The 72,089-nt window shown below is 40.1% G+C and overlaps 1 protein-coding gene across 1 annotated transcript; it reads left to right on the top strand.

Moving 5' to 3' along the window:
• Positions 1 to 40,230: 40,230 nt before the first annotated feature.
• Positions 40,231 to 58,407, top strand: LOC129784305 (AF4/FMR2 family member 3-like). The gene is made up of 5 exons (XM_055802006.1): positions 40,231 to 40,283; positions 41,762 to 41,882; positions 47,235 to 48,032; positions 51,060 to 51,219; positions 58,244 to 58,407. The coding sequence occupies exons 1-5, from the start codon at positions 40,231 to 40,233 to the stop codon at positions 58,405 to 58,407; spliced, it is 1,296 nt and encodes a 431-aa protein (XP_055657981.1).
• Positions 58,408 to 72,089: the final 13,682 nt, after the last annotated feature.

Genomic DNA, 72,089 nt, shown 5'->3' with positions numbered 1-72,089 from the left:
TAATCTATATAATTTCTAAATAATTTGTGGATAACTACAGATTTATATTTAGGAGAAAGAGTGAATGAACTGTAGCAACAGTTAAATGAGCATGATGGTGTTTATTAATAGTCTGTGCTAAACATTTTCTGTCTTTTCAAATGTAATACCGCATAACTTGTGTTCCTTTCTTACAGCTTGGTATCTCATCTTTCCTAATAGCTTAAGCAAACAACAAGTAGTGTTAGTGACTTAAGTTCACTGCATTTATCCTCTTAGGAAGATTTTAACCTGCATGCATGTATCAGGGACCTGGATACGGATGTATCTTGGGAAATATGACAGTAGGAATGCAATTTAAACTTATCCTCAGAGATCCTTTATGTATTTTTTGAAAAAATAAATTAGTTCCAATGCAGCAGCGGTGGTCTCAGCAGTCAGGAAACACTTAAAACTATGCAGAAGGGACCAGAAATCTTTGGTGAGAAGCTTTTTGTTGCTATGTTTTGTTTCTCAATAAAGATGATCCACAACTGTAAGTACTTAAAACTAAAAACAAGAGGGTTGTGTCTGACAAAGCAGCACAACTTCTTAATGTAACCCAGTCTTCCTGTGTGGTTGTTTTCACATGTTTTGGACCAAAGAAGGAGTCCTTTGTGGCTCAGCCTAGTTTGACTGAATGGCAGGAGTGGACAAATAGAGGATGAACGTGGTGCCTCCTTACACTGCGTATGTTTTGATTGCTTTGAGCTGTGATCACTTCTCATTGCATGTATCACTTCTGAAGCCCTTTAGGGAGAAACTGGTGGCCTTCCTAGTCCATGCGTTGCCATGATGGTGCAGTCTAGGTGCCAGGATATTATGATGACCTGTGGTGGTATGAAAAATGTGAATACTACAGACAGATGTATAAGGAGGAAAAAGCATTGATGAAGTATGCATTTGCACAATTCAGATTCAGCAGCATCCCAGCAGTGGTCTCTCCTACCATCCGTGTCCTCATTTCTATCCTTGCCACCTTTGCTTTGGTCACTGTGAAGGTTTTGGGGAGCCTGTTCTGCTGCACAGGTGTTGGCAGATATCCTAAACCTCCTTTGTGGTGGTTTAGCTTTTGTTCTGACATTGCTAAGTAGTCTCTACCTCCTAGAGATGCACCAAGAGAAAGCTGATTCTTTGTGTCATTGACTGCTTTTGATTGACCAGGAGGGTTCATTTCTCAGGTATGTCGATTTTAGGAGGGAATGACGTAATTGTAATGGGTTTGTGCTCCTTTGTTTTAGGACAGCAAGTGCAGTAGATAGTTGAACCTCAGTCCAGAAAAAAATGAACAGAGTTTGTTGACAGAAGTACTCTGGAGAAGATAATTATATTGATTTGCATCCAATAGAAGGCATATTTTACTTTTTTTGTGTCTGAAGTAGTCAGGGAGGGGACCTGTCATGTCATCAACTGTTTTTAAAGGACAAAGTAACAATAAAATCTAAGTGTGCATTTCTTCATTTGTGTTTGGCAAGGAGAGTGTGACATTTTCTGCAGGATGATGACCTTGAGTTAACTAAATGTCGCCAGTTTAAAGAATAAATGGATGTTACAATGTGCTTTGTTGGTGGTTAGGCCTGAAGACTGTCAGGAATTTCCTAGTACAAAAGGTGATTGTGTGCTAACCCATTTATTCAGGCTCCCTGCAAGAAAACCACCATCATCCCAACTGATCTGAATTAGTATCTCCATGATGCCTTGTGTGTTTGGCTATACCAGCGCGCTTGCAGCTAGCCTGTGAGCTCTATGGCTTTCACGGTGTAGACGGGTCCAAAAGGGCCACAGGTTTGTACGTTTCTCCTAGGTCATCAAGTCAGATGGCTGCTCTTAAATAAAAGAATCTTTTTCTAAGGAGAAGTGAATCCCTTCAAAACCCAGGTAGATATGCTCTATCATAAAAAGCCAGGTAGATATGCTCTATCATAAAATTGGCAAGGGTTTGGTTTTTGGTTGGTTTTTTTTGTGGTTTTTTTTTTTTTTTTTTTTTTTTTTTTTTTTTTTCCCCAGTGCCACTGGCTGTGAATATCTCTTCCAAACTCATAGCACTGGTAGGAAAATTGGATGTACTTCCAATATATGAGGCTTAATGTATCCATGGCCATTTAGTTCTGCAGCATCTCAGGTAAAATGGTGTTGAGATAACCCCAAGAAAGGAAAGCATCAATAAATGCTGTTGCTGCTGGACCTGCTCTGGCTTTTGTAGATCTAAGCAAAGTATTTTTCTGTGACACAGGGCTTCGCACTGCACAAGAGCTTTACTAGCCTGGGTGCATGGCTCTGCAAACATGATTACATGCTATGTGGTAGAAATGCAACCCTTTTTTTTTTGTTGTTGTTCTTAGAAGTATGTAAGTAGCAATATCTTGAACTAATTACAGCTGATGTAAAGCACATTCAAGGAAACCCATTAGTGGAGAATTTGAACTACAGCAGATTAGCTATTCTTTAATGGCCTTGACTGTAGATCTTTTGATGCCTTGGTAGCTTTTCTAACACTCGTTGCTCATCTGTCTTGACTAAATGACTGAGAAGCTTCTTTTAAGTCACAGTCTGGTTGTAATGTGAAAAAATCGCTGTTTTCAGCTGAAAAAATGCTTATCTGGAAAGGTAAACTCTACCGAGTTCTGTACTGTATTTGTTGTTGAGATTTAAAGCATTATTTTACTGCTCAGTGTGACTGTATAATAGAAAGAGCAATCTCTAATATGCTTCCTTGGAGCTATTAATTATTTACTTTCTTGAAATACAGATCATAGACAATTCTACATGACTTCCCTTCTTACAGACTTTCTTGTCTCCCTCTTTATTTTTGTGTGCTTTGCAAATGCCTGTAAATTCATTTTCACTGACAGGGGAAATAAGTAATTTAGACTATTGCAGCTGTTTCATAATTAATTAATTTCAATTTAAAACAATCAAGTAGTGCCTGTCCATTGTTCTGTGTGCTTTTCTGAGGCATTAAGATTCACAATATCAAAATAAGTTCCAGATGGAAGTGCATACTTTATAATCAGAGAAAAAAAAATCTGGTTTTGTCAAAAACCTGAAGTGTTGCCCAGATCAAAACAGAAAGTATTACGCTTAAGCACGTTTTTCAGGTTTTGAGCCATCATTTTAAGAATTACTTAAAAGTACTAATTTGAAATGTTGTATAGGGCATTAACGTATAAATAGAACTATAGAGTGAGAGAAACAGTGACGTAGGACTATTTATTCATTTGTTTCCTCAAATACTTCTGGCATCTCTTAAAATGTAACAAGGCTTAGTACATTTTCCCATTTTTGGCACTCTTTTCTATGATAAAGAGAAATATTTGCAATGATAGATCGTCTCTTTGCTAATAATCAATAAATAACACATTCTTCTGAGAAAAAATATGGTGAAATGAAAAATATTGAGCAGAAGGAAAGATGATCAAAGTGGTACACTGAGAAAGTCTGTATGTTCTTATACTTTAATAGATATTAGGGTTTGCAGAAGAACTTTTAATGTGGCAGTTCGCAATAGGAATAAAAAGTCTTTTTTGAACACAGAAGACACTTATGTAAGAGGTTTATATTATGTAAATGTTATTGTTATTGGCAATAGCCCATTATAAAGGAATACTTTATATTCAGAAAAGCATTTGCAAATAATGGGATAGATGCAGCAGTCTTTAGTCCTGACTTGGACAACTTTCTCTTTGAAGTCAATGGAAGTTTTGCCTGAATAAAGGTGGAAGGAATTAGCCCATTCATTATTATCTGAATTACATCAAGAGCTGACTGCTAAACAATAAAATCATGATTCATAACATAACGGCTTCACTTAATTCTTTTGTAGTCTTAATATATCTCATTATATGGTACTTCTGTTCTTTCCTCTCTGTGCAGTATTCAAATTAATAACAACCACCTTTACATAACTGATGGTTAGACATGTTTTGCTGCCTTAGCAAGATCAAAGGGGTTTATATACCCTTTTTGGATAGATACCAAGAACGGGACAATCAATCTCTTCTGTAACCATTAAGCACAATGTAAATATCTCAGGGTACCCAACTGGACACAAGCGGTTTGCCAGATGCTGAGAGCATCACCAGTTGTCAAGAGCTTCCCAAATCCGTGGGACAGTCCAGAACTTATTAGGGATTAGTGGTGGTCCGAGTTGTCACTCCACTGATTTGTGCTCATTCAGCCGTGCCCTGCTGTAAGCAGCCTGCATGATAGCTGGAGGTAAGGTTCAAGCAACAGATACTTCGCTTACCCCCAGGCACCTTTGGGTGGGAAGGAGGCAGGGATGGACACTGGTGCTCCAGTTCCTCTCCTGTGACTGGATAGGAATAGGGGTTATAGTAAGTAAGATAGCAAAATTAGAAGGGCATAAGAGAAGGAGACTGAAGAAAGCAGCCCAAGAAAAGGGAGCCCCAAAAGGCTTTAATACGAAGCTGGAGTTAACCCCTCACCAGGAAGCCATCTGCAGCCTTCAGGCTGTAAGAATTCTTTTTATCTGGAGATGTAATTGAAACAAGATGTGTAACAGCTGCAAGATGTCAGGTTTCTCAAAGTAACTAGAAAAATGAGTTCTGTGACACACTTGCACAAAGCAAAGTAACCTATAGCTAAAAAAAAAGGAATGAATTATCATATGGGTTAAAAGGAGGAACGAAAATAGTCAAATAATGAAACTTGCAGTTAATTCTGGAGCATTGCTGATTTGAAATTAAACTACAATGAAGGTTTCCCAGAAGGGGAAACATCCCAACTCTTTATCCCAATAAAAACAATAGCGAAGCTCCTCGTGTTCCTAGATAATTGTGTTTCCTTGATGGACTGGAATGACTAGTGTTCTGCACTGACTTCAGGAGAGTGGCAGCTATGTTATTTTACCCTTCTGTCTGTTGTTGTTATTCAGGTGCATTGCCATTGGACTTTGCATCTGTAGGTAGGGACCCAGATTTGCTACATGAGATGCTGTTCAGATATGTGACAAAGAACCAGCTGTGGGACCAAAAACTTTGCAGACAAAGTGAAAGACAAAAGAAAATTATGGATATAGACAAAACTGGTCAGAAAGAGAAAAAAAAAAGTAATTTAATAATCCAAATAAACAGCAGTTGCAGCAGACTGCCAGCCTGACAGTGCTGCCAAATGCATGAGTGTGAGCATGATAGGAAAAAACAGAACTTTCTTGTCAAAAATCTCAGAAAGAAGAATGAGGCAATTTTTTGCATGTTTATGAGGACTTCTCCCAAGCATGAGTGACAGCACAGGGATACTCTGAAGGTGTGAGATGGAAACTTGGAAGAGTGAATTGCCCTAATGGGTCAAGAGAAGACTAGAATCAGTATTTTTGTAATAACTTTGGTAATGACTTTTCATAATGATGGAGACAGGCCACAAAGGGTCTTCCTGGTAAGGACAGAGGGAACCAGTGAGGAGCTGTAAAGGGGCTCATAGTGGAAGCATCCTGCCTGGGCAATGCTGTTTGCTGCAGCATCTCAGCTGGAGCTGGGTCTCATCTATGAAGTTCAGTTGTGCAAACTGAGGTATGTGTATCAGCAGAAAAATGCCCTTGCCCAAAGCTCTTGGTAGTTGATAGAATCATAAAAAGGTTTGCGTTGGATGAGACCTTGAAGATCATCTAGTTTCAACCCCTCTGCCATGGGCAGGGACACCTTCCACTAGACCAGGCTGCTCAAAGCCCCATCCAGCCTGGCCTTGAGCACTGCCAGGGGTGGGCATCCACAGCTTCTCTGGGCAACCTGTTCCAATATCTCACCACCCTCACAGTAAAGATTTTTTTCCTAGTATCTAATCTAAATATGGGTAAACTAAGTCTCAGTCAGTAACACAATGCAGTTTAGAGCTACCATAATCTCAATGTGTTAAAGTTCTGCAGGTTCCCTGGTGTAGGATGGTGTATCTCAGTGCCAGGGAGTTATTCATGGGAGGGTTGGAGCCTGAGGTCATATGAGATCAAAGGCAACGAGTGCACTTGAGCAATCTCCATGACCTGACACAAAGGAATGCTGCCTCCATGTACATGATACCTGCAGAATTGCCTAAAACCACTGCCACAGAGTCAGGCTGAAGGTGACAGGCTCAGCTGCAGGAATGGCAGGGGAGGCAGGGACTTGCGCGGTGGAGGCACAAGTTCTGGGTGCAGAAAGCCCCCTGCTCTGGGTAGGATCAGGAGGGATGGTACCTGAAGAAGTGTCTCCGGGGTGTGGGAGTGCTCCCTGGGGCCATACTTGGAGATGGAGGCAACCTCTCTCTTGCCTGGGAGCCTGTCCACAATGAGTGAGGAGAGAGACTCCTCAGGGCTCAGTGTACTGAAATGCCAGTAACTCTTGGGTATTCTTCAAGGCACTCCAGCACCTCATCAGAATATGTGCGGCACCGATGGGAACTGGTTAAATATACCTGTTAGAGTACTGCGGTGGAGTACTACTGCAGTACTGCTGCTTCGGATCAGGGTGAGTCTTAGAGCATGCACCTGGATGCCAGTCAAATATCCCCTAATTCCCACTTTCAGAAATGGCTTGGAAACGTACCTCTCATTGAAAGCCTTAAAGAAAATGGAATTCTGATTTTTTGAACAACTACGTAACTCAAGTGTTTTGCTTTCCTCAACTCATATTCACATGCAAAACCAGCTAATGAAATTTCAGTGGTGCTTATCCTGTAATTTGGTTGGCGGAAGAAAAGTCATCTGTTAAAGCTGAAGTCATCGTAACTCATTAGGTGCTAATGTATCTGCTGTGCGGTAGAGAAACAGACTATAGCTCTATTGAAATACTGCTAGTTCACTCTTATCCGCTCACAGTTCCCTCTGGAGGATCGAAAAGTACAAACAAGCTTTCTCACAATACACTCTAAGAATATGCTAAAGTAGCTGTGTTTATCCCAGAAGTCTGTCTCTGCCTGCAGACAAGTACAGAACCAGAGTGAATCCAGTAGTTGAGTATGGTTCCCGTATTTCCTCCTAGGAAGTCTCAGGAGAAAAGGGGATTGTGTGTGCTCGCGGATGTCCTGTGTACGTGCAGTAAATCCAACATTTTCTGAATATGCTGTTGGCCTTCCTGCACCTGGTAATAAACCATGGCAATAAATCAGGTGATCTGCACGTGCATAATAAATCTGATGCACCTGAATGCAGGCATGCAGGATGGACATGCTGTGCACAAACTGGCCATTTTCCAGGTCTTCTGGATGTCAGGCTTCCACCATGACTGACTTGCCCGGGAGCTCTGGCAAAACTGCTGACTTCCTCTTTTCATGTCAGCAATTCCAGGGCATGTCCAGGGGGAGTGGGATGTGTGGGAGACTAAAACTTGAGCATCGTTTTTCAGTGTGCCCGTACTCATTCAAGCCATAACACCCTGAAAATGTAAACAATCCCACGCCCATAAGGTGCTTTTTCTGTCAATTTAGGCATTTTTTTGGTGAATTATACCTCTAATTCTTAAAAGTTCTAACCTGTTCTCCAGTTTCTTTGCATGAAGGTTTTGTGTATGTCAGGTGAATGCTCTTACTACTTCAGGGCATCAGCATCTTGAGTAGCCCCTCAGTTTCTATCAAAACATTTACTTTTGTAGGAGAGCTTTAGTTTAAGAGCTGTGAATGTGTGAGGACCTTCCTGAGGGCAATGGAGGTTGAAGTGTCTCAGGCAGGGAATGACTGAATCCTGGTAGTCCCCTGCTGTGATTGGGTATTGTCCTGCCACCTCTGAGGATGTTCAGAAGTGGTGAACTTCAGGCCATAGTGGAGATATTAAAATGGGCCAAGGATTGCTCTCTGCGCTGTCAGGCAACTGGCTTGGCACAAAATATCTCCACGTGGTGGAAGACAGGGTGGCCACATGCAATGCGCCTATTGGAAATGCTTCCTTGCCACTTGGCTATTGGGAAACGCGAAGTGTATACACAAGGATTTGATTTATTTCTGGTCTGAGTAGGAGCAGGAGCAAGCCCCCTTGTGAAACAGCAGCAGAGAGTTGCAACACTGACTGGATCAGTGCTCCCTTCATCCCCACCTCTGCATCCGTTTGCAAGGGAAAGAAAGGACCTCAGCCCTGTAAGACCGGGTGACTGATTTTATAAAAATGAAAGCATCTCCTCTTTACTTTCTCTGGCAAATGAGCCTGTGTTACCGTCATGATACGGGCTGCATAGAAATGAAGCTGGGGACTTTACTGGATTGTAAATCACTGCACTTGTGTTTAAATAAGGAGTATACTCAGAGCAAAGATGCTAGCTTGATTTCAATAAACCAGAAAGTATTTGAGATACTGCTACCCCCTGTTGAGTTATATAGTCTTGCCTCTCCCTAGGACTTTCTCATGGTGGTTTTCTGGGCCAATTCAGGACACTGCCTTTAATCTAATTAGCAATTCTGAGCAAAGTTGGAGGAAATTCATGTTTTCCTTCGGCTGGGTGACATGCTTATCAAGTCAGCTACCTCCAGTCTGATACAGCAGTCTGCCAACAGACTTGTCACAATTTATGAAGAGGGTTTGTGGTGGAGATGGAAAGTATAATGAAAGCCACATCCACCAATTAAACACCTACATTTCCTTTTAGAGTCCAAACAATGGACAGCTTTCCTTTTGCAAAAGAGATTTCTCAAATGAAAGCAACTCATAGAAGAAATATAAATTAGGAAGGAAGCTTTGAGTTGATCTTTAATGAGTCTCTGGCACAGTGACATAGTGAGGCATGACACATTCATGGATATGATCTACTTGCATAGATTTAGCTCTCAGCAATCAAGCAAAAGTAATGCAACCAGATATGGAACATGCTCAGGTCAGGTCTTCCGTACATGTGATATCAATCTTTTCCTGATAGGTAAAGAGTACACGTAATGCTTTTCTTAGTGTGTGATACATGGCTTTAACACTGAAAATTAGCATCAGTCATATTTTTACTCAAGTGAACAGAAAATTACTTCTCTTAATAATGGCAAGACATAGAAGGGGATCTTTGAAAATAACTGTGGACTTGTTAAGCAGGAATCAGAGGATTAGGTAGAACCTGGGTATGACACATTCAGCAGTATTGCAGCTAGAAGGGTAGCCACAGGAGCTTGGGGAGCTATTTCCTCTGAAGAAAATTGCTGGTATCAAAACATTTCATTCCAAGGACACAGAAGAACAAAACAGACACTTCAGAGAAAGGGTGTCAAAATTAATTTTGCATAATTTTACTGACAACACTCAATTACCATACAGTTGATATGGGCCAGATGCATTGAAAGGCATTATGAAAATACACTGGGTGATGATAAAAACAAATGATATTATTATTATTAACACTAGGGTTGTATTTACCTTAAGTAACGCTCTGTGATATTTGGCACCAGTTGCACTTCAAACGTCATATCAATAAGTCTGTAAGCAGTTCAGCTGTGTTCATAGGGAACAATATAGGAGTCAGTCAGCTTTGTCCTGCATTTTTTTCAGGAGGAAAGCCTAATTATTTTGGGCTCAGCATCATGCAAGTACAGCTGTGCTTCTCCTAGACCAAAGCCTATAGGGCTGCATGATGCTATACGTGAAGTCCTGCTTCGGTCTCTGTTAGCTTGGGGATCTCTGCCCTGCTGTACTGTGCACACATGCTGAAAACTTCCCATGTGAGCCAGACAAACCTTTTTTTGTGGGCATGGGCACCTGACAGGCTTAAAAGGAGAGAGGTGGAACTGGAGTTATTTGTGAGATTGTGTTTCCTAAGCACAGTAGAAAGTCAGTAGATTGCTCATTGTACAGCACTTCGTACAGCAATGCAGCTAAACCTGAAGTCTGTAATCTGAGGTGTGTGATTACTGAGAAATTCAGTCAGTTAAGGCAAGAGACATACTTTTATTGCTTATGGGAAGTACAAACTAAGGGAGCACAGAATAATCTTGGCTCTCCAGTGACAAGAAAAAGCAAGCAATTCTGCAAGGTCAAAGTACTGCAAGTAATCCACAAAGGATCCTTGTTAGCAGGCTGGAGACATACCTAGGTTGGAAGCTGAATGTGGTGCTAACGTACTAGCTGCCTATCTATCTGAACCACTAAAAATCACTTTCATTATACCTGTCACTTAATATGCCTAATGATTGCCACATCAGCCAGTAATTCCTCTGAGTTATTTGGAGACTTGGTTTTGATTTTGTTCATTGAAGCAAGCAGTGCAAGTTTATGCCAGGAGATTAATTTAGCTGGTGGTGTGCCACCAAAGCAGATCCTTACTTCAGTCTTTACAGCTCTTAAGCAAGATGCAACATAGAGGTGTATGTGCACAGTTGAGGCGGAATTAACATAGCAAAACCCACGATCCAGAAACCCCATAGAACCCAGCTAGGCACCCACGATGTTGTTCTCTGGCAGAAGCACATTTGGATTTATCTCCAGCTTTGCTAGTGCACATGCCTAGAGGCAGTTTGGGGATTAGCAGACTTGTTAGCCCAGTACGTAAGGGCCCGGAGAAGTCCAAGATAGGCTATGGCCACACACTGTCTGTACTGCTCACAAGTTGCAGGTTACACAGCTCTGGGACAGTACCACCCAGGGAAGTCAGGGCTCCCCTTTTCCAGCTGTTTCAGCCACTTTACTCCTGATCCCATAATACCTCCATTTCCAGGTCCATACCACAGTCAGGCTCCAGGAAGGGTGGTGAAGGGCTTGTCACCCAGAAAAGCATTTGGCCTAATGGTCTCATGTTCCTTGAGACTGAATCCATGGATGTGAACCCCATGCTGGAGAGATACTTGGATCTGGCCTTCCCATTTTCTGTTGCTGGTCTTTTAACCACTGGGTTGTTAACAAAACAGCGTGCCTGGCTGTGTCATTTGGATTTCTTTTCAAAGAAAGGTGTGCCCCTGCTGTTTGACCTAAATGCCCAAGAAGGCACATGGGTGGGACTCAGGCTGTGAGTCCTGCTTTCACAGTGGAGTCTAATCACAGCAAAACCCATAGGTTCTCTTTGACATTTCCCTTTGGCAGGCATAGGGTTTGGCTCCCAGCATCACCTCTGGGTGTTGAGAAGCTGGCTGTTGGGTGCTGGTTTCTCCCCATCCTCCGTACAGGGAGCTTTAGTGCCCAACGCACCACTGTGAGATCCATTTTGGGAGCTGGGTGCCTAACTGTGCACTCAGCTGTGCAGCTCATCCCTGTACCCAAGTCTTTCAGAAGAAGGTTTAGATCTTAATGTTGTTACAGTTATTAAGTTTAATATTATCCCACCACATTAACTAAAGCCAGCTGCTTCTCTCTAGTGAGGACTGGTGAACATTTCAGAGGAGACAGGAACATTTGTCCTATCTTTTAGTATTTCAGAGGAAGCATGTTTGCCTGGAAAATATACCCGGTTTTGTTGTTAATGCCAAGACGGTCTAAAACGACAGAAGATAATTCTCATTTAATCTAATCTATTTAGAGTATTTCTGGAGAGCCTACTCCTGGTGTCTGAGTGACAAATGAAGGTCTGGATTGCACCTGCCAGGTATGTGCCTGGGGAAAAGGCATGTGCAGTGCATAAGTGTAAAGGCATGCATGTCCTCATGCTCTCATGCAGGAACTATCCACTATTCAGCGTTTTCTGGTGAGATGTATAATAATTCCCAGTAGACAGCAGGTCAGATTTCTAAAAGAATATTAGTAACTATGGGCTTCCCTATATGTGAGCAAGCAAAATACATGGGGATGTAAACTGAGTAGCCTATTGCACAGTCTGCAGGGTGCTGGCATTGGTATGTGGAAAATTACACACATATGTGCAATTATCTAACTGAATTTGCTTGTACAGATTTAAAATATAGCTAATGTAATGCCCATATCAAATTCTAGGCATTTCTTGTAAGAATGAGAAGTACCACTATATGGTAGAGCAGTCAAAATTAGCAGCTTCTATCCAAATTTTGAAGATAGCCTTGATCTGCAATTGCCAACTTCTGTCATACTCCTCAACCTGGTGCTGACATGAGCATGATGCACAGATTTCGGCATTAGCAGTAGCAGATAATTTTCTTCCAGAAAGGAGATGGGGACAAGTAAGTGTCCTGTTCTGTTCCTGTCGGCAAGAACATCTCTATCTGTTCCTGCTGCAGTCACTCCTTCCTCAGGGCCACTCACACCAAACAACACCGAGCAAACACTAGGAGATTTCACACCTAAGGCTTCATCTGTTCCTCTGCAACCACCTCTGGGCTGTCGCAGCAAAGTCTCTGGCTGGTCCAGCTTCCTGCTCCCTCTGTCTGTCCTTTTCCATTGACCACGAAGGGCTAGGACCAAGGCTAGGACTAGGTTGTGCTAATCGAGTACGGCCACAGGGGAAAAGGAGGGTGCGGTGTACAGGATTCCCTGTGTGTGACAAAAAGTGGGAATGTGATAGTGGGAAATGAGGGTTGCTTGAGGCCAGGCCACCACATAACTGGCTCTGAAAGGCTGGCAACCTGCCTTCCTGGAGAGAGATGCTGACAGCTCCACACAGCAAATGAGCTCAGCTCCTCTCCTGCTGCCCCTGACCATGCAGGAATGGCATGGTTACAGAAAGGAGTTTATTCAGGGGAAGGAGAAAGAAAAAAACGCTCCCCACAGCCTTCAGAATGCTGGCAAGCATCACTCATCTGACAACCAGAGAAAACTGGGGAGTGAAGGGGGTTTCGGGTTTTACACCTCATCTCTATTCTCCTCAGGCTTAGGAGGGGGAGGAGAGGATGGCTGCCTGCAGAAGGCTAGCTGCCCATCATGTCCCTCAGGGATCTGGCCCTGGCAAAAATGAGAGTTTCACGAGGGTGGCTGAAGTCAGTGGAGAATTTCACCTGTTGCTGCTGTACTGCAGGGTGCCCCTCGCCTCCCATCCCCAATATTCCTTATTTTCTCATCAGCTAGAAGCAGGTATTGAGCTGGGCGGCAGCAGAGCTTTGTGCTGTTGGAGGGCTTCTTAGGGCAGCAGTCTCTTTTTGCTGGTTATGTCTGGTCTCTCTGAGTACAAAGCAAAATAGGGAATCTGGCTGTTAGCATGTATCCTCCCTAGACCCCAGCCTGCATTCACGGACGCCGGTTATTTCTGGAACCGGGTACAGTGCAACATGTATGCATTAGCAAAATCAAGTCCTTATGCTGTTCAGGAAAATTTGGCTCTGAACTGTATAGCTAAAAAAGCTGTCTGTCTGAGCTACTTAGAATACTGCACAGTTTTTTGCCAGCTGAATAAAACCAATAGCATTTCTATGAACAGAAAGCTTTTGACAACAATCTTTGAATTATGAGTGGCAAAAACCATTCTCTTAATTTTTAACTTCTAACCCGTGATGTATAACGTAGCCCTCATTTGAGTATAAGAGGTTAGTATCTTATTGACTTGCTTTAAATTGCATTTCATTGTATTAAAGAATATCTGTCATTATTTTTTTTTCTGTAGAGCAAGATATACTGTACTGTATGAAATATTTGACTTTCACATAGCTGTAAGGCTAGAATTTGGAAAACATTCAGCTACAAAGCTGAGATGGTATTTAGTGAAAACTTCCCAGAAAATTACGATTTTACAATTACCCCTATTGGTAGTTTGATTTGAATGTAGTTTTGCTGATAGCTACCTTTGTACTTAAGGATTGTAAATTCATTAGACATACTGCTTCATCTACTCAGGAGGCAGGAGGAGAGCTGAGCTAATAGCTATGGGAGTGCTGTACCAATTTGATACTGAGGCTAAAATGACATGATAGAGGGAGAGGTTAGTCCTCTCCCAGGGTTGTCACTCCTGGTCACATTTTAATGTGAATTTATTGGACTGAAAGAGGTTAAAGAGGTAATTCTGCACAAGAAGAGAGAAATTTCTAACATAAAATGGAACTCATCAATAGTCCTGGTGTCTATGGGGAGTTGTCAGATTCCATAATATTAACCATGTAATTAACAGGATATATAAAGTGATGTGCTTTCAAATAATTTATATTTCAGATGCCTTTCGATGTGCTAATAATACCTCTTTTTTTTTCCTCCAGTATCTTGAAATCACTGCATTCCTTTTTTCCCCCCCCTCGTCTGTATGAAAACCCTTTACATCTATCAGAGAGTTCTAACTAGTGCTCATTCCCAAGGGTGACTTAATGGACAAAGTATGGATAAATCCACATGACAAATCCACTTTACAATATGGCACAGCTGGCATTCTCTGCTCGAGTTCAGCTCACAAATAAACTTGTACAGAAACTGCATCGATGCAGAGTGCAGGTCAGTGCATATTGCTTCATTGTGTCCTGGAAATGACCTCTTATATGGGTGGTGATGCACCAACTTTTACATCTCCCTTTCAGATGAGTTGAGGTGTGAGGGGTCATTTGCAGAGTACTTTGCAAGAGAGTGTGCGCTTGTTGGCTTTTTTGTTGCTCTTCAAACCTCATTTTTCCTTCTTTAGTGATTGGGCTTTGAACACTTATAGGGTCTAACTGACAATTATTAGCATTCAGATGATGATGATGATGATGATTATTATTATTTTTAAGTCAGTATTGTTATTTTAATACCATTCATCTAGGTAGGAAAAAAAATCTTTTCTGAGCAGTGGAATTGCCAAAACTAGACCATAGTTTTGTGTCTTGTAAACCAGCAGCCCCACTATATAAACTTTGTGAGTGATTGCATCTTCCTTGTGATTATATCTTGCTTGTGCTCCTCTTATGTTGACCTGGGGAGAAAACACCAGCAGCTGGAGTGGTTTCAGAGCTGTGCCTGAACTGAAGGATGCTCATGTGCTGATGGACAGCTGGCTGCCATCAGCTGGCATGGAAAAAGGACCGAGTTATTAGCACTATGTAAACAGCTGCTGATTTTTAGTTGGACTTTTTTGAAACCTCTGTCAGATTTGGTTGAAATCAATTAGCAGGTTCAAGCTAACGGCCGGGGAAGAGGGACTAGATGATGGGGAGACACCACGGTCTGATGCTTTGCTTCTGAAGGAAGCCCCATTGACCACACAGTATGTATCAATCTGTGCAACAGACCCAGGTTAAAAAGAATTTTTTTAAAAACCCCATATCTTTCTTGTTTCAAAACCATATTTACTTGGTAGATGGAAAAAAAGTGCAGGTTGAGTATCCGGAGCAGAGCCCAAAACACATACTTGCAAGAAATTTCCTGCTGGAGTAAATGAGTTCTTTCAGGAAAGGCGGTGGGGGAGGTAGCTGCAGCCTGTGAAGGGCAGTCGCTGTGCCTGTGCTAGACCGGTGCAGCATCTCACACCAGAAGAATCATGACCTCTGGTATTTGCAGCTAAAATGATATAAAACTGCAAAGAGTTGCAGGGGAAAGGAGGTTGAAGCCTGGACCTCAGTCTGAGGCAGGTCCACTTTCCTAATGCATATTTGGCAGCGTGAAGGCCAAGCCAGAATCTATGCCTGCAAATCCCACATGTCTGTATGTAAATAGGGGATTTATAAACTGATTTAGCTGCTAGATAGTCTAATAATTATGTTTCCCTGTGAGTGAAGAGGGAAATTCCTGGTCCAGTTGCAGGACACTGTCCTAAACATAGACCCCTGTAGGAACACGTATCTACTTGGTGGTATCTGAAGGATTTCAAGCTAGTTTGCCCTGCTATATGTAAGTAGCATATGGGAAAAAATACTGTTTCCATGCTCACTTACCATAGTAGAAGCATTTTTACCTTTCCTTAATACTTCCAACTGATAAATGTAATGGCATTTTAGACATATTCTAGTAACTGAGTGTATTTCTATCAAATGTTGTCAAAGAGCAATATTTTATAGTAACATTTGCAACTTATCAGAAATTGTTTTCTCTTCCTATGCCCTGACCATACTATGGTGAATTCACTGATACAACCGCTTATAGCAACTGAACAATCAAACATTTCCAGTCACCCTACAAGTTCATTTCATAATAACTTAAAACTGCCTGTTACAACCAATAACTTTGGTGCTAGAAACCAGTACAGCAGTTATAAAGTCCTGGCATATAACTTCTTGTGGAAAGCAGTGGTTTTATCACAGCCGTGAATATGCAAGTGACCTGGGGCATAAAATTACTGCTAAAAAAAAAAAAAAAAAAAAAAAAAAAAAGATCTATCTCCAGAAAATGCTCAGATATCTACTTATAACAATTACAACAATGATGATTTCACATCTGTTAGGCAGACAGTTTTAATCTGTAAAAGGTTAAGTATTTGACAGTTACTTGTTCTTACATACAGATTAGCTGCTGGAAGGTTTAACCTTTAGATGTACTTAAGAAACTACTCTTTAAAATTTATTGTGTAAAACCACCCAAATAAAAATTGTCTCATCACTTGTAACTGAAGAACACAGAAGGTCCAGGGTATTTTTCCCTCCCTTCTTACTCAATTGCTCAGCTGGCTTTGCTTCTTCCTTTGTGCCTGAAAATATTTACAACCACGCCACTTTAATTTCGACAGGCACCACTTCATAATTAGAGGATAAAAGGAGGATTCTGCGATTAAATGTGTGGAATCAGTTATTTTGACTCGATAAAGGAGTCTGCTGAAGAACATGATTATTCCTGTACATTGAAGTGCCTTGAAAAGCTGGGGAGGGGGAGAGGGAAAGAGGGGATGGATCTTCACGTGGCCTTTGCACCTCCCCAGGAATGGAGGCAGAGGAGTTATTTATGTAGTTGCAGAAAGATCTCCAGATTTCTGTAGGCTTTTATTAATATTTCCTAAGTATCATAAAACATGGGCTGTTTTAAACCTCTTGCATGGAAATGAATTAAAACTATCATGTGGAACTCAGATTTTGTTTGTAATTTTTTATTTTTTATTTTCAGGCTGGCATTTGCACAGCTACAGCGTGTCAGTGGGAAGGGCTTTCTCATTCATGGTAACATGGCTGCACCACCCTCACTTTTCCCTTGAACAGGTGGATCAGACTATCTCGGTCTTCCTTTCATGCTTCTCACAGTCATGACCTTCTCGTTCTCCTGAAATGGCTGGAATTTGGATCCCCACATGGGATCCACATGGGATCCCCACAGGGATCCACATGGGATCCCAATAGCCTTGGTGGCATTGCAAGGACAGTTTTTATGGAAAAGAACCACCTTCCTGAACAAGGTTTGCAACATATTGGGCACAGATACATAGTTGTTTCTTGTATCAGGCACATAAATTCCCTGTATCTGTGATTCTGGGGGGATGTGGGAGAAGACAGCATTGCTTTCTCTTTTCCCCCTGCATGGCACGTCGTGGCTCAGAGCAGAGGGAGAGCAGGTTGCCTCAGCGGTGGGTGTGCGCAGAGGCTCACGCTTACTGTGGAGAGGACAGTTACAGCATGTGTTGGGTAAGTGCTCCATATTGGAAGCAGTCACAGAGGACACACAGCTCATGGTGTGGAAGCAAACCCCAGTGCATGTACTGGGCAGCCGCTGTGTGCCCTGCAGACATGCTCCTCTCCGCTTCTGCTACCTACGCACTCTTGTAGACCTCAGTGTGGTCATCAGTGCTTATGAAGACTGTCCCTTGCATGTGCAAAACCATCCATACAGATACACGCTGGAGAAGCTGGAGGAAGCTTTTTTTTATTCTTACCAGTGGCTTTAACCATTGTGGTTTTATGCCCCACTTACCTTGCATCATTGTAAATGGGGCCGCGGTAGGTCTGCCATCCCCATAATACTGTAGACCGTTTCAAACACATTAAAGTCTAATGGATATCTAGTGACTGCAAGTGTGCTGTGTGCCAATTAGAATATTTAAACTGGGCAATAAAAAGGAGTTAATAAAATCACCTTAGAACTTAAAAATATGATTGAAGATAATGCACTGTTTTTTCTTCAGGTGTCTGAACAATAAGATCATTTTTAAAACAGAATTGATCTGTAATTTTTTAAAGGCCAAGGAACGTGCAGAAATATGTCTGCTTACCCTATTTTCTCAACATATTTTGATGTATATTTAGCAATATAGGGAGTCTTTCCCTCTCACATTTTAAAGAACTCTTTCAAAACTGATAGCTAGTGGAGTCATGTGCTTAACCATAGGTTTCATTCCATATATAGAGCAAGAACTTCACTGAAGGTACAGAATGCCAGTGGCATGAATATTTAATAGTTGCACTTTTAAAGTTTTTTCATCCTTCTTTCTCTCTCTGGGATTGCCAAACCCATCTGTCTGGCCTCTAAGCATCTATACAGGTATCTACATTTAAAAATAAAAGAAATGCCTTGGCTGCGATTTCAGAATTTTAAGGTGAAAGTAGGGAATGCTCACCTTATTTGTTAACTGAAAAGTAAATAGAACGATTTATTTTTTATACTTTTGGGTTTCTGGTGGCATGCCGTGTATTATATTTCAGTTTAATGTAAGAGATGCGGGTAGTGGGGGAGCTACAGGCCAGACGCACACTGGTATAAATTGGTAGAGCTCCACTGAATTCCATGGAATTAGACCAATTGGTTGATGGTAGCTGTGGCTGTGGCCTACATCTTCCTCAGAAATCACAAATTTCATACATTAGCTATCGTTTTCATGTGTGGAAGCTATTATTTAGGTTAATTGAATTAATTAAAATAAATATTTATGTTTTAAGCAAAACAGTTTATGTTCTAATAAGATAACAGACACATTTTATGCATCCTTTTCTTTGCTGGGTTTTCTTCTCTACGGATAATGATCTTTCAATCTCTGTTCCATAAATATGCATGTCATGTTCAGGTTTCTATTTAATGCATGCATGAGTAAGTAGCACTGAATTTGATTAACTTCATTAACAATAAATAATGAAGAATACTATGTTAACTATTTTAAGACAAACACTTACTCACCTGGCTAATGTTACTTGCTTGAGTAACCATCTTCATCTTAACGGGATTGCACACAGGGGTCAAGTTACTCAGATATGTATGTGTAGGTTCAATCTTTTATTATGTAGCAACCTTTAGAGCTTTTACTATCTGGCAAGCAATCATTTATATCCTTTTTAAAAATATTTATGGCTTCTTTGACTAATTGCTTCTTACATGACTTAGAGCCTTTTGCATTGGTACCATTTGTTAAAACACATCCAGAAGCAGGCAGAGCAGAATCATTTTTCAACTTTTTAGTGTCATTTTTATAGACAAATAACACTTGTAAATGATGGATAATAGCCAGCAGAATGCTGTGTTGTATAAAATGAGCATGAGATATATTTGCTGGGAGATAGAAGGTTAACTTGTCTATGAACTAATTGAGGAGCCTCATGGTAAATGCAAAGCAGTGCAGGCACATTATAAACGAGACTTGAAGTAGCTAAAAGGGGTATTTAGGTTAATTCAGTATTTAGTTTCTTTTTTTGCATGCTACCTTGGTGTTTTCTTAAAAAATCAGCCCCCAAAGCCTAACAAATCCTAATGAGGCTGTAGAAAGTCCAGAAGGAGAGGCAGAGCAGGTGTGTTTGATGAGATGAGATGTTAACCTGCCACAGTCTTGGGACTGGAACTTGTGCTCCTCCAAGTCCAGTACGAGCTTGGTCACTTCCATTTGCAGTTTTGACCTGAACATTTGTTTCTTGTCTTGTAAAATACTGCTTACTTGGCCAGTATTTGAAAGAGTCATTGCATTTTTTTGTGTTCTGCAGTTCATAGTTTACACTTATGCTGTATTTTATGGCAGAAATCAAAATAACTGCCTTTCCTTTTCCCAAATAATATATGCAGTTGCATATTACAAACGTGTGCAACTGAATAACTTTTTTATAGGATAGTGCTTGACAGATGCCTGTTAACATCAAGGAATACAAATGCTCAGTGCCAAGCGATGGCAGGATATACAAATCAATCTGGTTACAAATTTTTTTCTGCATAAACAGTGCAAGACTGTGACCTAAGAAGACCCTGCACAAGTGTTTAACTAGATGCACAGGAGGAGTTCTAGTGATTTAAATGGAATTATGCAAGTATTTCAAATGTGTGTGCTTATGTGTTCATGAAATGGGGGCAATATGGAATAAAATCAGAGTTTGGGCTTGCAGGTTCAATAGTGACCTCTGTAGATGTTGTTTCACTCATCCTAAAATCCCAAATATTTTGGTCATTTTCTTGTTAGATGGACTGGATCTAATTTGGACAGTGCTACCTAACACTTTGTGGGACTTTGCTGCAGAACAGAGGTAGTTAACCTTTGGTCTGTTGGCTGATTAGAGACTCTTCAGCTCCTATTTTACGCAGTTTATTACTTGCAGGCTGTTTCCCTACCTCATTGCATTGACTTCTTCAGGTACGAAAATGGAGAAAGCTGCAGACCATCAAAACTGTTCTGATGGTCTACAGCTGGCTTCTGTCTGAAGGGTGGTCAGTACCTCCTCCATGATATGATCAAACATGCCTCCAACATAGCCAAGACAAAGGTGTCATTCTTGCGTGCCAGCCACGTGGCAGCTCCTATAACAGGCTGGGGCACACGCAGGGCCTGCAGTGTGACAGGTGTAACCCGACATATGATGGGGATGAGCTGTGTGCCTGTTCTACTGGGTGGGAGAGAAGCGGCACAGAGTCCTCCTGTGCCCACCCCAGCCGCAGGGGCAGGCAGCACTTCTGTAAACTCAGCCATCACAAGTCCTGCCTCGGGGACTCTGTGTGCTCTCTGAAGCCCAGCTCAAACAGGGAGTTTGGGATGACCTCAGGTCTGTAATTCGTGTTCACAGAGAATTTTCCAGCGCTTTGGTAAGGCTAGCTCGCCCTTGTGGGTCATTGTAAATACTTAACATTGTATTTACACATCCTGTCTTTAATTTTTGCAATGGTTTCAATTTAACTTTTAAATAAATATTTAGGGTGGGGATAGAAATTAAACAGTTGAGCTCTTGCCAGCATCCATTTTTTTGTCCTTTTTCAAAGGCACTCATGAGACTCATATGTAAAACTCTGGATAATATCCTTCCAGTTATGGCATCTGGCTTCTTGGCAGCCTCTTTGAGAAGTTGGCAGGCTTGGTGTTGCCTTTAGATACAAAACTAGCTCTCTGGTAATTTTTTTAAGATGCTTTCTCCTTCTGCTTGTCATTTTTGCTGGCTTTACCTTTGATTCAGAGGAATTCATGCATTATTAATCATTTGAGTCCACGGTGCTTGCCCAGTTTTCCATGCTAGCCAGAATCCTATGGTAGAAAGAGGTTTGTTGATGGTTTTAAGATGGGCAAATATATCTATTTTAAAGCAGCCTCCAACTGTGTGAGAGACTCTGTGGTTTGGGTTGGGTTTTTTTTTTCTTTTTTTTCTTTTTTTTTCCGCCTCAGTGAATCAGGAATAAAGGTAATCTTAACTCCACTGGACTAGGGTAGCCTGGATGTTGTGTTTCAGTAGCTTCTTTATCACTGCAGGTGATATCTGAAGTGTTAGCTCTTGGGAAAGTAGTATAATACTTCCAGTAAAAAAAATGTTTTGTGTAGGGAATATTTGAATACAGCCCCTTTTCAGATATTTCCCCCCACTTTTTTTTCTTGTCATCTCTTTTGCCTTTCAGGATCCCTGTGGACCCTGAGTAACTTGTAACTACCAGTTTTCTGTACTTTTTTTCCCCTGTGTTGTGCATCATGTGCAGCTGTGTATATGTGAAATTGGTGTCTGTATGTGAGTGTGTGTGTGTAGCAGCATTACCTCAAGGTATCTAGCAAGCCTGCGGAGAGGACCATGTTTGTGCACACACACATACTGTGGTATAGTTCCCCTGCGTTGCAAATATGCAAGAAATCAGTGCTTTTGTTTTAGTTTGTGTTACCGTGCTGCGCCATGATGTGTACTCTTTACCCAAGTGGGTCTGGCGGCAGTGAATCCAGCATGGCACAGTTTCACCCCAGTCTCGGTGAGAGAACAGCTTTAAGTCTGTGATGCTTCCTTTCCCTCCCAGGGAGAAATATTCCCATGCTGAGGTCACTATTAATTGAAGCCTTTTGCACAAGAGCCGCAGGAGCGAGCATCAGGCAGGCTCCCCGGGCAGCAGCCTTGCCTTTCAGATAGTGTCAGATCACAGGCACGGCTTAATGGAGACATCGCTTATCCATCAGCCCCAGACTGAGGATGAGTGCATTTCCCTTTTGCGCTCTGTGTCTAGCATGCTGGATTAAAATATTATTACTTTCTACTAGGAGTAATAAGGAACATATGACTGCATCATGTATTACCTGGCTGCTGGCGGTGGTGGGTTTCCACTGGACGCAATACCTTTGGATCATCCCCTGCTTCTTTTGGAAAAGGCAGTCACATCTCAATCTTTTTTTTTTAGGGGCAAGAGGAGGAGGGGGAGGAGAAGAGTGTGAATGCAGTGCTCCATACCCAGCTGGTACCCAGCTGCACCAGCAAGGCAGAATGCCTGGCTGGCTGGGCAGGGCTGGGGCTGATGTGCTGCTCCCAGTAAGTGAGCCCAAGTAAAATTACCTGGTGGTTGTGAGCTAAAAATAATCAAACAGCTCTGATCTGGGCCAACATTGCAAGCATTGAAGTAAATACCAGGCTTTCCTATGTTTTTTTGTGTCGAAACATGTTGTGGTGGAGCAAAAAGAGGTAGACCAGGGTGAATGTTTGGTTGGGAAAGCAGTATCGTTGCTCTTAGTTGTTGCACATAAGAAAACTTGTCTTGGGGGATCCATATTGAACAAGCCTAAAAAGAGCTAGTCCACAGTTACAAGAAGGTATATGTCAGAGGGAAGATATGAGAGTGAATTAATATCTGTCTCATATAAACAAAGATTCTTCTGAAGTCTGCTTAATTTAACACCTATAGGTCCCTTTTTAAAACGCACATCGTTGCTTTGCATGTACATATCGTAGCATTTAAGAACGCAGATTCATTTCAACTGTATGTGCCATGTGCCATACAAGTACAAGTATTTCTGACTTCAACAAAATAATGCAACCAGCATTTTTTTCAGTTTTAATTGTTCGGTTTTAATTGTTCCTGCCTCTTCCCTGCTGTTGCAAAGAGAGTAGCCTAATTACAGAGGCAGTAACAACACGGCCAGCTTCTCCTGACAATGTCCCAACAAAGGTAACTAAGTGCATCTCATCAGTTTCTTCTTTGAAAAAACAAACAAACAAATAAACAAACATTTATAGTAATCCAAGTTTTCTGAAAGGAGAAATAATAATCAAAACCAAGACACTCGAGGTAAGGCCAGAAATTGCTTGTGTACTGGCTTGATTATGTTACAAAACACCGATTTCTCAATTTTAATTATTGACTTGATAATAAAAGCACTGTTCAGAAATTTTGACTCATTACATTCATTTTCAGTTCCCATCCTTCTAATTAGGTATGACTCAGACTTGATTTGTTATCTTACGCCTCATTATTAAAGATAGTTAGCTATTAGAAATTGCCAGGGCTCTTTGTATAACATCCCCTTCCCCGGGCTCTGCATCTAAATAAAAGAGAAAGTGCTGTAGTAGTGCAAGGTCAGGGACGGGGACCATTAGGTCAGCCTTCATTATCAGGGACCACACAGGGTGGATAAAGGCAATGCCAGAGCCAGGGAGGCACTAGGTGCACAAAGTAGGTCTGCATACCTTAAAGTGTGTTAAGCCCCTCCATGAACATGCTTGGCCCATCCTCAAAGTGATCTTACATCAGTACAGTTGATCCCTTTTCCTCTTGGAGGAAGGATAAGCTGCCATAATATATGTTCATCTGACTGGGAACTGACTTCATTCCCTCAACTGATTTGCCTTGACTTTCCTGAGAACCCCTGTGAAGACAAATCTTCAATTGCAGCAGTATTTCTCTCCTCTTAACCTACAAAATAATTGCCTCAGCTGAGATATGTCTCTGTTAGCTTTTTTAAAATGCTGACTTTTTAATAGCAGCTTTTTCTGAATTACATCAGGCTTTCTATTTATACACTGTTTTCTTTTCTGCGTTGAAGTGGATTAGGAGAATGTAGGTCTGTGATCTTTGGCCACACAAGGTACTGGCTTAATGCTTACTGGAAGTTTAGATTTTTGTCATTCTTGTTATGCTTTGTATGTTAAAGAAAAACTTAACTAGGAATTAATCCCCTTCATGGTGAAAAGGTGGCCCAAGCAGTCCAAAGTGTGATGATCTAAATTTATGTATTTGATCATGACAGGTAGCACTGCTGAGAAGCAGAGCTGTTGCACATTGTTCCATGGGCAATGGTAGTAGCTCCTGTTTGGGAAGCCGTAGCCCTGTCGTAGCCACTGTCAGCGTCAGCTGCACTCTGAGTGCATGCAACTGCTCTGCCCATGCAGTGATGGTGAGGTAGTATAAATGATGGCCAAGCGAGGCAGAGTGCCTTGCAATGTAGAAGTCATTGGTGTTTCCCCCGGCTTGTCCAATTTTATCTTCAGTTTTATTTTTCAGAGTACTGAATTTTGTTATAAATGCTGAAATAATGTTACTCAGAAGCAGCAGTATGTTGCACTACCTGCCAATATCATTTACATAGATTAGGAGCAGCAAATGTTGATTAGAAACATAAATTTTGTTGGTTTTTTTTTTTTTTTAATTCTCACTTTAGGTTCAAAACATAATACTAGGAATGAGCTTTAAGGAAGTAATTTGTAAAGATTTTTTATGGCTGTCCTTTTGTCCTTTTTAATCTGTGAGAGTGGATGGATAATACAAATTCCACTGGAAAAACTACTTTAAGAGTCATATTTGTAGACGATAAAGACATTAACTTTTTGTTCCCAAGAAGTTTAAATTGCACTTGATTTGAAAATTTATAAAGCACTGTGTAATATGAAAGACTAGCTCTAGATATCAGTGGATGAGTATCAGTCGCAGTTGCACATTGTGCGGATAACTGAATGAGCTGGATGCTTATCTTGTATTGATTCTGAGTTTATGAATGCTAAAGACAGTTCTTCATGTCACTGGTTTGAAATCTTTGATTAAAACAGTTGGGCTCATTGTTTAAATAAAAGGTCATCCTGGTAATCCGCAATTACTGAATAAGCATTAGCGAAAATGGGAGAAAGCAGTGAGGTCACACAGAAAGTGATACCCAGTCACCATATGTATTAGTGTCATCTATGAAATTTATGCGGCAAAGTAGTGCTGAAAGAATTTGCTGTCTTTCTAAGCAATGCTCATTTGAGGAATTGCCCAAGATAAATGGGTTTGGCTAATTGAATCATACACTTTCATAGTGTGCTACATATAAAACTAGACTAGGAAATAAATATAATTAAAGTAAACATGCGCTTCTAATTAGTAATTGTTTCTGCTGTTTTAAGCAAATTTCAGTGGCACAAAGTAGCTGTTCCAGTGTAAACCTAATAATAAAGGCTGTAATAACAGGTGTAAATTAACACAATGGAAAACATTTACAGTGTAACATTCAAAATTAAAAATGACATTAACAAGTCTGATTTTTAAAAAGCTGTATAATTAACATTTATTCAACCCCTGACAAATTAGTGCAATGCAAATACTAGTAGATTTTATTTATAGCTTATAACATTTTTCATGCTTTATTTTTATTAAACAGAAAATAGAGCAAATGTGGTTCATTTTTCCAAGAATATGTCTTATAAGGGCACTGACAAAGGAAAGGCAGAGTAAAAGAGAAAGCAAAGATATTTACCCAAAAGCATTCTTTTTGAAAGTGATGTGCAGGAATTGTTTGAATACTTAACAATATCACCCCAGTCAGTGTTCTTGGTTATGTATGCTCAGAAATAAAACATTGTGAATGGTTTAGGTTTGGAGGAATGCAAGTACAAACAGAATAAGATCTATTGTGCAATAAAATATTTTGATTCCCTCAAGTGCTCAAAAAAAGTAATGTATTGCTAAGTGCTTGGCATTGATGCTTGTCTCTACCAATAAATATTGCCAAAAGTATTTTCTTTTTATGATGGACCTAATAGAATGCCATGAAAAAGTAAGCAAAAATACCCAAACAAGTGGGGGAAAAAAAGATTTTACCTTAATTTGTGACAAAAGATGTAATAATTTTCACATTATTATAGAAAATGCCTTATCAGATCCCAAAGTAGAGTATAATATATCTGCACCATACAGAGAACTTGTTTTCCTCCTTGATTTTTTTCTAAACCTGTAAGAGTAAAAAAAAGGTTTTCTGGCAGGGGGCAGAGGGAGTTGTGATTTTTTTTCACCTTGACTATCAAAAGGAAATCAGCATTGCTTTTTTTTTGTATGATGTCTTCTGATGTGTCATGAATTGCAACATATGGTAGGAGAATTCAAATACCATGGCTTCGTATTCCAAAAGTGAATTTGTTAGACTGTATTCAGCTCATAGTTGCAAATCCTGAGAGAAAGTGAAAAAGTAGTCCTTTTAGTGTACAGTCTACAGTGAACTTAAGCTCCAGAACTCAGCTTGTGAGGCAGTTAGCTTCTTGCCAGCTGTGGTTTTCAACCACATATCCTGGGTGTCCCCAAAGTCCACACTGACAAGAATCTTCCTGGTTTGGCTCTGAATGGCTGGTACTCAGTGTTTGGCTTTATATATATATATATATATATATGTACAGTTGGGCATAATTAATGATCTTATTCCAGTCATGCAGAATAAATTAAAACAACACCTTGACAAGAGTAGTTACGCCATTCACATCACCTGAAGATGTTAGGAGCTAGAGCTCAGTGACAGAAGGAGCTGTTGCAACATTTAGCCACAAAATCATCTTGCTCACTCCTTGCCTTTCCTGGTGTAAAAGAGGATTTGGATCTTTTGTGCACCACAGAGTTTGAGGGTTGAAAAGTAAATTTCTAGTAGAAAATACAAGCTGCCATGGGTATCGCACCTTCTGGAATTTTTAGCGTCAGAGATTGTTTTAAGTTCTTGATCGCCAGTGTGATCAATAGAAGATATTCTAGCAAAGCTCTGTTTGGTTTCTGCATGTCTTCCTTTGCATGCCCCGTGTGCCTCTCTAGCAGCTAAGCATGGTCAATTTGGAGACGGTGGAAAAGATGTTCCTGCTTTCACATCTTACACATCAATTTCTGAATTCAGTGACTGAAGAAAGGAAAATTTCTCTGTCATTTAGCCCCTATATTAAAAGAAAAAACAACAAAACACAACCAGAAAAATTATTCCGGGTGCTGGGCTGCATAACGCCCTTATTCCATCCCTTGGCTCTAAGGCAGGGGAAGCACACTTAGGCCAGCCTGACAGATAAGAGTCTGACCTTCATAGCACATATGAGTCCCTCAAGATTGTGGAGTAGCTGCATAGGGACTTCCATAGGTCCCTAGCCCAGAAGCAATCTGTCTGATACATGTTCCTCCTGGAAAAGTGTCTTCATTGTTGGGGAGAACTAGTCTTTGGTGAGTGCTGGCAGGCAGGTACTTAGGGAGGAGTGGCATCCCATACAGTAATGTAAGGAGGCACTGTTGCTCATCTGGAAGGAGGGAAGGGAGTTGTGTCGTGCAGTGGATGAAGGTTTCCTATTCTTGTTTATTTTGTGTGTTAAACCTAGCTGAGAAGGAGCAAACATAACAATAACCATCTGCTGGAGGGGACAGGGTTGGGGGAAGGACCGACCAACCTGTTCAGGAACAAAGAAGCCACGAAGGAGGCTGTGGAGTAGAATAGCCAGCCTCTTCCAGCCCTTCCTTTATAAGTTAGATAGCATTTCTAAAATCATATCTACATCTCCTCTGCTGCAAATTAAGTTGTGTGACCTAGCAGACAGAGAACACAATTCATCATGTCCGCTCTGCAACAGGTTTTTATAGGTGGGAAGATCATTGTCATGTGTCTCCCGGTTGTCTCTTTTCCAAACCATACAAACCCAGTTTGTCCTTTTTCATACCTCACTCCTTTATCCACCTGTCTCATCTGTTCTGGGCTACACCACCTTGTTCCTACAGCAGAGGTCCCCAGGCCAGTGTGTACATTTTCTCAGTGCTCAGCTGTGGGTCATTTCGGTATGAAGTGTGTTATCAAAAATACATGGGCAACAGGAACAGAGAGAAAGGAAGACTGGGAGGATGGGAGATGTTTTTTGTTCTTGGGTTGATAAAATGGAAGCTACATGGGACCATGAATCATTCAGCTGGTTCTTCTGCTGCTGGATACTTCCTGGGTCACATCAGGTTCAGGGAACCTGCTGCCTTATACCTCCTCCCAAAGCCTGATGTAGCTTTACATGCCAGTTGTATTTTAGCTGTAAGGTCTGTGTGGCTTTGAAGCTACACTGCAAAGAGATTGCTCCTCCCTGCAAGCTTTCGTGACAGGAGACATCAAATAGGCTGTGCCACACAATGGTTCCCAAATGGGAAGTGGGAAGCTGTTAAATCCATGAAGTGCTTTCCTCTTTGGTTTCAGAGAATCAGCTAACATTTCAGGGTTATACTTTTTCACAAGCATTTGGGCAAAGTGGGTTCATTAAGGGAGATGAAGTTACGGAATTTCTGTTTTGTTTAATTTGGCCCTGGAGAGATACACAGAGCAGTCTGGTTTTTCTGTTTTGTGTATATAGAGTAAGATATGTCATAAGATGGTAAACCTAAGGTTTTAAATTGTTCAAGAACTGGTTAATTTGAAATTAATAAGTTTAAATAATACTATCTTCAGCTTGATACTTATATCTACCCAACAAATCAATTTCTTTTAATTTAGTGTATTATTTCTTTCATGGTTTCTTTCCTGAGATTCTAATAAAGTTTTCTTTCTCTTTCTCATGGTTTGTCATTAGTATCAAATTGGGTAGGCTAGGTATTCCCACATCAGAAACAGCAAAATGTTCTTTAGGATTACATAAAAACTCAGAAATCTGACAAAACTTTGTCATTGAGTTACGAAGAAATTATTTTGGTTCATAGCAAAACAGAACATGGGTATTATGATTATTACACAGTTTTCCAAGAAACCCTCCCAAATTTTAAATTGAACAAATTCACTGAGCTTATTTTCTTTTACATGTATTAAAAAAACCAAATGGAATATCTTTACATGTCTTTTGCTTTCCATTACCTAGATGAAAATAATTCTCTGCCATTTCCATTGTTACTGAGAAGCTATATCAGCATTGCTGCTTAGGAAATTTTAAGGCAGGCTAAATGTAGTAGCAGTTTTCTGCTTAACACGGCATGCTAGCAACAAAATATTCTCTTGCTAATAACAGCTTCTGTTTATTTTTTGCACTGGGATATTCCAGTTACCAAGTGTGAATTATACCATGCTTTGTTTGGATTCAAATAAAAATCAAGTTCACTAGCAGTGGTCTAGTTTTATGCTCTCTCCCACCCTCATCCATGTCATTTTTCCCCCTGCAGTGGGCCCATCCAGCAGGGTTGGGAGGAGACAGCAATCAGCTCTTTCACCTTTCTGTCAAGTGCTATTTCAGGTTTCAGCCCGCAAGTAACTGATGGAGTAACGCCACCGCTCGCTTGTGTTGCAGCCCACTCCAGGAACACCACCTTTCCCACAAACAGAGATGTGCTGGCTTGTGGTGGGAAAGAAATGTGCTCTAAGATCTACCAGAGTCATCCTGTGTCTTTAACATGTTAAACACATTCCATGAGGTTCAAATGTCACTTCTTAACAAGAATTTGGGTATCTACTGTGGGGGTTTTGATTGTCATTACTTTTAAGACAGGAAAGCCTGAGAGTGTGTGAGCAGCTAAATCCAAATTGCATGATTAGCATTCTTACAAGCGCTGGATTTTAGAGCAACGTGAACATGAGTTTCAGTGAACTTCATGGATAGTGGTCAGGGAAGAGCTTACTTTGTCTCCGAAATCCTATCCATTCCAATCCTGCCACATGCCCAGAGAGCTGTGGGATCACAGGCTGATAATCGGCAATACAAAGATGCAGGATGGGTCCCTCCTTATGGATTTTTTTCCCCATTGCAGAAGATCTATCATAAGCATCACCATTTTGTTGGCTTTTCTGAACTGGAAGATCAGGGGAATTTCCTTCAGCCTTGTGTCCGTCATTTCTCCCCTACCCCCATCACCACCCCAACCCACCCCTATTTTTTCTTTAAATGTGTGTTATAACTTCTTGTGGTTATATTCTATTATCCTAGTGAAACAGGAGGAAAGGAAATTCTGGCATTTTTTATGCACAACCTGTCAGAGAAGGATTTTGGTCCTCCAAAGTTGTTACCGTGAAACCAGCCTCAGTGGGCTTTGTGGGAGAACACACAAATTTGATGTTCTTGAACACTGGAATGAGAGAAGGTCAAGCTGAAGTCCAGTGTTTTTAAACTTTTTTAAAAATTGTAGGAAAAATTGACCTAGAGATTTTTAAGTTTCCTATATAATAAGCTGCCTTTCTAATATATTCCATTCTAAGCTTCCATAATAAAAGGGGATCTTTGCTATAGAAGATTCAAGTAGAAATGTAGACATCTCCCAAACCCATGGTTTTAGAATAATACATACAATTTAGATCCCTCCTCATGCTTTTACAACAATATATAGAATTTAGATACCACTTTCAAAATGAAACACTGAATAATTTTACACCTTACACTATACAGGTAAATGATATCCTTATAATTTACAGTGACACGAATATGCATTTATGTACTCAGACTTCAAATAAAGTACACTGTAAGTATAAAATATTTATCTCCTATAACCTTTGTTGTTGCTAAAGCTAAAATTTGCTGAGAAGTAGTTAGGGCAAGGCAGCTGTTAGAGAGTGAGGGGAGGATGTGTCCCACTTCATCAGGTCACCTGCTTCCCCACTTTGGACTGGAACCAGGTTGGTCCCCTCCAACAGACAGCATCTGCCTTTCTGGCACCTTCCCTGCACGGGCATTTCTCAAATGGCTTCTGCATCTTTCAGAACCGCTAAAGCTTCTGGGTATTTTTTTGCCAGTTTTATGTCATTTCCTCCATAGTCAGAAGAATTTAAAGAAATTTTAACCTATTTGAACATAAGGCACTTGAACAGTCATGCTGTTTCTGCGAGTTAAAATACAGGAACTTATTCTGCTCCTTCTTATGTTCAGGGTTTTGTATTCCTGACATGTTACATTTTGGTTTGGATTCGTGGTGTGGCCATGTCATCACCATTCTTCTTAAGCAGAAGCCTAGCGTCAAGAGAGGCACAAACCAAAAAAACAACACCCCCCCCCCAAAAAAAAAAAAGTTTGTTTCAAATATTTGTTTTTTTTTTTTTCTATAATGAGAGATTAAATACCTCACTTCCCATTGCATGTCACTTATGGAAGGGAGTGCCTGGGTACTTCTCTGTGCAGTTCTGAAGGTGGGCAGCATGACTTATGATATAGTCGTCTTTGGAGGCAGAATGAATTGGGATGAGCATGTGTAAGAAGCTTACATGAATTACAACAGTCACAGGGTGTAAAACTTTTAACTTTTTCATCATTTCAACATGTATTAATTTCTATTCATGTATGAACATATTTTATGCGTGGATGTGCTGGTTTTGGCTAACTTCTCTTCCTAAATTTGATTGTGTATCCCTTGGGGCTACATGTCAAAATATGACAGAGCCGCACAGGGCAAGCAGGATGTAAGGAATATGAATCTAAATATCATATGGTTTGTGTGTTGTGCACCTTTCTTGTGCAGGTTCCAAGGATCTGTGGTGACATTGTCATTTGCTCAAGCATAAACCTCAGGTCCAGTTTACGTTATCAGTTTTCAGCAGAAAGAAATTTGCATTTTGCTTTAGTGTAAATGTATATAATGCCTTTTAGAGAAGCCAGCTAGCTGTACAGTACAGTGCAGTATGTTTGGCTAGTACTAGTTTCTTGTGAGAGTGAAACATCTTACATATAAGCATTTTTTCACTTTCTGTAGCTTAAAGTTATGTATAAACTGCAACTTTTTTAGTTTTCTTGAACCCAGACTTCTAGCAGTGGTCCTTTTTGTTCTGCGAGGGCAAGCTGTCTATGTAAGTGCTAAGTAGATAGATAGATTTAGATTTAGGCTTATATATATTTATCTATATGGAAATACATATATATATATATCATTCCATTTTTTATTGTTCAACCTCAATTGAGCAGAATGAGGGTGGAACCTCATAATTCCCCGTAATAAGGTTTTATGCTTACAGATTCTGATACAAACTATTGCTTAAAACAATCACAATTTCTTTGTATAGTGAGCTACATTTCAGGTGTTTATGTAAGCAAAAGCACAGATTTTAGTAGGTTTATTATTTGGGCATTTACAGCAGCTGATATTTTTGTATCTGTACAGTTGGCATAGGGTTTGACTACTTTGGTTGTTGCTTTATCTGCATGTGCAGTTATTAACATCATCCAAATTTCTTTTTATCATGTAGACATGCTAACATACATCCCTTTAAAACTCCATTCAGCCTCACCAGTATGTAGTGAAGGTTCCTCTGTAATGTATAAAATGCTATAATAAGGTCTCCATCTGTCTATAAAATATGAAAGAAAGATAAATTAAAGCAAGGCATCTCAAAACATATCGATTCTATTTCTACAGAAACCAAACTCAGTAACTGTCCGCTGAAGATCCCAAGGAGTGATTTTCTGCGAATACATAAAATCTGATGACTTATGCACTGACTTGTTAGTAATTTTTTTCCACAATGGGGCTGTTGTGTGGTTTCCATAATGCTGTAAATCATGATTAAACACATAAAAAAGATTGTCACCCAAGATCTATTTGAAGCCAAGAGAAACATAATACAATATAAAATTTACATCATTTTCTTGATTAACCCTGATGAACCTTCAGTCATTATCCATTATAGTAAGAGTAAATTGGAAATGTTGCTTTGTTAATAAAACATGTATAGACATTTTCATGAGTCATAGATTTGATGGTTACTAACAGCTGACACATTCATAATGAAATACATGAAAAACATGGCTTTCCATGAAAGTACAGTCTAGGTAAGGTTGCAATCCTGTGTCCTGTATTTAAGTGCTGTATTTTGGTACCCTTTGGACACCAGATAATTTTGAATATTGATCTAAAATCAAGTGCACAGAATATAAATATAGGCAAGAGTTTTCACAACCTTTACATTTAGGCACTGAATATCTGTGCTTCTTTCACTCATATTTCATAGGGATTCTTAGCAGCACCAAAATAATTTAAAAACTTAAATTAAAACTACATGTCTTTGTCATCCATGGAAGGCTCTAAAGTTTTTCTCCTTTTGCTGCTGTGCCAGGAATGTTTTCTAATAGACACTGCTTTCATCTCTTTAGTGGCGAAGTGCTCTTAGATCTGGCCTTAATGATTCATTACAATCTTTGCTTTTGCTACTTCAAGTGAAGTTGCACAAGGGTGAATTGCATGATAACATTTTTCTGCCAGTTACAGAGCTTCCAATATTTGTGCTCCATGTGAAGTATACCTTGGTGTACTTCTCAGCCCTGAAGTTAGCTGTGGGTAGATGGATCACTGTTCAGAGCCCCATGGAAAGAATAGGCTATTTAAGTTGCTAGAGAAAAATGGGAGCAGGAGGTGGTTTTTTCTGAAAAAGACCTTCTTTTTTCAAGAAAAAGATCACAGAAGCAAAACATAATTTTCCACAATTTTCAGGATACTTGTTTTAAGTTTTCTTACTACTGAAACTAGTACTGAAAATCTTTATTGACTGAAACCTAGTTTTCAGCAAACATATCAATAAGAAGCTCAACAAACATCTTGAATAAAGTATTAAACACTTTCTGCAAAATGTCAAATAGATTTTTAAAAGGCCTGATTTTTTTTTTCATTACATTTAAAACGTTCAGAACATCCCTAGAAATCATGCAAGGATAGGAGTAAATTCAGTTTATTGCAACATTCAGTCTGTAAATTCTTCAGGATATACACCAAGACTATATGAATAATTTGCCCGTGTGTGCACATCCTCTACAGAGAGGAGCTGGATGGCTAATAAAAAAAAAAAGCTATCATTTTTGACTAATTATGACTGTAAGGGGAGCCTAAAGAAGAAGTTTCAAGGAAAAAAAAAAAACCCACACAGCTTGGCAGATGATAACTGGAACAGTTTCCCATGCATAAGGATGCCGCGGAGAGCAGAAATCATTGTGGAGAAAAACAGACAAGTGGGGCGTTGTGTCTGACATCTCTGGCAGGGAAGCAATGTAAGAAGAAACTGCATCAGATATAGGCATCGCCAAGTTAGGTAAAGCCTTATGTAGCAGCCCAGGGAATTCAGCAGTGTTAGGTTAGGCAGAAAAAAAAAAAAAGATTCCCTACTGTTCCCCTCAGCTGTTGTATTTTTGAATTGCAACATAAAAGTAACATTAACAAAATCAAATGAAAGGGCTTCACTGTGCTTTGTCTGGTTTGTGCTCTTCAGTCTTCACAATTTTTTTTCTCTCCACCTGGAAATACAGATGAGGATACAACACTTTCCTCCATTGCATCTACAATATCTGTTTCTTGGCAGCTAGGAACTCAATTTAATTTCTGTAAGTTTTAAATATAATTTTGGATTGTGGACAAAAAGCAACACTCATTCTAGGTGTAGGATTATTAATAGTGGTGAATTTTTAACTTGTGAATATCCTTTCAAGCAATATAATGTTAGAGCAGTGCAAAATTAAAAGAAGTAGTAATGTTCTGAGTCTACCTTGGCTCAGTGTCCTTATTAGATCTTCACCTCTCTTCAGTATTTTTGCTAGCAATTTTAGTGTTATAAAAAGAGTACCAGCACTTAATAGCAAAAAGAAAATAGTAAGACACTGAATATAGGATTACCCATTAACAATGAATAGTGATTTTTTGATATCTCTGTATGCTATAGATATGATTGGTAGATTTTTGTTGTGTGATGAAGTTATTTTTCCTGAAACTAAAAAATAAGTAAATAAATCAGAATTATGTCTCAATTTCTGTCATCAGGCAAAACTTCACTGAGAAAAGAAAATGTGCATGTTTCATCTGTAGCAGGGCTGGAAGAGGTGCTCTTGTACAAGCAGATGTTGAACTAAACTGGATTTTTTTTTAATGTTCCTCTGTTGCATTGTTTACTGCTCTGACTCAATATCCTAGATCCCAATCCCAATTGCAGCCCTAGGTTTTCTCAGTTTTTTCGGTACCTATTTAAAATTCAGTCAGGTTGCAGGCAAAGGAGTTGCACTTTGTGCATGTCAGGTGTGAGTGCCTGTAAGATCACAACTGCACCCACAATTAGTCTGTCCTTGGTTCCTTCCAGTTGCCCACTGTGAGCCCTCAGAAGACCTGCCTTGAATGCTCAGATGCTGATTTTGCAGACATGATATGTATATATGCATTTTTTTGGTGGACACAATATATCCACCCCTGAATATACAGTTCCATGTTTCCAACTCGGAATTTCCAGGCAGATAATTAAAGCAATCTTGCACCTTCCAGCCTGCACCTGCCACCGCACGAGCGGCCAGCCCATCTCAGTTCCTCCTGATCATATTCATGTTTGGTCGGTAGTGTTTCATGGTTAATACAAATCATAAACAGGCTGTAAAAGCTGAAGCGTCGATGAATCCTAGCTTTAAAACTGCTGGGAGCTAAAGTTTTAAAACTGATACTGCAAAGTGAAAAATGAAATTTAACCAGGCATTTTGGTGAAGGAAAAATAATTTATTGGATGTAAGATGAAAAGCTGCGAGAGTAAACATCAATCTCATCTTAGACACATGTCATTGATTGATGTTTGCTCTGTGCTGCTGCCTGGAGGTAAACTCTTTGAAATAGCAAAGTAGGTACTTTATCTGTCTGTGGATAGGAGCACAGTTTGTTAAGTTACTGCTTTTTTGAGACCCTGCTACATCTTTATGTCCAATCAAAGTGAAAACAGTAAATCAGAGTAATTGCTTTACCCCACGGCATTCCTGTTTGTAAATGGGAAAAAATACTGTAAAAATCCTCAAATTAACTTTTGCAGTTTAAGCTAGATAAAAAGTCTAAGAAAGTCCGTTGCTACCTAGGAAGGTATTTTATTGATTATGCCACTTATTCATCAAATCCAGCCCCTTTGTTATAATTGAACTGATAGTTCAAATGTCATTAGGGAAAACATTTAATGCTCCAAAATGTAAGGTTGCCATATCTAAGAGCTCCCCGTAACACATTAGCAATAAGTTCCCAAACAGGCATCATTTATACTTAGCTGGAAATGGAACTACACCAAGAAACTGGCCAGCAAAACCCATGGACAAGAACAGTGAAATAGAAAACAGGCATTAAATTACAGCACTTCCATGATAAGCACAGCAATTCAGCAAGCAAAATAACCAGGATTGTTGTAATTAAATAGTCAGAATTAAGACTGTTTTGTAAAAATATTTGGGGCTTTTGCCTTTACAAAGTCTCAGGCTGGTTAGTCCTTTTGTGTTTTAAAATATAGCAGAGAGAGAGGAATGACGGCACCTTTAAATTCAGAATCAAATTTCCATTCGGAATTCAGTTTCAGAATCACTGTCCTGCATCAGGGTTGGACTGTTTTTTGATTGTGTTGTACAAGTTTTTCCCTTGTGTTACTCTATTTAGCTACTTTGGCATAAATGTGGTAATTCAGGGAAGAATTGGACTATTAATTATTTAATAAAATGTCCTCACTTCAGCCTGAAATTTAGTATATTGACTTGTGTGCCAGATTACAATTTGTGGGGAAATGTTTGGAATAATCAGTAAACCATCTTAAAATTTATTTTCTTGAAATATTGCCTGTTTTTCATGGTTTTGAAGCAGTTCCAACTTCGTTCATAATTCAGAAATGACCGTGTGCTAAAATTTAATTTCAAAGATATATGTGTCCTCACAGAAAACTTGTTCACAGGTCTGGTTTTATTCTTGAAACACATGTATCTTTTAGTCAGTTATGGTGTGGGTTGTGTTTTGGGTTGGTGGTTTTGGTTTTGGTTTGGTTTTTTTTGTGTGTGTGTGTGGTTTTTTTTATTATTATTTTATTTTATTTTGTTTGTTTGGAATGTGACCAGCTGTGTACACTCTCAGGGAATATTCAGGGACTGCACCTGGCAGCTTGGGGATGGTATCATTTCCATGCCACTGGGAATAGGTGTTGCAGTCTGATGGCGTTTTGTATGGAGCCTCTTAATCTGGTTATGGAAGAAGGGTCAGTTTGGGCACAAATGGGCAAGTCAACAAAATCTGGAACAGAAGCTCAGCCCTTGCAAATGGGATTTAGGTCTTCCGTAGCAAAGGCCTCCCAGGAGCCCATGGGAACTGTGGTTTTGCCAGTTTAAGAAAATGTTGCATGATAGTGTGAGGCATCAGCTCTGCTTTTGTATTAACATGTCTAGACTTTGGGTTCTGAAAGTTTTGTGCAGTGCCACACATAGCTTCTGGGGTGAAGGAGCTCAGTCTTCTGAGTGAAAAACATTAACTGCAAATAGACGAGCTGCTCCTGCTAAATCTATATCACAATATTTATTTGCATGGGGAGGTAGAAGGAAGGTGTGTATGTGTGTGTGGGGTGTTGCAAAGCCCTCACAATTCAGAGAATAATTCAGAAAATCTTTGGACTGGAAAATGACAGTGGAAGGTCTGGAAAGACAAAGGTGAGACTGCAGGTTACTGCAAACTGTAATGAGCTCAGTAATTGTCACCAGGTGTGTGTATATGCACAGCAATGCCTTCCTCTGGTGTGCTGGTAGGGCAGCCCAAGTCACTGCCCCCTTCCTTTCCCAGAAAATAAACTGATCTGAGGCAAGGGGACTGCCAGGGATCTCGCCCTCAATTTACCGGCCCGTGTCTTTTACAGCCTCAAAGATGCCAGCTGTTATGAGGATGGTGATCTCGTAGCAAAGTAACAGTATCCTTCCTGAATCTTTCTTTAGTGATGTGGCAATTTTGTGGTTTCTGAAAAGGTCAAGCAGCATCGTTAATGCACACCATACGTCTGCGAAGGTGTGCAATTCCCCAGTGAAGGTGCAGTGCTTTAGTTTGTGGAAAATGACATCTTCCTTTGAATGCAGAGCTTGGGCATTCCCTAAAACTGAAGGACAGGAGAATATGTTGGTACATTGTCTCTACCCAGTTAATCATGGAGATTAGACCTTTTTATTTTAGTTGCTCCAAGTAGTGGTGTCTGAGGGAGGTAAATTGAGTCAGAAATAGTGTGCTTTAAAAAAAAAAAAAAAAAAAAAAAAGGATAGGAGATTCATCAACACTTAAAACTTTAGGCTTTTTACATGATTGCTTTCAGCCTAGCCTGAGACTAGATAACTCTTTGGACTTTGTAGGAAATTAAATCCGGTCCCAGGTTTTTCAGGTAAGGTTATTGCTCTGCTCCTAGGCTGTCCCCTGAGCCATCTCTGTCTATTTTTCATTAAGGTCTAAAGGAAACAGTTCCTTCTGATGTCAGGAGTAGTGTGAAGAAAGCTATGAGCATTTCTGCCAGTACTGTGGGGAAGCTGGTGCTGCAGCTGCGCTCCCATCAGGCACCAGCATGTCTGGGCTGTCCTCATCAGGCTGGTCTCATGGGGAGCCATGCTCATCCAGTGCGCAACCAGAGTGGGTAGCCATCAAGGTAATCTTCCAAAAGGCATCACAATAGATTGAAATTTATTAAACGCACCTACTCAGAGAAGTTTTGCAATCCACCGGTATCCTGATCTGCAAAATACCTGAGAGTAAAATTATTCAAAGTATCCTAGAAGAGGCAGAGAAGGTAGGGCTGCTGTGACCATGTGGTGGTGATGGTGGGCTGAAAGTGCTTTGAGCCTGAGACACTGGTATTTAGACATAATTAATTGTTAAGTCCAGTGTGTCTCTTGGCAGATCTTAGGGCTGAGATAAATCAAAGTGTGGTTTTTAAAGCAATGTGCTAAATTTGAGACAGTGTTAATTTTTATAATACAACATTTATTCATATATAACCTTTGCAAGTGTTTGACTTGTTACTCATGCTACAATTCATGTCCTTTAAGCATGAATTTGAAACAGATGCAGCATTTTAAAAATAACAATATACCATTTAAAAAATATAAATTCATCCTTTTGGAGTTTGACCTGTATGAAACAAATACAAATGACACTGACTTCTGAGAGATGAATGGTTGCGTGTTCTTTGGTTTCTAAGTCTTGCAAAATTGCTTCAATATTTTGGCCCATACTAGGAAACCTCTTCATTAATAAACTAATGTGGAACCGTGCATGTATTACCTATATATGCATACATCACGCACATATGCACACATTCCCCAGTGAAGAAAAAATCTTGAGATTCGCATGAACTTGTTCTTCCTGACTTCATGGCTATGGAAAAGACACACAGTGTAGATGATTAAAAAGGTACATCTACATTTGGCATAGTTTTAAATTACAAATTACAGGAAAAAAAAAAAGAAGGAAGAAAACTATTAGTAAGAATAATTTTCCATTAACTGATGTGTTTGCAATAAAGACAGTTATAATAGTTGGCAGTATTCTCCTTGAACCAAAACAAATAAATACATTTGGTGAGATATGTTCAAGGAAATGTGATTGTTGCAATATTTATGCAAATAAGGAGCAGCCCCACAAATGCTAGAAATTCTGCCATCTGGTATTACTAAAGGAATACAACTCTCAACTTGTAGCTCTTCTTAACTTCCTGCTTATAGATGGCATATTAGGCATTGTCACATGGTTTCTCCATTTGCATAATCATTCTGAATTATTGCAGGTTGTGGATTGCATTTCCAACAGTGAACTTCTCATTCAGGAAGGGAGTTCAGAGGTCTGACAACTGGTGTGTCTTCATCAAATATGTCTCCATCAAATAAAGGGATAAAAATGTCCTTCCACTTTAGGAATATCACACCAGTGCATTTTTAAATTTGTGTGAGGCCTAGTGAAGAATGTTGCATTTGCTTACTTCCTAGAAACCAGGTAAAGATCAGTATTATAATTAATCTCAGGGGAGCTGCCCACCTCTATTTGACTGCAGGCTAGAGTCCAAATGCAAAGTGTCTCAAAGATTCAAGAGGCTCTGGATGGGGAGATGTGGCTGAGGATGAAGTTATAACCTGATCCTTGCAATCCAGAAAACCCCAACCTAATAACAGCTATTCAGTGTGGCAGAAAGTCTGCTTTAGGCACAGAGGTTGTTAGAAAGTCTTTTATCCTGACTTAACTGATGGAAGTATGCTCAGACACCATGGTGCAGTCAGTAACTGAGGACCATTGCTCACGTAGCTGTAAATGACAACTGCTCTGCCTCTGGTCTCAGCACTGTGTGCAGCAGATGATCTCTGCTCACAGGGACCCCATGGGGAGGCCTTTACTATCCCCTTCTTCCCAGAGGAAGGCATTTTCCATGCCCCAAACTCCATCCTTACAAGTGCCTCTTCATTATACTTCTTTCTAAAGAGAGAGTGTTGGTGTGAATAATGTGTCTTGCTCGTGACAAGTATGGGATAAATCCAAAAAACCTCAGGCACCTGTAAGTGGAATAAACAAACTGGTGCTTGGAAGCTGCCTCCAACCCGCTGTGCTGAAACCCCGTGTTTCACAATAACCCCCGTGTCTGGGAGCACTGCTCAGCGTTTGGCATCTGCCCTCAGATGCCCTCAGACCCATCGGAAGGGTACCGTGCGGTCCAGTGTGAGTTAGCAGGATTTACAAGTAAACCTAAAATTTTGTGTTCATTTGATGACTGCTAAGGCATTGTTTTTAAATACTGATAGCGTCTAACATATCCTATGTATTTTCAGCTCTCTCAAGTCTTGAATTAGAATCAGATAGCTGTTGGCCTTTTGACTGCCTTGCCTGAGGCATACTAGGTAACATCACGTGGGTAGCCAATGCAACATATGTTTTGCTAACTGGGAAGCTGGTTAGCAAGACAACCTTTTGCTTATTAACACATGGTGCACTTACATGACTTTAATATATATTTCTGCTTTACAGATTTACAATGCCAGAAGAAAGGCATTAGCTGAGCTAAGCAAAATAGGCAATCAGCATACTCATCACATTGTCCTGAAATAACACGTAAACCTTATTAGCACGTTGGTTTCCTTTGTGAGGAGAATAAAGCGTGACAGACTGAAACGTACAAACCTGTGTCGTTCTGTGGAAATTCAGGGAAAGGATTCTCTGGTTGATGTCACCATGCATTAAGCTAGAATTTGGGGGACAGGGAAGAAGTTAATTTTTTTTCTGAATGTCTCTTATTGGAGCCAAACTAGTTCATTTCTAAAAATTAATACTGTTGTGTAATGCAGTGATTTTATTCTCTCTCCAACTACATACTACCAGCCATACACACACTATCATGCCAGTATTCATTTATTCATGCTCTGAAGTTGTGATAGTGTCAAATCCATCAGAAAGAGGAATTGTTTCTGTAGTAGTTTCACGACTTGGCTGATTAACAGAGATCAGAAGAAGCAGCCTAACTGTGGAAACCACTACAGCATGTAGTTTTAACAGCTCTTTAGGGAGCTAGTTAATGAAAGAATCACTACAGAAACACATCCATGTGAAAAAAGGAGCATTCTCATACAACACTCAGAGGATATGTCATAAGTGGAAATATGTTCATAATTTCTATTTACTCATAGCTGTAATTACCATCTGCCTTAAGAGTACCTTCAGTCTTTGTCAAAGTTACTTATATATTGCCTTTGTCACATTTCAAGCAGATAACTTCTGCACAGACTAGATCCTGCACTGTGATTTCTTTTTTATTCTTCTGTAAGAATTTAATTATCTATTCTCTGTGTGAAGAAAGCACTAGTGTTCCCAGAGACCTGAGTCTCCCCAGCCTGCTTGGACTGGCATTCATCTGATTCATGTTCTTGCTTATTTTTGCCATCTGTCTGCAAACCGGAGTTCTTCACTTTTAAATTCATGCTGGTTTATATGTTGCCTGCTAATTTTTAACTCTTAAAAAGCTATTCCTCTTTTTTGCTGCAGTGTCTATGAGCCAGATAGAAACGTGCTGCGAAGGAAAGAATGGGAAAGAAGAAATCAGGAGACCCAGCAGGAGGATGGCGCGTTTAACATGAGTTACTCCCTCTTCAGTGAACCGTACAAGGTAGATGCTTCCCAGATGGGTGGTTCTTTGTTTATTTATTTATTTATTCCACAGTACAACAATGCAGCCTGTAGAAGGCATTGTCCAGTTTCAGGACCCTTCCACAAGTGCTAGCCTCACAAAATCCACAGAGAACTTTTATGGTTCGTTGAGAATCAGATTTTATATATGTAATCAGATTTTGTATGTGTATATATATACATATATATATATGGGTGTGTGTATATATATATATGTATATACAAACTTCTTATAATGTTCAGCAGCACACAAGAATGAAATAAGCTAGAAATATCTTAATATCTGAGATGGAATTAAAACTAGGAGGTGAAGGTGACAGTGCCCTGTTTTTGCCACAGTTAGAAGAAAACAATTGTGTTAAAACTGTGTGGGAAGGTCAAGCAATGCAGTAAACATTATGCTCTGACCAAGGTTAATGCGGGGAAATATCTTGGTGGGATTGGTGGGGTTTTTTTCTATAAGCATTGCCAACAAAACTTGTCTGCTAGACATACCCTCACCAAAGGCAGGAGTAACGTACGAGTCTCAGCTCCCCGTTTTATTCCTCTTGGTAACAGTACTGTAATGAGGCACAACTGTCTCCCCACTCCCTGTTAGAAGTGTCAAGCAGGATCTTCTGCACTTTGCTGCAGTCTGCAAACCAAGCCCTTGTGAACAGGACCAGAGTGTGGTATCCCACAGGGGTTGCTCCTCTCCCCCAGCTAACCCAGTGACTTTGCCTGTGTGCATCAAAGCATCATCATGTATTTTCTACTATGCCCTTCCAGTAACGTCCAAGTTACTGTTACCACCACCATGTTGTGAAACCTTTCCCTCTACGCAGCACCACTTGTCCTTGATGTGTTGGGTGCTTTAGTGCCTCTTTCCAAGTGTCCTGTTTGAGACCTGACACTTGGCTTCTGCACATGACTTCTGTGCTTCTGTGTTTCTGCCCATGCTCCAGGCTCAGTTTTTTGCTTGCTGTTCTTCCAGATTGTTGTTTGTTTCTAATAAAAAAGAAAGATCCACCACTTTCAAACCATGTCCTTTGATGGAGGACAGCTCTGTCTGGCTTGAAGCTGACCTCCAGCTGCCCAAATTTCAGATTCATTACAAAGGCATTTAGAAACCATGGCAAATGTCTTGAACTCCTCAAGGCTCCACTTGAAAAAGTCTGCTGTGAAAGCAGTCAAGAGCTAATCCATGGAAAAAAGCCTGAAAAGCTTGTCAGCTGTGTCTTGGCATTTTGTGAGGGCTCTGCTGCAATGGGAACTTCGTAATTTTCCGTTTGGTAGGCCCCATCAACTAGACCTCTCACAAAAAGGGCCTGTCCTTTTTCTGGGTGCCCGATACCATTTTTTCTGGGGGACCTAAAGTTGGTAATACTTAAGCTTAAATCACTTATCAAAGTGGTATAGGTGGAATATTTTGTGCGCTTTGATTATTGCCTGTGTGCCAGTGTGCTGAGTGTCATGGCATAGGCTTCATGTACCATGGATGCAGCAGTAGTTTTTGAGTTACGATGTATGAAGGCACCCCTACGCAACCACAGTATAACATCATCAACTTTAATAGGAGGAAAATCATTGCTGTCTTTAGAAGCAGGGAGGGTAATGAGTGGGTATCCTATGGGGAGATCAGAATAATGACTCCATCCATGCTCCTTCTCTTTGAACACCATGTCTGTATTTTAGACAAGCATGTAAAGAAGGTGCTGTAGAAATACATCCTACAGCTGGCTTTGTCAAGGAGACATGGAGGGAGGCAAAGCCCAGGACAGCAGTATAACTGGCTCACAGCTCTGTTGGTGTGACAGTCACAACTGCTAGGGATGACCAGTCATTCTAACAGTACTGGACATCAAAACTTCAGCAGTGGCATACTCTGAATGTCATGTCTGCACAAGCAATGGGCTATTGGGCTGTCTGAACTCATCCAAACATTTGTGAACCTTCAGTGTGGGGGTGCAAGGGTGCAGAGCTGTGACTTGAGCATTTTGATCTTATCGTGGAGAGAGGCTAACTGCAAAAAAGGAAACCTTTCTGTGGATGCAGAACTGAAACCTACTCCTACTGCCTTTGAAGATCATATTCAAGTTTCAGATGCTTCCAGAGGAGAGTGAAGTTACAGCAGACGTTAACAGCAACTCTGATTAAATTCAGTATTCCTCGGCACAGCTTGAGAAACATGAGCTAAAGCCAAAGGATTTGCCATTCAGAAGGCCATATCTGAAAATCAAAGGCAGGCTGGAAATCTCTTAAATCTTATGTCCTCTCTCACCTTGACATGTATCACTACTCCTGTAACATCAGATTTTCTGAAAAATCCTGACTCTTCAGGTTGCCCCTTATCCTGTTCAAAGTATCCATAGCAACCCTTTATGAAGGATTACAGGAAATCCAGTGTCTTTTACTTAAAATGTCTTTTACAGGGCGTGAAAAAGTAGGAAATTCATTCTGGATATTTCCTGAACAGAATACCTTGCCTCATTAACCATATCAGTATTTTTAATGAAGAAAAAAATTCTGGTGGCCTTCCATGCGACCATCAGATTTATTTTTAGAAGTGTTGGATCTTGGTCTTCAAATGCATGGATTCATCTTTCGTTGCAGAAGAATATCACAGCACTGCAAGTTAGAAACTTTTGCACAGGATGCTTTTCCTACTTATTTTGTGATCATGTTTTCCCCTTGTGAATGGTTAAATAAGGCCAACAATATTTCCAAGAAAATAATAGGGCAAACTCTTACATCTAAAGCTCATAACAAGTTACCTTAGATCCCATCTTGTTCCCAAGAGGATGTATGTGAACTCTCCTGGATGAGATCAGCTCAAGACAAAATCTTCTTACCTCAGGTTGTCCCCAGTGTATCCAGAAAGAATAAACAACACCAACCAGTTGTCTGCATGTGCCATGGTACCAGCATTAGATCGGTTTGCTGCAATTATTCTGGTGTTTATCTGGGCTGTCTCAGTATGAAGTGTCTCTGTGAGACCTTCACATCACATCCATACAGAAGACAGTCTGCTGACTTTTCTGGACTAGTGATAGTCTACAGATAATCTGCAATTAGGCTTTTATTTCCTTCTCATCCAAATAGCAGCCATCAGAAAGAATGGACCTTCTAGATTGGACTTCCTAGGGACATAACTTGCACGTAAATTCTCTTACGTTCATGGACCTAGAGGCAGCCAGGTGGAGAGCTGCTCCACAAGCTCTCTGTGCCGGAGAGGACTTGTGGGTGTCAGGGGCCCTGTTCCATTTGGTGGTCCTTGTCACTGTGCTTCTGGCAGGGAACGAAACCTCACATACAGGCTGGCTGAATCAGACTGGGTGCAAGCCCAAAGGCAGATCTCCCACCATAGAGGGAAGCTGGAAAAATGTATCTCTGCAAGGTATCTACATGAAGTGAAGGATCCACTGGAAGCATAGATGAGATCCACTGGGTAAAAGGAAAAATTTCTATGCCTTCTGGAAAATAATTCTGCTGGTCAAGGAGATGCCCAAGTGCAGAAGCCATTTAACTGACCCCAGGAGATACATGAGTATATCTCCAAAGTTTTTTCTATTCAGATGTATGTGATGCTTCCTACTTTTGAAGCCTCATAAATAGTTTCCTGTTCTTTAGGACATCAGTGTGATTCCTGTGAAGTAAAGGAACACCCCTTTTTTAAGCCACTTAATTAAATATGACTTAATGCTTCATATTTCTTTTCATAGCAGGTTATTGTCCTTGTGACAACAACAGCTGCATACGCAGAGAGATCAGGCTGTAGTGCCAGAGCCGTATTATTCCAAGTTTGCAAAGCAATGTTTTGGATGCAACACTTTTGAGATTTTCCCTTCCCAGTTCCCTTCATTATATGTTATTGATATATCCAGCCCTGTTAGCATTGTAACAAATGCATATTGGAAAGCTAGCTGTAATGTATTTTATGTAGTTACAAGGTAGCGTCCTTGAAATTTGAAGGGATGAGTTTCAAGCAAGACAGGACTGCTTCTACTGTCTGACTTGGGAATGCTTCCACTGAAAGTTTGCATGTAGCAATCACTGCACTCATTTACAGAGCATTTTTGCTTGGATTCAGGTTTTTTAATAGGAAACCCTAAAAAAAGATTCTGAACTGGGGGAGTTTCCCTTACATTTTTGTTAGAGTGACTCAATTTTATTTGAAGGCTTAAAAACAAAAATACCCCCAATTTTCCAGAGTAACTGAAGTTGCTGCTACATCTTTCATAATTTTTATGTAACTTTAAGAGGGTCTTCCCCACCCCCTTTACTCCCTTCTTTCTCCTTCTTTCTGTTTTCCTCTGAAACAGAGAGTCTTGAGAGGAAAGCTTTGCCTTCTGAAGCCAATGGGAGCTTTCCCACCCAGACCCCATGCTGGAAGTGAGAAAGGAGAACACCTTGGCTCATTACTGTCTTCCTCTGAAAATGTAAAGCAAAGGACATCACATGCCTGAATCTTGGCAGGGTTCAGAAAAAACCTCTGATGCATAAATGCTAATTATACACCCTTTTGCTTACAGTGGCTTTTTAAAGCAAGAGTTTTCAATATTTTCCAGTACATTTTATTTGCTTGTTTATTTCTTTGTGGAGCTTCTGCCTTTTCAGTCAGGAAGAAAATGGATGATTTTTAAAGACAATGATTAATCTTAAAGGGGAGGGAGGGTGGCTGTTCTCCCCCTACTCCACACAGCAAGCACTGAGCAATGTGAACAATTTGGGGGGTTCTGTTCACCTTTTTTTTTTTTTTTTAAAAAAAAAAAAAAAAGAAAGTGAGCATCCTGTCAGTATTTTCAAAGAAGGGACATTATCATCTGTAGTTTTCCCATTGTCCCACTAGATGTTTTCCAGTCACCTCACTGTTTGGTTGCCTTAGACTGGCGAGTTCGTCCAGTGTTTACCCTGGATGTTGTGTGGCTTCCCAGATGCCATGTGAAAGCTTAGGCAGGAGAGAAGGAAATTGGGAATGCAGTGTTTTCATTCATGGCTGAAGAAGAGCTTGCAGTGGGTATAGGAAAAGTTTTATCATGGTCAGATTTAATCCAAACCATTCTGTGTAGTTGCAATAATAAATTTTCTAGTTTCCAGGTAATATACTTTAACTACAGCATGATATCAGTGATAGATTTCTTTTTTTATATACTCTAAGGCCCTTTATAGCTTTTCCAGTTCAGGGTAGATTTAAGATGTTGACAAGTGTCTTCAGAGACAATAAAGATTTTCGATTTCATCCCTCAACACTGCTGCTATATGTGCTACTTCAGTAAGGATTTCAGCAGAAGCATGCAGGGAATTTTAGTTTCCTTAGGTTGACTTTGCAGGACATTCAATTTTTGTTTTGCAGACTAATAAGGGGGATGAGCTCTCGAATCGCATCCAGAACACCCTGGGCAACTATGATGAAATGAAAGACTTGTTAACTGACCGATCAAACCAGAGTCACCTTGTTGGGGTTCCAAAACCTGGGGTTCCTCAGACGTCTCTCCCCAAGCCCGATGAACATCTTATTGCAGACTCCAGACCACCGCCTCCTCCTCCCATTTCAAGCACTACTTCTTCCACACCAGCAGCCCTATCTGCCCAGCAGAGCAAAAGCACCACGATGGGTTGGCAGAAGGCGGGGCACAATGCCACTTCAGATGGCCAGCAGAGAGCAAGCAAGCATGGGCACCGGTCGCTGGAGTCACACAAGGGTGACTTCAAACTGGTGAACCAGAAATCCAGTCTGGAGAAACTAAAACGCTATGCATCGAGTCCCACCTCTTCCTCCTCCAATACTGCCCAGCAAAGCTCGCTGAGAGCCACACTAGGAGACAATGTCAACAGAGTGCAGCAGCCAGCAAAGCTCAACTGTAGCTCGGAAGGAGGAGCTCAAGCACAAGAGAGGCCGGCAAAGCATGGTGGCGGGCACTGCGTTCAAAACTTCCCACCCTCGCTTGCTTCGAAGCCCAGCCTGGTTCAGCAGAAACCAACAGCTTATGTAAGGCCAATGGACGGTCAAGACCAGGCTCCTGATGAGTCTCCAAAGCTGAAGCTACCGGCAGAGACAACCAAGTCATATAGGGGAGTGCCTTCTAATAAGCCTGATTCGTCCAGGACCAAGTCAAAGATAGCCAAGTTCAGCATTCCTAAGCAAGAAGAGGTAAGTGGTTTTATGCTTTTTATGACATGCGCCCTTAGATGGATGGATGGATGGATGTTGCTTTAGGACTGCAAACTGCACCTGTCTCTTCACACATTTTTAACATATTAGTTTGCATGTTGATTTTTTTTTTTTTTTAAATATTGACATGGTATATTATAAACAGCAGCCTCGCAGTAATGTAGAGATATCCCAATGGTGAAATACTCACTGTCTTCCCAATGGTAACGGTTCTTACAATGGCACGTTTTCTAGTAGTGTATATTAAGTCATGGACTTTTTTCCCTGAGTGTCCACATAGAAAGTCTGGTGGTTTGGGTTTTTTTCTTTTCCTAGGCAGGTGTATTACTTCTAACTGTTCATATTTCATTGACTTCTTTGTCTTTGGCAATGATTAAATGAAGTGCTTGTGATCAGAGGTAGTTCTGCCATCCTCAATGATGTCGAAGTAGTTTCACAGTCTAAGTAAATTACTTAAACAATATGAGATCTGTGGAATAGATGAGAATACAGCAATGAGACTCTCCTTTTAGTTCATAGTGTCTGTTTCTGTTTCAAACCAGTTTCTGAGAAAATTTGAGGTTTGCTTCCTAAAGAATCACCCTCTGTAGAAACCCAGCCTTGCTACAAGTATGAGAACATGTCTGAAAAGCTTCTAGACAACATTTCTCTTATCAGCAGTATATTTGAAAGATTTCTGCATGGACTTATTTTATGTTCATTTATTTCACATTCCATTTATGCCAGTAGGACACCTTGCTTTATCACTTACAGAGTCTGTGATTCTCTGTTTGATCTTTTTGGATGGAGAGTAAATGGTTGGTTTTGGCAAAAATAAAGGGTGATTTTTTTTTTTTTTCTGGGGTGTACTCAGAGGCCTGTATGCCAATACAAAGATGGTCACATCATCCTTTTGTGCAAATTGGTAGAGCTCCCACTTAAACAATTTATAGTATTTATAGGACTAAACTATTTGGCTGAATCACTGTGACTTTCTCAGAGCAGAGACAATGATTGTTTATTCTTATTTGACAGCTGTAATGTGTCTTGAGATGTTTTTAGTCTTAACATTTTTGTTTCTGGCTTTGTTAAAGGAGAAGAAAAATCTAATTTTTGGTGGAGTTCTCTGGCCTCTTAATGCCTGTTTTTCAGAAATGGAGTTGACTGTTGTATTCCCTCTTTGGTTCACTTTGGGAAAGAAATCTCTCTGGAAGCAATTACTTCTCTCAGCTTTTTTAGGCATTATACCCACGTGGTTTTTCTCTAAGTGAAAGTTCCATCAGTTCCAAACAACATGTAGGTGATATGTTGTTCCTGAAAAGGGGTTGTTTTAGGCTCGTAAGCCAGATTCGATACGCAAATTTAGCATTCACAAACTGCTGTAATTGTGCAGATAGATCAGGTAGTGGCAGATACTAATATCCATTTAGCTGTTATTACCTCTTTCAGACTTGTGCTTCTGTCTGCAAGTGGGAAGTATTGTTAGAACTGAAGATGCCTGTAGCAATTGTCTGGATCTTTCAAATTTTCCCCCTTCAGATGTATGCAATACTCTAAGGACTAGTTTGGAAAGGAGTTTTGATAGGCAATCATTTGTTTGTCTGAAATTCAGGATTTACCATTTGCATTCCAAATTTGCTTACCTCAGGAAAGAAAGCTTTCATTTTGTTATATGTAATCCACACCAATGTGTAAGGGTAAATTTATACTACAGTTTCTAGACATTTGGACGTATTTGAGATTGCTTTAACTTGCTTAGATACTGATAGTGACATAAGCTACAGTAGGGAAGAGTAGACTGCAGGGTAGCTACTAAAGTCCTCGCCATCTTCTTACAGATTTTATGGGATGCAGAATTAATGAAACAGTATTTGATAACACAATATAAACATATAACTGAAGTAGAAGGACAGTGGCAAAAAACATTATCTGGTAGATTAAAAAAGAACCAAGTGATTATAAAAAATGATGGACAAGTTAGAATAAAAATAGTAGGTACTATAGGTGTTGGGGTTTGAAACTGCAGCTAACGAAAGACAGTGTTTAGATCTCATGTTGGAGGGCTGAGAGTCCTGGTGATAAAAGTACCCAGCATTTTTTCTTTTATCCTGACATTTCCTTTGTTCTAACATTTTCCAGCCCAAGTGGCACAAGATGAAATTGGTTACCCACTGGTATTGCTACAGGGAGAAATATTGACCAAGACTGAAAGTTTTTTCAGTCAGTGTTGCCCAATCCATTCTCCCTTTGATTTTCATACTTCTTTTTATTTCAAAATGCTTTTCCATTCTTTTTATTTGTATCATACATCTTCTAGTACAGTTTTGTAAGAATTTCCATGCTTTTTTAAATTTCTACTTTCAAACTCACAAAACTTATCCTTTGTATCAAATGTTCACTGTCCCCTATTAAGGACAGAAGTTCTAAGCTGCTCTCAGCACAAAAGCTGTCATGGTCCTGTGACCATCTGCAGGCAAAATTAGATGTCTATTGTTCGGGGGGGGCTGTAAAGGTGATGGCCAGGAAAGACCTTTTATTCCCTAGTGGCCATGGGAGAAGTAGAGATGCCATGTAGGATGGTCGTGAGGGAAAACAGGCTGACAAGTAGGCTACAACAGTGTGTGGGGAGCTATATGGAAACAGAAATGAGACTGGCAGAAAGTTGCCTAAGAGCAGCCAGGAGAGTATGGGAAACAGGAGAGGGGCAGAGAGCTTGGGGATAGGGTATCTGGAGTGCAGGTGGTGGAATGGAGCTTTATGTCTGCTAAGATAAAAGATGTGTGGCTGAGATAGGCTAGGTAGGGCAGTTAGTGTGCTCTGGGGGTTGCTGTAGGAAGCACCGTGAGGGGTTGCTGACTCATGCTCAGCTTGTTGTCCACCAGGACCCCCAGGTCCTTCCCTGAAGAGCTCATGCCCAGCCAGTCATCCCCAGCCTGTACTAGTGCTAGGCTTATTCCATCCCCTATTCAGGAGTGTACATTTCCCCTTGTTGAACTTCTTGTGGTTCCTGTTGCCCCATTTCTCCAGCCTGTTGAGGTCCCTCTGGATGTTGGCGCGACCCTCTGGGGTATCAGCCACTCTTCCCAGTTTTGTATCATCTCCAGACCTGCTGAGGATGCACTCTGCTCATCATCCAGGTCATTAATGAAGACATTAAACAGTTTTGGCCCCAGTATTGGCTGTGGGGGTACACCACTGTTGTAAATTCACAGTGAAATTACTGGCTGTTTTGCATAATCTGAAGTCTCCTGTGCTGTTTGATCAAAACAGCAGGCCTCCAGCAGGACTTTGTGCCACTGTTCACCACCCTCTGGACCACTTTTATGGCCTTTGCTTTCTGCCTGCAGGCTTAATTTTGTCATTGCACGTTTTTTTTCTACTTTCAGCTCTTAAAATGTGTTCATAGCAATACCATCATCCAAAGCCTATACTTTCCAGTTTGGCCTAGGCAAGTTCTACAGCTGCTTGACTGAACAGCAGGAGGCTGTGAAGGAAAAAGATGCTAACAGGGGAAGCAAGATGTGAGTGCAGGTTGTAGGTGTGAGCTAAAACATGAGACTCAAAGGAAGGAAAACTGAAGGGCAGGAGGCAGGGAAGAGGCTGCCTAGCCTGGCCAAGCAGAGAAGTGGATGGTGAGAAATGACCATTTCCCCAGCTCCTGCAGAGCTGGGGCAAACGAAATGATAAGCATTTCTGTGTGACGTTTCAGTTTTATTTTGAACATCACATGACTATAGGCAACTTAAAGTTCCCCAGAGAAAACCAGGAAACAAGAATATATTGTTATAAATCTCCTGATTTGCAAGTCCACTTACTAATGCATTCAAGTCCTCTGTTCCCATGCACTTGCATTTAGCTTATAGTACTTCCCACAATCTATCAGTATATCTAATAACTATGCACTTTCATTTGTGTTTACCAGTTTGAAGGAACCATCAGTGGAAAAATAAACACAAAATGAAACAAAGTTAAGCCTCCCTATAAGAACTGAGGAATAAGAAGCAATTTCAAGCAAAGTGTGTGTGTCTTCAGCAGGATGCAAAATCCTCTTCTGTACATCCCTTGAGGTTTTCAGAGAAACAGGGCACAAAGTTGGCTGCAGTACTATTATTATTCACTGGAAATAAAATCACTTGAATAGAAATTATAGACCATTACTTTTCAATACATGAAAAAGGTTGATTTTTAATGTAGTTCAATACCTCATTTAATATTTTTAATCAGTTTTGGAAAGCCTTCAATATCTTGACACAGACTGAAGCTTATATTTTTTTTTAATTGTTTTAATGAGAATAACTTGGATAGACCTGTGTATGGAAAGGTAGCAGTTACTCATTTGGGAATTTAATCTGTAGGAGCCAGGTTCATCAGTATTAATTAGAATCCATACCCAACCTTCTGGTCTTTCCAAGATTATCATACTGCTCTGTAGAAATGATAGCTCGTCATCTCAAGTATTGCTATTTCACATTTTGAACTACTTAGAAATTATATTAGTGTAAGTAAAAATCCACTGTATTGGACAGAAGGAAAAAGAAATTTGATACTAGGGTATAGAGGAAAAGAGGCAGGAAAATCAAATGCCTCTCTTTTCTAAAGTTTTGTTGAGTGAGACAATGAGAAAAACCTAAGATGGCAAATCATGTTCTTTATATCTCAGTTCTGTTTTTGATTTTGATCTTATAGGCTGCATGCTGCTTTTTTATTACATTGAAGAAGCCTTTATCTATTGTCCTTTGCTTACTTCTTTAAGGGTTATGGAGCAAGGAAATAGCAGTTGTATTCAAGAATGACTAGAAGTCTAAGGGTAAAAAGGAGAGATTTCATTCTGTTAGATTTGGGAGCACATTTATGTGAAATGTAGATAAGGTCATCGTGAGGACATGTTCTTATTCCACTTCACGGAGTACTTACACAACTTCTTCTGCAGCAGAAGTAATGCACAATAGATTAAATGTTGAAGACGTTTTCCCCCCCCTGCTCCGATCTTACTCAGGCAAATTCCTGTTTGCCTGGATAAGACACTTTCTGCAGTCATTCTCATTCAAGTGGCTATATATAGCTATCAGCATCTGGCACACGCGCTAAAAGTGTTCTTTAAATCTGCAATCTTTTTTTCGCCTATCAGTTCTATCCCCACATATTAATGGAAAGCAAAAAACCCGCACAACTCTTTCCTCCCCTTCTTCCTTCCCTCTGAAAAAACCCTCCCAAATGTGGACTTAATGTCAGTAATTTGTTCAAAACCAGACTCTTTTAAGGAGAGCTTTGGTGCATGGAATGTGTAATAAATAGTTCCACTCCAGTTTAAAATTGAAGGTGGAAGTTCAGGTCTGAAAAAAGAAGTGGAGCTACATCTCATTTGACAACAGGAGAGTGGAGAGGAGACAGCATCTCATGAAGAAGGAAAACGGTTTAGAGGAGATGTAAGTGCTTTTCCTCAGCAGCATGATGCCACCTTCCCCTTGCTGTGACGGAGTCTGTTGAACTGTTGCAGGACTAACAGTTGAATACAGGTTTTTCTTCTCTGTTTCCTGGGGTGTTCATTTTTGTCCTAGAAAGGCAGAAATGAGAACAGAAGAGCAGTTAAAGATGCTATTAGATAAAAAGGGAGGGAGAGATCGAATCCATTATCAAAAAGGTTGAGACTGTCCGACACTGTTCTAGGATGTGCCCAAAGAGGCTGGAGACATAAGCACACAATTAAGTGTGTTTATACTCCTCTACCATTTATCAACTTTATTGAAGAACTGCAGTGCTTGAGAAGCCAGTTAGCAATGACAGCACTTGAGTACTGTAAGTACTGTAAGTATGAGCCAGTTGTAGATATTCTCTTTCCCAGATGTTCATGGGAACAAGTTAGCAAGCTGCATTTACAAGATGACACAGTTCCATTCATCCCTGTAATGGTACCACTGACCTTCCCCACAAATAAAGCATGTTTTCCCACATTGAACAGGAAGAACTGGACAACAAGAGCAGTGTGGTGCGAAGATCCCTGCTAGTCATGGGTTATTCAGGACCTTTGCGTGTGTCTGTGGGAGGGCTGCACGTACTGTCTCTTTTTATGTAGGAGAGTTCAGCAGACTAGGACTGCAAAGAAGGAGGTGTTAAACAGACAGAGTGGTGTTTGAAACATTCTTAACAAACACAGCGGAGGCCACAATGTGCAAAGATGGATTTTTGGTATAGTTTTCAAATTGTGACACTGGCTTCTGCCTTTCTTGTGTCCTGCAGTCATCAAGGCACACAGCGACTGCGTGTGCAGGCAGTTCCATTGAACACAGTGGGCCTAATGTCTCCGGTTATTCTTGCGTGGCAGCTCCTGTAAAGGAAAACACTGTTTAGACACCTTTACTTGACTTTTAGATCTTGGTAGCTTTACTGTTTCTACCCTCAGTGAAATAAGTTTATTTTCCCTTTTGAATTAAATAACCAACCTTTTTTTTTTTTTTTTTTTTTTTTTTTTTTAGCGGGGGGAGGTGTGGAAAGCACTAGCTAAACTTATCTACAGGTTTTTGAAAAGAAAGGATTTATTTGCATAGAGCCTCAAGTCTTCTGTATGGACTGATTACCATATGGTACATGCTATTCTTTTTTTCTTACTATGAATCACTTGTTATTCCTCATTGTTTTTCACCGGTAGCACGACTATCATCACAGAAAAATCTCTTGAAACTGGATGTAAACTTATGATTGTCAAGGGGATTCCATAATGCATGCACCTGCCTTTTTGCAAGTTTTCCCTGACGTTGTTTTTTTCTAATTATTGAAAAATTATTTTGAGCAGTTCATTGGGGTCTCTCGTAAGTCAGATCTTCCCTTTGATAAAACTGGTCTTTCCATCTGTTCAGAAGTTGGAAAAGTAACCACTTTTGGGAAAAGGAAAGCAAAATGGATGGAGGAATATGGTTCATTGTGAGTAAAGTATATTCCTCCTGCCCCCCACCGAGAAGTGGGTGGTTTGGTTTATGAATCAGCTCTGGAGCTGATACAAAAGTGCATGCATAAAAATGTCCACAACCCTGTATAATTGCTTCCTTAGTTCCTTTTGGTAAGCACTAAAGTTATTGATGAAGGAAATAAGATTTCTAGAACTACAAAAACCAGTTTTTAATTGCACATTTTGTCTGATTTTTTTAATCCATTGTAGTGCTTATGATGATGGTAACTGCCTGTAATAAAAATCCTCCCTACCAGAAACGAAGTAGTCTAATAGACCTCCTTGTGAAATGCGCCTCAGAAGATACATGGCATGGCTATCACTTTTCCACCTTTGGCCCCATTAACATGAATTGCTCCCAGGCCTGTAAGGATATTCAGCAGTTGGAGAAAGCGGTCCTTTTCTAGCTGTGGCTCCTGCAGCCACCAGAAGCTGTCCTCAGCGCCAGGTTTTGGCTGAGCATCTCCTCCCCATCTGTTCCTTAAACAAAGGAGTGCTTAGAAAGCGTTAGGGTCCAGACAGAGACTGAGGGTGGGCTTGCTGTGGATTTCAGATTACCAGTGAAATACTTAGATGCACTCTGCTTCTCAGACCTTCCATGGCACAACACTGGAGTGCTGTATCAGCGTGCAGTCAGGTGTGGAGTCCAAGCCCTTGTTGCTCCTGCAGAGCAGTTATTAATGCCCACTCACATTCTCCTTTCCAGTAATTATAGCATGGGTACAGCATTTCTGTCTACTCTTTGTTTACACAGCAATCTACAGGGGATCATGTAGGGTGTAAAGGTGGTTTAGGATTTTTGTAAAAAATAAATTTTAAATAGCCATGAAAAATATTTTACTGCTTTGTTCTGTAGTTGCCCTGATCTTTCATAAATCAGAGTGACATGGAACTGTCACCACTGAACATACTCATGGGGGTCAGTTATGACTGATGAGCAAGAGAACCAAAGGAAAATACAGCAAGCTTCACAGATCACTGTTAATTCCAGCTAAATAAATAATGTATATGTGCCACTTGATGTAGAAGGTTAAAGAGGTCAGACCTCCAGTAATTGTTGTAAATGCAACCAGCCAGGCCAGAAGCAGTTAAATTCTTTATTGTTGGTCACATATTCACTTACAGTAAATGAAGACAAATATACCCTTAAATATCTGCATGTAACATACTTTATTCACCCTGCATGTCATAAAGTTGTCATTTCCGTAGCACTTCTGAATATGGAAGATCTATCCCTGTGGTATCACAAAATAGCTTCCTAGAAAAGTAATTAACAGAAGGCTGCTTTTTTTTTTTTTTTAAGTTCAGAAAAGATAAATAACGTAGGCGTCTGGTTTCCTGTCACTCTTGGTTAACTTTGTATGAAAATGGATAGCTTCCAAATTAAAGCAGGCACCGGCCTGTCTGGAGAAAAATGCATCTGTAAAGAAATATGTACATTACATATTCATGTAGTTTAAAATCTCTTAATTGTATTTTATATATAACAATCACATGTTCTGAAATATGGTACCTTTCTACTTCATGAGTTAAAACTAGCATGCCAGAAAGGCTGAGGTTGCTTCTTACATGGTTTAGGATAAGCATTCCCTTCCTGAATTCCCTCATACGTGCCCCTACTCTCTTCCTTCCCCACCAGCATGTTTCTCTGAGGGATGGAGTCTCGGTGTGAGGTGGCTTTGCACCACGTTTTGTTCAGAAGGTAAATACACAAAAAATATTCAGGCCACTGAGCTACTGGGTCAGGAATACTGAGATCCAGCATTCTGTCTCAGAACCAAACCCTGCTATTCCTATTCCTCTGCATTTACTGCAAATGACTGTAAAGGAAGATTATGTAGCTAAAAAGAGAAGAAAACCAAGAGTATTTCTTGTGAATTCCTATCACTAACATATGTTTAAGGAGAGATGGAATTTAAAACACTCTGCTTTGTAACTATTTTGAAATGAGATGTTGAAGATGATGGGGTTATTTTCTTGCACGTGCTGGAGATTATTAGTATTCAAATACCAGCAGCATAATCTATTGTTAATCAAATTTTGCATTTACTTAAAGCTAGCCGTACAACTGCATTCAGGTGCAGAGGCAGGTACAGCTTTATGTGACTGCTACAACTTCTAGTCCTGAAGTAGAAAAGGGGAAGACAGCTGCGAGATTGTTGATTACAAATGTGGTCAAAACCAATATGAATACCAAGTATATAGAATGGCCATGATTTGACAGTTACGCATTCTTTTCTAAGAGGCCTTCTCCAATTTTAGTTACAATCTCAGGGACATCTGATACAAGAAAAAAAATTAGCTGGTTAATTTCTGATTTCATGGAAGTAGCAGTCCAGAGCAGAAGTGTGCTGTCTAGAAAAAAAGGCATGGCATGGAGGGCCAAGTGCAATGTGAGAAGGGCTGTTTGAAAAATACTGTAAGCAGATAATGAATGTCTGTCTTGCACAAAATCGTAAATGTTTCACATGCAGGAAAAGTTAAACATACATGGATAGAGAGGACATAAAAATGAGCTGGGCCCCATAGGAATGGAGGAGTCTGAGAAAAGAATTGAGTGGGAGCCTAAAGAGGAAAGAATGAAATTATGCTTTGAGAAACCCACCAAAAAGGAGGGGTTGGTCACGGTCTAAATTTTCGCCCTCATGGGAGGACCAAGTGCTATGTGAGATGGACAGTTTGAAAAATACCATAAGCAGCAGTCATAATTTATGATAAAGTCTGCATGCAAGATCTTTCAGTACCTTAGAGATGGCTGAGCAGGCCCCAAAACCTTATTTTTTTTTGCTGCAGTGTGTTTGTTCCCATTCCCTTTCCACGTAGTTCCTGCTCCCAGATAGGAACAGACCTATGTCCAGAGGACACCCCTGGCTAATTGCAGTTATTTCTAAAGAAGCTTGTCCTCTCCTGTAAGGACAAAAATTCAGATGATGGCCATCACCTTCTTCACAGATGTGATATTGTCACTGTCTTGGGAGGAAAAGTCATTACTCGTCTTCCCCCGTGAGCAGTATGGCAATATGCACAAAGCTGGGCTTGTGTCTAAATGTAGCTTCTGTGGGTGCTGGAAGAGGTGAAACCTCACATAGGACGTGCAGAAAGTCTGTGAACAACCTTTACACAGAGCCAATGTCTTCTGAAACACAGCAGGTCAGGGCTTTTTTTCCCCCACTCAGGGGGTTTGTGGTTTCTGATGATACCCAGTTGCATTCTCATCAATAAACCAAAAAATGCTGTGTTTTTTACTCCTGTAATCTCTTCCCTTCAGGAGTTTCAAAGCTCTTCATAAGCATTTATGATAACCCTGAAAAGAACATATTAAAACTGGTTACAGAGGAGTTGGCTGAAGTGCAGGCGGATGGGGATGCCTTCCTCCATGGTACTGCCGGCAGCTATGCCACAGTCCAGGCACTGGGTGGTGGTCTGGGCTGAGGGACCACCTGGAAAGTGATGCAGGAGGCTGGAGTAGAGAACAGGATGGCACACCTGGACTGTGCACCTCATCCCGGCCCCAGACCAAGGCTGGACATGCTCGCAGCTGGCCACAGGCCCAGAGCAAACACAGCCGGGGTGAACTGGTGTCAAAGCAGAGAGCAAAACTGAAGAGGCTGAACCTCCAGTTCTGTGTTTTGATGTTTGTGCTACAGCTTGCCATGTGGTGGAGCGGCACATGAAACTCTGCCATAACTTTGTGCTGGAAACGGAAGGTAACACAGGAGCATAAGTAAAGGCTTCTTGCTAAACTCTGAATTAGTGTTTCTCACTGTATTTCTTTCTATCATTTAGGTCACTTGAGGCGGAGATGGTTCCTGAGTGATTATGTCACTTATGGTTTACCACTTCCAGTTATTCACTGCACATGCTCCACTAGAAATTAATAGGAGTTTTGCTATTGTATTCAGTGGTAACAAGATCAGGGGTTGACAGGGATGAGTATTTCTTTTCTACATTGTATGAACTTCCTTTGGTCAAGAAGACGTTGCTTGAGGGAAGACGGTCATTTTTCTTCAGTCTTTGTCTTGTTCCAGAAATGGAGATGTAATACTTGTGGTTACTTTTTGACATTTTATTACTTTGAACAGTCAGCAGTAGTGTAATACAGAACAACGATCGGTGGCAGAAAATGGCATTTGAATTCAAAGATGTTATGCTGCATTAATTTGTTAACTTCAGGACATATCTTTAGAGTATCAAAGGATCTTCTTGACCAGTCTGAAGTGCTTGAGTCATTTTTTCTCTCTTGTAATTAAAGTTTCTAGCTCCCTGTTCAGAATCAGTTTCCTCACCAACTCTTCAGTGAATAAATCTACGTGAGTGATTTCCTGACAGTTGTACATTAGGAATTATGGCATATCCCTGCACATAACTTACAGAACTATCTCAATACACAGAGAAGAGACCATAAAACACACCAAATGGGGATTTCTCAGATATGCTAATTGCTGCTGTATAAAGAGCACAGGATGAAGAGCTGACACAGAGGAAGTTCAGCTAAAAAGTACCTGCCACAAATCTTTGAAGGTCCACAGAGGAGCGAATCCTGCTGCTGTCAATTCACGGCAGAGCTCTGCTGAGCAAACCCTGTGCAGCTGAGCGAGCTCAGGCACGGAGGGCTGGCGGCTGCCTGCAGTCAGGGGCTGTGGCAGGGGTCCGCCGCTTCTGGGAGCTGCTGCTGACATCAGGGCCGGCAGGGTCCCTGGAAGCAGTTCCCAACTTCTCGGCTCTTTGCTACCTGGATGTGGTGCCCAGGCTGTATTCTTGTCTGTCCTAAAATACATGCACACACAGGCCTAATTTATTTCTCTTGAAATGGACAGGATCGCATTTTCTGCTCCCATCTTCTTGTCCAGGAGGTTGGCTCTCAAAATAAAGCTGCTTTCTTCCTTAGACTGAATTTTTCTGTATTCGGAGCATGGGCTGGTCTAACTAATGGACATCCACTACCTCTTGTGGGAAGCTGTAGTCTGCCATTCAGTGGCAGAAAGATGCTGTCCACGTAAATGATCCTCCATATTTTTTGCAAAAGCTGTACTAAATTGGCATCCATGCCAGACTTTGCCAATGAGCTCCACATTTGTAGAGCACCGCAAAAGAATTTACAGCGTAGAGAGGGAGAGACAGTTCAGCAAATGTGCTGTAACTAGGTGTGAGTTATACTCTTGTAGCTTTTTTAAATGATACATTTTATGCACTGACTTACAGATAGGTATTTTTGCACTCAGTGGAATGGGGCTGGATCACTGAACTCATTTTAAGTAGGCCATTAAGCGTCACTGCTTATTACTGATTTTTAGCCATTGCACTCGAACCCTCTGCCTCAGGTTGACCTGGTAGACAGAAATCAAAAGTACTGTGCCCCAGCAGCTAACAGCTGCTCTGCTACTTCTATCGATACACCTATACACCTTTTTTTTTTTTAAACAAGCTTTCTGTACTATCTGTGAAATGCACATTCTGCTAAAGATAATAATTAATGTGGAAAGATGAAACCAAGTAGTTATAATTCAATAATTTTAATACAGAATACTTTTTTAAAATAAATCAACTAGACAAATTAAACAGTATAGAAATGAAACGCGACTTTGCAGGCCCTGTGGGAAATTCAGCTAATGAACTGACGAGTATCAGTTTCTAGACAGGCAAGAAAGTCTGTTTAATTTAAATAAATAAATTCAACTATTTGCCTCCTTATTTTAAAATAATGGTTTTGGACATTATCACGTAATATGAACAAGGTAACTTCAGTGCAGCCTGTGTGATTTGAAACACCCAGCAAAATACAATTAACTTTAAAATGGCAAATTGTAATGTTAAAACCAAATAAAATCTTCTGCCTTCCAGGTGTGACTACCTTTTAAATGTGATGATGTCACCCTATGAGCAGTTAAACTATTATCAATGAGCAGGCTGTGCATTTTCTAATGATTACTGTGGAGGTGAAAAAGACTCTATAATGTTCCTTCAGTTTGTTCATCATTTTTGTTTGATAATTGTCCTAAAAATCAATGACAGCTACTGAGTACAGAAATTTGATTGAACCAAGTATAAATATAGGCAGCAATTTAAGCTGTTCTTACTCAATAGGAAAATGTCTTTGGATAATAAGTGGATTCCTATCTAAATTCATGAGTTCTTTTATGACATTTTGGGTTAAGCCTGAAATAGATTAATCTTCTTCTGATAAAGTTGCATAAGCTGTGATTTCTCCGGTGACCACATTTAATTGGATATTAAATAAAGTGCTTATCTTTACACCAATAGGTTTTACAGGCTGGATTTCACAGATTAAGTAACAAGTAGTAGGTGCACACAAAAAATTATAGATGAAACTGTGATATGCTCAGATTAAAAATTAGACTGTCTTGATTCAGATAGGCTTTTGAGGTGCATGACTGCAACTGAGGGTTAAATGCACAGGATCGAGGGAAACTGCAGGATGGTGCCAAGAGCCATGAGGACAAGTCAGCTCTGCATAGTCTTCTTTTCCCATGCATTCTTCAGCAAATGTACAGCAAGATGGTTTTCTGTTAGGTCTGACAAGAAGCTTAAATTCCTGATAGTGTTTTTGAAAAGCTTGAGGTCAGGATTCATTATGCAAGGTGCTGTACAAGCACACAGCAAGAAGTATCCTGTGATAGAGCCTATCAGCCCTGGAAAGGCAGAGAAAAGGTCAATAGAAGCCTGGAAAGTAAATTAACCTATTGCACCTGAAGAGAGGAGATAGGGACAATGCTGAGAGAACTACCCAAATGGAAAAACATAGATGGGGTTTGGGAGGAGGAAGTCTTAACAGGGTGAGCAAAGACCACACTTAGGAGGAACAATGAGACAAGGAGGAGCAGATGGAGAAGGTGAAGCTGAGAGCTCAGACTGTCTGGTATGGGAGATGTTCGTCTGGTACTCTGCTTGCTGGAGAAGGTTGACCAACAAAAAGGCTCCAAAGAGACAGAAGATAGTTAGGTGTCACTGCATTTTCTTTAATGATAATGAAGGACACTCTTTGGAGCTGAAGAGACACCTCTGTCCCAGAGAAAGGAAGAACACTGAAGGCATGTGGCTGGATGGCTTGGGTGCATGCGTGAGATCAGTAGAAAAATACAACAGCTATGCAAAGTAAGACAGGAGGGGAACCACCAGTGTGAGCCGGAGGCCGTAGAAGGGGAGGATATAAATGAACGCATTTGTGTTGAGTAAGCTGTGCTAAACCAAATGATGTGGAGCTCACGCTAATTGCCATTTTTTCCTCACTGGTATGACATATTGTGAATGTGAGAGCAAACTGATGCCTCCCTATGTAATTGAGCCTACTTTTGACTTTCTGCGCATGGAGCTGGCAGCCCTTTGATAGCGTTTAGTTGTTTTTCTCCTCGTATATGGGACAAGAGAATTGCAGTAGTGCTCTGCAGCCAGCTCAGGAGCTTGGACAACCTTTTCCTGGTGGATTTGACTGGCAAGATCGACCAGGAAGAGGTGCAGTGTGAGGATTTTTTTTCCCTAAATAAAATTTATCCATTGCACAAAGCGTGTAATTGTTCCAAAGCTAATGCCAGACTTGGAAATTATAATTGCTCACTGAAGGCAGCTCCATTCCTACAGCATGTCGGCAGAGGCTGGCAGTGCTACAGGTGCCATTGCTGCACCGGCTGCGGTGACTCCCAGCTGCTGGCATTGTCTGGCTGAGATTCAAGGCACAAGGTGTTAAAAATCCCAAGTGTGTTACTGAAAGATAAAAATGGAAAGTAGTTCCACCAAGTAATGGGGACATGCATAATGGCCTCGTGCTAATTTCAGTCTGGGGTCACTGGGCCCTCTCTTTTTTGCATAGTTGGAATAGCTGTGTCCAGATGATAAAGATGTTGACAATTATCTTCTCCATCCTCCAGAGACCACACAAAGCTAAGCCTTTTGCTTTTCCTTTCTCCTCATTTTCTTTTATTCCTGGCTTGTCATGACTTTTGACATTGGCATGTGGCTATTTTCTAGAGGAATTTCCTTTGCCTTCTTGGCTTTCGGTAATGTAAGCATTTTGTTAAGACTTTTTTTCTTTGAAGCAGGTTTTATTTTTTTGTTAAGACTTTTTAGGATGGTGTTCTCTTTGCTGCCTGTCACAGAAGTCAGCTAGTAAATTAGCAGCCATTATTTCCCCCTAGGCTTCAGGAAAATGGTAAATTACTGAAGTTTTTCTCTGACTTGTTTTATTTCCAGCAAAACAAACATTTCCAATAAAACATTGGGAAAGGAATAACAAGCTTCAGAGCTCGTGTTGGTTTTGGAGGCCAAGAGCTGGGTCAGGGGCTACATCAGCTCACGGCCACGTACACTGGTTTCTGCAGCAAGGAAGGCTGATCAGGGAAGTCTAGCAGCAGCCACAGCCTGCCTTCAGAGACAAGCCAGGATGCATCCCAGTGCCCAGCTGGGAATTCCCAGGGATGCCTGCAACCTCTGCTGTTAGGAATCTGGTGGCACGCTCCCTATACATTCGAGATGGTGGTAAACTATTATGTGACCAGCCTGGAGACTCTGGGACTTTTCTTAACAGAGTTTTAAACCTTGTGCAAAAATGCAGAATACATGGGTAACCACACAGGGGCATGGTTTGCAAGAGGGCTGTTTGTGCGTAGACCTGATTTCTGCCCTGATAAGTAGACCTGTGGAATTGTTCAAGGGGAGGCAGGTTTCTATAAATGTCTCTGCTCTGTCAGTATGGCAGTGCTGAGATTGAAAAGGCAATATCTAGACTAGCTCAAAATGGATGTATGTTGCATTTGTACATACCATGGACCAAGGACCTTACAGATATAAATTGGCCTCATGCCACCAACACTGGAAATGTACCTCTTTTACTTGCTGGGTCTTATTAGATGCAAAGAGGTCACCCAAGTAAGTTCCCAGTGTCCATGCACCCTAACAGTAGTTTAATCTGTGGTTTGACAGAGGGTCTTTGTAAAATTCATGTACACAGATACAGCATTTCTAAATTGCCAACACAACAGCAGAAGCTTAAGTGCATTTTTTTTTTTTCCAATAAAGATGTGATGAAATTATGCCTAATGGTCTGCAGGCTGCACTTTTATATGCACTTGCAATGCTCCCATTGACTTCAACTGCTGTTGTCAAGGTATTTCAGTACTACTGAGCTAAGGATCATTACCCTGTGCTATTACAATACATTAAACTAATGCTACCATTTTTCCATTATAACAACAATACCTGGCAACTGAAGGCTACCTCCAACCCAATAACTTGCAATCAAATATTTGTTTCAGATTTCAAAATGCGTATAAATTATGAGGCTTGACAAAAATGTCCACATTTGACTAACCCATACCTCCACCCTGGTCTTTAATTCTTTGCATACAGACAAAACAAACTTGGCACTGATGAACAGTTTAGAGATATTACTATTTTAAAGAACATGAGTATTTTAGTTTATAAGTAAGTTCAGTAAAACTGCATTTGAACTAAGCTTTCATTGACTTTCATGCAAACATTGTTGGAATGATATATCTAGACCATATATATCCCAACTCCCAAAGCCTGTGTCCTTCAAAAGCAAAATGATTCCTTCACTGCTGTTGATGCACCATGCACCAGAGAATACAAGTGTCCTGGAGCTGAGCTATCTGGTTTCTGATATTAAAACCAACCCACCAATTTTTCCTGAGTCTTGTTTGCTCTGATATAATGGAAAATACTGTACTTAAGTGCCGTGGGGAGATAGCTTTGCAGAGATTACTTTACTGGTTGCTAAGAAATTAATAATTTTAAATATATATAGGAATGCAAATTCACTGTTTATATAGCCCTTGCTACACTTGCTGATTGTTTGCTACTTCTTTATCTTTTTTTTTCTGCCTAAAAAGAGAAAACAATAAAGAAAAGGAACAACTGTAAAAGACTTGAACACAAGCTGATACTACCTGTATGATAAAGTAGACCACAGACTAGATGAAAAAAAACCCCAACAAAACCATGACCCTGAGTTCCCTTGGAAACCTCTGCAAACTAATCTTAAAAATGTACACACAACATCTGCCAGACAAACAGGAATGAGAAGTTGATAACCAAAACGGAATCCAGATGTGCACAAAAATGGGCCTGTTGCTGTTTCTCCTATGTCCCTTGCACTGCACGTCTACAGCTAAGAGATATGCAAAAGCATAGCTGATTCATATAGCAGGTCCTTTTGATATTGTTTACTCCCCAAAATTCTGGAGTTACTTGTTTATTGTTATGTGTTGATTGCCATTAAGATAGGAAAAGCCCTTCACCATACCTAAAGATTTCTGTACCCTTTTCCTTTTAAGAACCAGTTTTTAAGAGCCATTCTTCAAGATTAAAATACTGTTACGAAAGAACAAATAATAAAGTTATGCACAGATCTGGAAAACTGTTTTTTGAGACATCAGGCCAACAAGTTTCATTGCAAAGGTATTTCGTGGTTCAAACACAGGGCTCATTCTAAAATGCTGAAGAATTTTGCTTGTGGAACAGATTCAGCTTTGATTGCAGAAGTCCTAATTTGGCATCCTTTTTTGCATGCATGCAAAATTACAGATACAGAATCACCTGCTTGTGCACCTGCGCATCAAGTCTGATGCCCACATATTTTAAGTGATTAGGGGTGCATGAAGTCTAGTAATCTGCACATCAATATTGGTATCATAGGAATCTTCAAATGCAACATTACCTGGACAGTGTGGCACCTCTCACGTTCCTTGCTGGGCAGACAAATGAAACAAGAAAGAAAAGGACTGGTGAGCTGCTGCAGGGTCAGTGTAGTCCTGTGCAAGAGGACGCTGAGTTGCAGAGCTGTTTCGGTTCAGGAGACATGGGCTCCATTTCTGGTACTTTTACCTTCTGGGAGGTATCTCCCATTGCCTGTGGAGCGCATGGCCATCTCTCCATATTTCCAGAGAATGTAAATAGAAAATGGTCAGCTGCTGTCCTTGGGGCTGCACAAATCACCTCATCAGTGTTGCCACACTGGGTGGTTGTGGTAAAGGCAGCTGGAAAGTTAAAGGCACTATCTTGTATTATCTGGAGGCCCTTGGTACAAAAGACAGACAAACCATATGTGGGGAAAAAGTTTACACATCAGCACCACTCTGCCTTCCTGACTGTGTAGTCCCATCGTTATTGATGGAGATTTCATTTGAATTCTTCACACAGTTAAAATCTTGACATTTACCATTTGCAGATAGTTATATACATCTGTGAAATAGCACTGATGACGCAGTGGCATTAATTATTTGCCTTCTAAAGGTGTCCACTGTGTAGAAACTGGTTCTCAAGCAATAGCCTTCTTTTGTAAGCAAGCAAAGATGTGTGTGCAGTTGTCTACGGGAACACTTTACAATTCCCAAAGCCTCCATGGAAAGTTGCATATCACTAAACTTAAACCCCACTGCCTGTAGTACACAGCGTATCAACTTCTGAAATGAGTACCAGAAGAGGAAGACTGAGGACATGGAAGTTTGAGTACCTACAGTAACAGCTGTATTCAGGCTGCTTTGATCAGACATGCATCTGTCTGAAGAATAACTGTGCTCCAACTTAATCATCTAGTTCTGCACAATACTTAAACAAATTAATTCTACAGAGGGATTTAAATTGAACAAATGTATTCACCAGGGAAAGCATAGTGGCATGACTGAATGGCTTAAAATACATCTAAGGTAAAACTGTTCTTCAAATTATCAGCAGATCTGCAGATTTGCTCTTTAAACAGTCTATGGACCTTGATAATCATATTATTTCTTTAATTATCACAAATTTACAGACAGGAAGCAATCCCAGAATACTGTTATGAAAGTTTGCATAAAACCAACTAGGTTCTCTAGCTATGAAATAGCCATAGCTCAGAAAGATGTATGTTTGGAGTGAGAAGAAGAGACACTAGAGTGTCTTTTTGTATTGTAAGAGAGGCTCTCAAGATATTGCATGTAACTTCTGATGGACATGTTGCAGTTGTGAGGGTTCAGTTGCTGTTGCATTAGTAATCTCACCCTGCTTTCACAGGGCATGGTGCTATACCCTTTTTACTTTAGAAGGGTTGCATTTCTTCTTTACTAGATGATGCTAGGTGACCTTTTAAAATGTGTGGATAAATGAAGGAGCAATAAATTTCATGCATGTCATGATTAAAAGAAGTCACTCTCACATTTTCCCCTTTTTTATCCTTTTTTTTAAAAAACATGTAATTTACAAATAGAAGTGCTAGAGACAGTTCAGAAACCAATTCAAAATCGTATTTTATTGGACATGATAACAAATTTTAGTATTGGATTGCACAGCTGAAACGTGGACTTATCAGGTATTAATGTTGCATTACATTTCGTATACTGGCTGAGTTTGATGAGCAAAGACAGAGGATTAGCATGCAAACTACCCCCATTGTTTCATATTTAAAAGTGAATATTTAAGAGCTGAAAACACAAATTTGTTTCAGTTACATGGTGCAGATTTTTCAGTATGCAAATGTGCCACATCTGTGTATTTGTTTTGCTGCAGACACAACCAGCAAGAGTTTAGTGATGAAATCTGTTCTTAATTATGATAGCAGCTGTTGGAGCAGCAGCCATTTTTTTCCTCCTGATGTGAAGTTGCCTGATTTACTCATTTTTGTCTGCATTTGTCAGGGCTGCCGGTGCAGAGAGAGAACTCTTTGTGAGGGGTTGCAATTTGTTTTCTGTGCGAGAGCCAGTGAAAATTGACTAAATCTGCACAGCGGGGTAGTTTTATCTTTTCTTTTGCTGCATTGCAAGCTGTTGTACCTCTGCTCCAGCACAAGAGGCCTATAAAACTACCAAACAAATGAGGGAGCTATTAAGTGTTCCAGCAAGTATCTTAAGCAGCAGTTCATGTAAACGAACTATGCCTTAATGAAGAAGGAAAAAACCGTCTGACATCAGAGCTGTGGGACAGATGGCATTAATATAATGTATTGATAAACACTTTGGAAGCTTATTTTTCCTTCCTCAATTATTTCATTTCTATGTATGAGCCCAGTAGGTTACTGAAGTTTGTAAATGCCAGAGAGTTTAATACTCCTTTTCCTTAATATTTTGATACTAGAAAGAAAAAGAATGAGTGGGTCAACCACCAAAGTATGACAAACCCCCCCTCCTTTCTGAATACACGATCTCTTACAGTAATTTGTTAATAAGGCAATGCTGTTGCAAACCAACACAAAAAATGACCAGGAACGCTTCACAGCATAATGAAAAATTGGCCAAAAATTGCAGTGCAAATGAAAACAGAATAAAAAGACATAAGTTATTGATACTAAAACTTCTGTGCTAAAAGCCTACTGAGTGAAACATTTATGGTCTTCATACAATCACAGACTAATCGTCTGTTTCACACTGGATTGTTTCCACACCAATATTTTCTGCCTGTGGGTTTTTTTTTTTGTTTTTGATCTAGGCAACACTACATTTAAACAGATCTCAGCCTTGCTCCTTTTTTGGTTAATTTTTTGATGTCTTATCCTGCATCACTGAAACTAATGCAACCTTGGTCCCAGAATATAGTGAGAGCAGGTATAGACTTTGAATAATATGCAAATGTTGGCATTCTTTATTGAGAGATGCAATTTGCTTTTGCTTCCACAAACAGAAAGAGTTCAGTGGATTGTATAACTCTTCACTTAAGAGAAGGATTCTCCCTTTATTTTCTGCAGTTCAACTGTTCCTCTTTTTCTTTTGACCTTTAAATCTTGCATTTAACTAAAAGAAATGCAAGATCATGAAAAAATGAGAGGGTGCGGGTAAACTTTACCTTACTTATAAACAAAGGATATCTTGAAGTTAAGCTATCTGAAGTAGTAAATCTGTAAATATAAAGTGAGTCGACTGGTGGATTGTTTCTCAGTAGAAGAATATGTTTAAGTATCATGGGGATAGTCATAGTGGAAATTGATGCATGGGCATGTGTAGGATGGGATCGTTGTCCCGAAATTCTGTCCACAAGTAGCTGTTTACTTAAAAAGAATAAAAGAAAAGAAGGAAAAAGAGAGAGGGAGGATTATACAGCAGATTCTGTTGAGGAACTGGAATAGTATAAGCATGTAGTAGATAGGCAAGAAGACAATGCATTACCCAGTGATGGGTAAAGCATACTGCAGTAGCGCTCACCTTGGTACCACTGCCTTTTGCTGCAAGCGCAGCCACCTTCATGGTGTGTGACTGCAGAGCATCATCACTGGAATAAATGGCATGTATTACAATTTTCAAATTCCTAGTTTGCTTCATTTTTCTGAACTTTCCAAGATGCCTGTGCATGGCCAATTTTACTCTTTTGACCTCCATACATTGTTCCCATTGGCCTGAGTGTTAGAATGCAACTATGAATCCCTCCAGTTCCCCATATTTTCCTTTAAGCCTGACTCCCTTCAGAGGGGTACTTCTTCTGTCAGGAAGCCCAAGTGCTATTGCTGCTTGAATGCAAAAAGGATTTTTTGTTTTTCTTATCTATGTCACAAACATGTTTCCATCTCAGGTACTTTTTTCCATAAGGAGAAGAGTTAGGAGGGCAGCAAGAGTCATAATGAAGTTACTGGAGAAGTCAGGAAGGTCTGGATTTAAAATGTGTCTTCTGTGACTTTTTGTTTTGACCATTTCTTATCTTCTGGGTAGACCTACCATTAGATGTTTCTAATACAAACACGGTCATGTGAACTATTGACTCAAGGCTCCCGTTGCGCTCAGTTGAAAAAAAAATAGGCTATTTTTAGGTGCAATTAATCTGACCTTCCCAAATGTCTATTCAGAATAAGAAAAATCCTTAAAGCATGTAACTCTCTCCATCAACCAGCAAGGGAACATAGAGCAGTTAGCTTAGATGTAGATGTCTACAGTTAATCAAATAAATCCCTTGCTTTCTGTGTCTGTTTTCTATTAGTTCTGTGCCAAGCATGTTGCATACTTAAATAATTATTGCAGTGTTGAACAGTAGTCAGTGAGCTTATAGCTGTGAACTGCGTATTATTCACTTAGTGGATTTCTTTTCCCCTCAAAAAGGCACCATTGACAAGAGGTTATAGGTTTTAGCAAGGTGTCTTCACACTTTAGTATCGTGATTACAGTAATAAATATACAGAAATGTTGCTCTGTAGCATTATGACACTGAAAGCTGCTGACACAGTAAATTGAAAATGGGATGCAGTGAGTTATGACTTATGACTTCAGCATATGTTACAGAGGGTATTTTAATAGAAAAGGTGCATATGATACTAATTACACTGGGAAATCACACTATAATAATACTTCAAGTAATCACACTTCAAAGTGACAAAATTTTCTTAAAAGGCATCTTCACAGGGATGCTGTCTGTTCCAACTTTTTATGCCTTTTCCTTATTACATAAAAAGTGTTTACTTTTGTGTTTAGCAAATGTTTTCAAGTATATTCTATATAAAAAACAAAGGTCTGATACTGCATTTGGATCAATGCATGGAGTTGTAAAGCACCTGAGGCAGTGAAATCTTTGATCACCCTAGATCACTTGGTGTGAAAATAGGTGAGATATCGTCTTCCCACTTAGGCAGAGAAAAGATTTAAAGACATATTCTAGATAACACCTCCTGCTGTCCACTAACTTACTGTCTGTCAGCCAAGATAGGGGGAAAAGATGCCCTATATTCAAACCCCGACCCCCAAATGGTTAAAAAACATCTTCTGTCAGGAATTTGGAGACGAAACCATGTCTGGTCCCTGCTAGTAGGAGTAGTAGCTTGGTAACAGTCCCCCAGGGCTAGGGATGAAAAAATGGGACATTTGTTGCAGTTCTGCTGCTCCACCCCACCACCCCATCTTCCTGCCAATACCACACATTTAAGGATAAAGGAGAAAGCCCTGTGCCTCTGATGGAGATGCACATAGAAATACCTGGGGACTAACCTCCAGCATCCCACCGTGGGGGATGTGCTTGTTCTTATGACATTGGTTATCTTGGAAGCTCCATTGCCACTGCAAGATGTTTGTATGGATTTTTTTTTTTCCTTGGATAAAATGAATTTTTTCCTCCCAGATATCTGCACAACTATGTGATTCCTGGAGCTAAGTTCAAAATATAACAGATAATAGAAAGTGCATAATGCATAATGTCTGCATTGATGTAGCATAAAAATTCAGAATACCAAGTTTGCTCTCAGTCTTTTCTAGAAAAAGTGCATTATCTTTATTTTGTAGATAAAGACAGGAGGAGAAGTCTTGGGTCCATGGAAGGCAAAGGTAAATTTCTCATGAGCTTCAAGGTTTTTTTAAAAAAGTTTGGCATATTTTTGATAAAGCTAGCTTAGTTTTCTTTTTGTGAATAGTAGATTCTCCAAAGCAGTTAGTGTGGAGTCGAACAGAACTAACTGCTTTAACTGCAGAAAATAAAACAAGGGAAATGTTGAAATAGTTAATTCCAACATTTTGAAGTCAAACACTTCACATTTTTAATGTGAAAGAGTTTCGTAATTTCAAATTTTTCCTTCTTTTCTTACTTTTTCAGAGGATACATGTATCATAAAATCAGAACAAAAATCAAAATAAATTGTTTTGATTAATGTAGTATAATTAATTTACTATTTCTTCTTTCCTTTTTCAAGAAAACAACAAACAAAAAATATTCACCTCAAACGAGAACAGTTTTCCTTACAATTTTCTCTTCAGCTACTAACCCAGAAAATCCATTATTTTCACATTTTTAATTCATGGTAAAGTCTTAGGAGCTATTTTGGCCTGTCACTTGATGGGCATATTGCATAAAATTTCTTAAATATTTATGAACATATCAAACTCTATGACACAAGTAGCTTGACTATCAGATTTTCTTTCTGAAGTAAACTTTACAGATATAACTTTGTGTAATGAAGAAAGTCTTGCTTAAACTGATGTGGGAAACACTTCATTATAAAACATATGGTTTAAAATAGAAGAGGGGGGGACACCCAGAAGGTATTTTTTGTCCTTCCTATCTTGGGTCACTGTAGACTGAACTATACTAAATGTTTAATTCATGGCCAAGAAATACGTGATTTTTAGTAGGTTTTCCTGCTGGAGTACAGCTCTCTGTGACTTAATTGGAAATTTAATTTAATTTAAATTGAAAAGTGTTTTTCATTT

The sequence above is a fragment of the Falco peregrinus genome, chromosome 4 (assembly GCF_023634155.1).
Source record: "Falco peregrinus isolate bFalPer1 chromosome 4, bFalPer1.pri, whole genome shotgun sequence".
Lineage (NCBI taxonomy): Eukaryota > Metazoa > Chordata > Aves > Falconiformes > Falconidae > Falco > Falco peregrinus.
This window is presented reverse-complemented; position numbering and strand designations above follow the sequence as displayed.

Excerpts from the sequence above, each read along its gene's own strand:
- LOC129784305 (XM_055802006.1), top strand. The coding sequence starts at position 40,231 with ATGTGTCTTGCTCGTGACAAGTATGGGATAAATCCAAAAAACCTCAGG. Across the intron at positions 40,284-41,761 it reads CCAAAAAACCTCAGGCACCT|TGTCTATGAGCCAGATAGAA; the intron begins GTAAGTGGAATA and ends TTTTTGCTGCAG. Across the intron at positions 51,220-58,243 it reads CCCCAGTATTGGCTGTGGGG|GAGTTTCAAAGCTCTTCATA; the intron begins GTACACCACTGT and ends TCTTCCCTTCAG.